At 38.5% G+C, this 72,089-nt stretch overlaps 4 protein-coding genes and 1 long non-coding RNA gene across 5 annotated transcripts in view; 2 read left to right on the forward strand and 3 right to left on the reverse strand.

The window, feature by feature from the left end:
* Positions 1–181, forward strand: part of fhl2a (four and a half LIM domains 2a) — a 13,205-nt gene extending 13,024 nt beyond the window's left edge. The window contains exon 6 of the mRNA XM_061879290.1: positions 1–181. This exon is cut by the window's left edge and continues 305 nt beyond it. The gene's annotated coding sequence lies outside the window, so the exon portion shown is untranslated.
* A 3,772-nt stretch (positions 182–3,953) lies between these two features.
* Positions 3,954–14,315, reverse strand: lg19h2orf49 (linkage group 19 C2orf49 homolog). Its single transcript, XM_061879291.1, has 4 exons — positions 14,158–14,315; positions 13,843–14,006; positions 6,963–7,200; positions 3,954–4,119 (listed from the first exon to the last, which is right to left on the reverse strand). The coding sequence occupies exons 1-4, from the start codon at positions 14,266–14,268 to the stop codon at positions 4,063–4,065; spliced, it is 570 nt and encodes a 189-aa protein (XP_061735275.1). The 5' UTR covers positions 14,269–14,315; the 3' UTR covers positions 3,954–4,062.
* A 7,796-nt stretch (positions 14,316–22,111) lies between these two features.
* On the reverse strand, positions 22,112–32,540 carry gpr45 (G protein-coupled receptor 45). The gene is made up of 2 exons (XM_061878837.1): positions 32,354–32,540; positions 22,112–26,543 (listed from the first exon to the last, which is right to left on the reverse strand). The coding sequence occupies exon 2, from the start codon at positions 26,467–26,469 to the stop codon at positions 25,309–25,311; it is 1,161 nt and encodes a 386-aa protein (XP_061734821.1). The 5' UTR covers positions 26,470–26,543; positions 32,354–32,540; the 3' UTR covers positions 22,112–25,308.
* Positions 23,737–29,251, forward strand: LOC133537753 (uncharacterized). The gene is made up of 4 exons (XR_009802826.1): positions 23,737–23,806; positions 23,889–23,968; positions 24,093–24,156; positions 29,112–29,251. It is a non-coding gene; the product is annotated as an uncharacterized LOC133537753 (long non-coding RNA).
* An 11,251-nt stretch (positions 32,541–43,791) lies between the features above and the next one.
* Positions 43,792–45,551, reverse strand: pou3f3a (POU class 3 homeobox 3a). The gene has a single exon (XM_061878838.1). The coding sequence runs from the start codon at positions 45,255–45,257 to the stop codon at positions 43,935–43,937; it is 1,323 nt and encodes a 440-aa protein (XP_061734822.1). The 5' UTR covers positions 45,258–45,551; the 3' UTR covers positions 43,792–43,934.
* Between the last annotated feature and the right edge of the window lie 26,538 nt (positions 45,552–72,089).

Genomic DNA, 72,089 nt, shown 5'->3' on the forward strand with positions numbered 1-72,089 from the left:
ATGTTTGCAGATATTAAGTATTGTCAGCCTAATCTATATGAATGCACCTTTTATGCGTCTTTAACTTGACTAATTCCCTGTGTCGCTTCCGTGGAACTCTGGTGTAAACTTTAGATGTGCATGAAGTGGACTTTTATGGATTGTAGAAATATTCAACTATAAATAAAAGAGTTATCATTTACTCACACCGTTATTGAGCCTTTATTTTGGTAAACTGCAATAATTGGAAGAAGAAAATGGCTTGAAAAACTCCTAGCAAGTTACAGTAGGAAGGGAATTCATATGGCCCCATTTTTCATGGTTTACCTGACACACGAAACGTCAGGTTCAAACACTGATGACATCTATTAAACAGGACAAGAAGCAATGAATCAAACAGAGACAGAATTCAAGTTGGCTCATTGAGGAGAAACGTGTACATGTGTACGCCTCCTCTTATTTGGACCTTCCCTGACCACATGGCAACAGCTGCTTCCAAAGGGACGGGGTCGTAAACAGCCATCGTTGATTTGCAAATCCTTTTCAACCCATATTCAGTTGAATGCACTACAAAGACAAGATATTTGATCTTCAAACTCATAAACTTTATTTTTTTTTTGCAAATAATAATTAACTTACAATTTCATGGCTGCAACATGTGCCAAAGTAGTTGGGAAAGGGCATGTTCACCACTAAGTTACATCACCCTTTCTTGTAACAACACTTAATAAACGTTTGGGAACTGAGGAAACTGATTGTTGAAGCTTTAAAAGTGGAATTTCTCATTCTTGTTTTATGTAGAGCTTTAGTCATTCAGCAGTCCGGGGTCTCCGCTGTCGTATTTTACGCTTCATAATGCGCCACACATTTTCCATGGGAGACATGTCTGGACTGCAGGCGGGCCAGGAAAGTACCCGCACTCTTTTTTTACGAAACCAGGCTGTTGTAACACGTGGCTTGGCATTGTCTAGCTGAAATAAGCAGGGGCGTCCATGATAACGTTGCTTGGATGACAACATATGTTGCTCCAAAACCTGTATGGACCTTTCAGCATTAATGGTGCCTTCACAGATGTGTAAGTTACCCATGCCTTGGGCACTAATACACCCCCATACCATCACAGATGTTGGCTTTTGAACTTTGCGCCTATAACAATCCGGATGGTTATTTTCTTCTTTGTTCCGGAGGACACCACGTCCACAGTTTCCAAATATAATTTAAAATGTGGACTCGTCAGACCACAGAACACTTTTTCACTTTGCATCAGTCCATCTTAGATGGCAGCGGCGTTCCTTGGTGTTGTTGATCAATGGCTTTTGCTTAGCATAGTTTAGTTTTAACTTGCACTTACAGATGTAGTGACCAACTGTAGTTACTGAAAGTGGTCTTATGAAGTGTTCCTGAGCCCATGTGGTGATATCCTTTACACACTGTCTGTTTTTGATGCAGTACCGCCTGAGGAATCAAAGGTCCGTAACATCATCGCTTACGTGCAGGGATTTCTCCAGATTGTCTCAACCCTTTGATGATTTTACGGACCGTAGATGGTAAAATCCCTAAATTCCTTGCAATAACTCGTTGAGAAATCCATCCATCCATCCATTTTCTACCGCTTATTCCCTTTCGGGGTCGCGGGGGACACTGGCGCCTATCTCAGCTACAATCGGGCGGAAGGCGGGGTACACCCTGGACAAGTCGCCACCTCATCGCAGGGCCAACACAGATAGACAGACAACATTCACACTCACATTCACACGTTGTTCTAAAACTGTTCGACAATTTGCTTACAAAGTGGTGACCTTCGCCCCATCCTTGTTTGTGAATTACTTAGCATTTCATGGAAGCTGCTTTTATACCCAATCATTGGACCAACCTGTTCCCAATTAGCCTGCACATCTGTGGGATGTTCCAAATAAGTGTTTGATGAGCATTCCTCAACTTTATCAGTATTTATTGCAACCTTTCCCAACTTTTTTGTCACGTGTTGCTGGCATCAAATTCTAAAGTTAATGATTATTTGCAACAACAAAAAAATGTTTATCAGTTTGAACATCAAATATGTTGTCTTTGTAGCATATTCAACTGAATATGGGTTGAAAATGATTTGCAAATCATTGTATTCCGTTTATATTTACATCTAACACAATTTCCCAACTCATATGGAAACGGTGTTTGTTTGTATATATATATATATATACACACATACACACACACACACACACGTGTATACACACATATATATTTATATGTATATATAAACATACATATATATACTATATATATGTATGTTTATATATACATATAAATACACACACACACACACGTGTATATATATTATGACACCACGTGCACAAAACTTTTCCGGGACGATCGATTTTCCGAATAAAATCGTGAAGCGTCCTTTCTCTCCAGAACCGACATCGTTTACATTTGGAAAATGGCGGTAATAACGTCATTATTCATAACAGATGTCCTGATTGGTCAGAAAGAACATATCAACTACGGCGTAATATAAGCTACGTCTCAATTACAAAAGACGAATCGGCAAGTAAACGAATCTTGACTTAGGGTCGGAAAAAAAACGGAAAAACGGAAGATTCCCCCCCCCCCGAGATTAAAAAAGCCGGAATTCTGACTTTAGACGGAAAAATCATATGCCTGATATAAACATATACATATATAAATACATATATACACGTGTGTGTGTATATGTATATATACACATATATACACTTACACACACACACATATATATATATACATATACACATATATATATACATACATATACACACACACATATATATACATATACACATACGTATATATACATACATATACACGCACACATATATATATATATGCATGTACACACTGTGTGTATATATATACACACATATATACATATATATACACACACACACACATATATATATATATACATATATATATATATATATATACATATATATATATATATATATATATAATTGTGTGTGTGTGTATATATATATATATATATATATATATATATATATATATAAAATTATATAATTTCTTAGACCATTGCGGCCCCCAAGTCAAAAGGTTTGGACACCCTCTACAGCTCTGGAATATTCTAAAATGTGTTGAGTGGCAATTCCAACTTTGACCACACTGTCAATTGCTATGTAGATTGGTGCTTTCCATCATTTTCAGCAGTATGCATTACAAAAAAAATGCCCCCCTTCCTCTAATGCAAGACCTACCCAGGAATATATGAACACCTTTCCTACAGTGAGTTTCAACAATTATTTGTTGGAGTATTGATAGGGCGAACTGCATTGAACAATAATGAATAATTAATAGTATACAATTGTAAAATTGTAACATACTTTATTTGAAAACATTTTTTTCCACAATTTTTAAAAGCATCTACAGTAGACACTGCCATCTTGTTGCAGGAGGTTACCTACAGCCACAGCTGTTCATGCCAGTGTTTTTTTGACCAGCTGCTAATTTAGAGACCCCCGTAGTTGTTTACTTCTGGAAGTTGAAAGCATTTAAGTCTACTGCAAAACCACTTAAGTCATAGACCTTCTACACACAAGAGGGTTGTCACTCACAGGTGTTCTGCCACCAGTTGAGTACACCTTGTTAAAAACTTTTTACAAAAAGCAACAGTAAAGAGTGAGCATGTGTATTGACACACTATGTATAAATTCTGTTGGTACAAATACAACGTTGGCAACTTTGATTTTGATGTCAAAAGTCCACAAAAACAATCGAAAGCAGGCGCCAACCTTCAAATTTCATGGTGTTTAGCTGAGATAATTAAAACAACAATATTATGTGATCTACTTACAAACACACTTAACCTCACTGAGGTTGAAATATATTAACACAATAACTCAAGTAATCAGGTTTCTAAAAAACATAATACACAGGTTAAAAGTGTATTATTGTAAACAGCTACATTAACAACTAGTAAACGCTTGTTGAGTACAACATTTTATTTTATGCCGTGAGTGAGTGAAGAGGATGGGAGCACAACAATGTTCATTTTGAAAGGATTGATGCACTTTCTGTTTCTTTATTGACATGTCACGGCCAAGTCACATGCTGGATCTTTTTCTTCACCTCTGGAGACTTCAGAACACCCTGAAGACATGGAGAAGAAAAAAGAGCTTTGAAAAATCCGGCAAAAAAAAAAAAAAAGTATCCTTCACAAGCATAAAATTAAAAGGTCCTGTATTACAATTTATCTAAAATATGCTTAATTATTGGAAATGTGTTGTCCAAAATCTGGCTGTATTGCTAGAATGGAGACAGTTTAAAAGTGTTACTAGGAACATGCCGTTTTATGTCTGTGGTTGTGTTGTCCTGATACCAATATTTTGGTACCGGTACCAAAATGTATTTCAATACTTTTTGGTACTTTGATACTTTTCTAAATAAAGGAGACCAAAAAAAATGGCATTATCGGTTTTATTTTAACAACAAATCTTGTGTCCTTAAATAAAATAGTGAACATACGAGACAACTTGTCTTTTATTAGTAAGTAAACAAACAAAGGCTCCTAATTTAGTCTGCTGACGCATGCAGTAACATATTGTGTCATTTTCCATTCTATTATTTTGTCAACATTAAGGACAAGTGATAGAAAATGAATTATTAATCTACTTTTTCATTTATTGTTAATATCTGCTTACTTTCTCTTTTAACGTGTTCGATCTACACTTCTGTTAAAATGTCATAATCACTTATTATTCTGTTGTTTGAATGCTTACATTAGTTTTGGATAATACCACGAATTCGGGAATCAATCCGACACCAAGTCATTGAAGTCCTCATGTGTCGAGGAATGTATTTCCTGAGTTTATTAACATAATATACATTTTACAAAAAACGAAAGATGTGGTAAATCCAAAAAATATCGACGTAATCATAGTAGTATTGACTAGATACGCTCCTTTATAAATGGTTGATTTATATAGGCTAGTAAGGTAAAGTTTTGTACCTGACAAGTTTTGGCTACATAAATGAATATATACAACTGAATAAATCATACATAATACATACAGAATAATATATATTAACTATATAAATCAACCATTTATAAACACACATCAGTAGTGTAAATGAACCTCTTCAACATAGATACGCTCCTGTACTTGGTATCATTACACCTATGGCGTTTGTTTACATTTTGATGCCAGTGAGCTGCAGTGTGTAGTGAAGCATGTTTAACTATTCCTCGTGTTGCAGGGATGATACTGATAAGAAACTTACTTTGTCGCCATGGAGGCGAGGATTAGTGATTTACAAGTAGCTAAAAGATTGCTTACTGCTGCTGGACTTTAGCTGCTAGCCAGCTACAGTGGGGCAAAAAAGTATTTAGTCAGCCACCGATTGTGCAAGTTCTCCTACTTAAAATGATGACAGAGGTCTGTAATTTTCATCATTAGGTACACTTCAACTGTGAGAGACAGAATGTGAAAAAAAAATCCAGGAATTATGGTGGAAAATAAGTATTTGGTCAACCATTCAAAGCTCTCACTGATGGAAGGAGGTTTTGGCTCAAAATCTCACAATACATGCCCCCATTCATTCTTTCCTTAACACGGATCAATCGTCCTGTCCCCTTAGCAGAAAAACAGCCCCAAAGCATGATGTCTCCCCCCCATGCTTCACAGTAGGTGTGGTGTTCTTGGATGCTCCTCAGTATTCTTCTTCCTCCAAACACGACGAGTTGAGTTTATACCAAAAAGTTCTATTTCGGTTTCATCTGACCACATGACATTCTCCCAATCCTCTGCTGTATCATCCATGTATCCATTTTGGTATAAACTCAACTCGTCGTGTTTGGAGGAAGAAGAATACTGACTTGTGAATTGAAGTGAAGTGAATTATATTTATATAGCGCTTTTCTCAAGTGACTCAAAGCGCTTTACATAGTGACACCCAATATCTAAATTACATTTAAACCAGTGTGGGTGGCACTGGGAGCAGGTGGGTAAAGTGTCTTGCCCAAGGACACAACGGCAGTAACTAGGATGGCACAAGCGGGAATCGAACCTGCAACCCTCAAGTTGCTGGCACGGCCACTTTACCAACCGAGCTATGCATCCCAAGAACACCAAACCTACTGTGAAGCATGGGGGTGGAAACATCATGCTTTGGGGCTGTTTTTCTGCTGAGGGGACAGTGTTAAGGAAAGAATGAATGGGGCCATGTATTGGGAGATTTTGAGCCAAAACCTCCTTCCATCAGTGAGAGCTTTGAAAGGTTGACCAAATACATATTTTCCAGCATAATTTACAAATAAATTATTTAAAATTCCTACAATGTGAATTCCTGGATTTTTTTCCACATTCTGTCTCTCACAGTTGAAGTGTACCTATGATGAAAATTACAGACCTCTGTCATCATTTTAAGTGGGAGAATTTGCACAATCGGTGGCTGATTAAATACTTTTTTGCCCCACTGAATGTCTTAAAGCACTTCTTCCTGAGGGCATTTCAGTGTTATAACTTCACCAAAATGCGTCCATTCTCCCTTTTCGGTCTACACACATTGTCTACTTGTTAGTACTCTGTGATTGTGCGCTGGCGTACATGCTCCACACAGAGTTCCCGAGCCCGGGATTGAACTCAGGACCTTCGTATTGTGAGGCACATGCACTAACCCCTGTTCCACCGTAAAACAAGTTGACAGAAGTTAGGTTGTCTTCGCGCATGCGTGCACCGATAGGGTTTTTCCTAAACTGGTCGGGTAGCGACATTAACAGCAACGTCGTGCTAGGTTAGTTTATTTGATTAAAAAAACAAAACAAAAAACAGCTCCCACATCTTCAGCTAAAGCTGGAAAGTCAGCAGAGCTTTATCTTAGGATGTGTAGCGAAGTCTTCCCTTTTCTTTTTTTTTGTTGCAAATGTGTCCTCTGAATTTTTCCAGGACGTGCGTGTCAAAAGCAGCAATAGGCAAAACATGTCTGGATCTTACCGAACTCTTTGCCTCCCGTTTGTGGCCTGTTTTGTCAGTGCTGCCTGGAGAGATGTGGTTGGAAGGCGACAGTGATGATGATGGTGATGATGATGATGATGATGAAAGAGAAAGTTTGCGAATAGGGTTGGACAAGTTAACAGCCGGGGGAGGTTTTAGTCTGTCGATGACTCCAGATGAAACTGTGGCGGTCTCTGCTTTCTTCAGTTTTAGTGATCCAGAAGAATTAATGTGATCCCTAAAGACAAAAACACATTGAATAGTAAAGCTTTAAACACTTAAAAGTAAAAATATGATGTCTATACTAAAGCTCCATTGCAGGAGTCACCAACATGGTGCCCGCGGGCACCAGGTAGCCCGTAAGGACCAGATGAGTAGCAGCCCGCTGGCCTGTTCTAAAAATAGCTCAAATAGCAGCACTTACCAGTGAGCTGCCTCTATTTTTTCAATTGTATTTATTTACTAGCAGGCTGGTCTCGCTTTGCTCGACATTTTTAATTCTAAGAGAGACAAAACTCAAATAGAATTTGAAAATCAAAGAAAATATTTTAAAGACTTGGTCTTCACTTGTTTAAATAAATTCATTTTACTTTGCTTCATATAACTTTCAGAAAGACAATTTTAGAGAAAAAAATACAACCTTAAAAATGATTTTAGGATTTTTAAAACACATACAACTTTTTACCTTTTAAATTCCTTCCTCTTCTTTCCTGACAATTTAAATCAGTGTTCAAGTATTTTTTTTTCATTGTAAAGAAATATAAATATATTTTAGTTTGATTCCTTGTTTTAGCTTCTGTTTTTACAACAAAGAATATTTGTGAAATATTTCTTCAAACTTATTATGATTAAAATTCAAAAAAATTATTATGGCAAATCAAGAAAATCTTTAGAATCAAATTCAAATCTTATTTCAAGGTCTTTTGAATTTTATTTAAAAATGTTTGCTCTGGAAAAGCTAGAAGAAATAATGATTTGTCTTTGTTAGAAATATAGCTTGGTCCAATTTGTTATATATTCTAACAAAATGCAGATTGGATTTTAACCTATTTAAAACATGTCATCAATATTCTGAAATTAATCTTAATCAGGAAAAATTACTAATGATGTTCCATAAATTATTTTTTTCAAAAAGATTCGAATAAGATAGTTTTTCTCTTCTTTTTTTCGGTCGAATTTTGAATTTTAAAGAGTTGAAATTGAAGATAAACTATGTTTCAAAATTTGATTTTCATTTTTTTCCTGTTTATATATATATATATATATATATATATATATATATATATATATATATATATATATATATACATATTTATTTGTTAAAGCTAAATTGACCAAATTAGCTATTTCTGGCAATTTATTTAAGTGTGTATCAAACTGCTAGCCTGTCGCATTAATCAGTACCCAAGAAGTAGCTCTTGGTTTCAAAAAGGTTGGTGACCCCTGCTCTATTTGGGTTTAATTTGACTTATAAGACAATAGTAAATATTATTTTTTTTTTTATGTGCGCAGTTGTTCAATAATAATGTTGCCAATATATAATACAATGTACTAAATTAGTAATGTACATAATAATTGTCACACCATGTGACAATCTATTTTCATAAATACAGCCCAAATAAATATAATAATACAATTGATTTAAAAAGCACTTTTCAAAAACTCACGAATGCTTTACAGTGTAAAAAACAAACGTAACAGAAGTTAAAAGAAGGGTGGAACCTGTGTGTTTTTAAGTTAATCTTGAAGGTTAAAGTCTCTTAAATTAAAATAACCTAATTACAAATGAGGGCCACACTGAAAAAGGAAAAAAACTCCAAAGAGAATATAGTTAAATAATTTGGTGAATAATAAAAGAAGAATAAAAAATACAATTAAGAGAATATTTCATTACTATTATGAGGATAACATCAAACTATGAAAGACTAAAGTTGAATTTTTTTACAAGATTAGAATCATGTTTAGAGAGAAGGGGAGAATATTTGGAGATTTAAGGCGTATTTCTTATGAGAATATTGTTGCAATATTATGAGAAAAAAAGGGGAATATTACAAGAATGTTGACATACAGTAATATGAGTTTGAGTTTATTTGAAACATGCATGCATACAACATGATACATCACAATTTCCAGTTTTTCTATTCAACATGCTCAAAAAGGAGTAGGAATGTCATGTCTTTTTGATCATGTCTTGTTTGGATTTAGACTTTTTATTTTTTTAGTTCCTGTTTTTTCACTCCCTGTTTTGTCACCATGACGATCAATCAGTTCACCTGTCCTCACGACTCACGCACTTGATTAATTTGAACTCGCGCACCAGTTTTCAATCACCACATCACTATTTAAGCCTGTCATTTTCTGGTGGTCTACCTGGCGACATCACATTCATGCTCTGCACTCTTGTCACTCTGTCCCAGTCAATGTTCATGCTGCTCCTATCCTTGCCACGTAAGTTTTTTTGTTATCTATGCCATAGTGCACATTTTTGTTTTATGTTCATAGTTTTGCCTTAGTCCAAGTTTTGTTTTCGCAGCCAAGTTTTTGTACCTCCTTGTGAGCGCCTTTTGTTTGTTCCTGTTTTGAGTAAAGATCAAATCATGTTCGTACCTTCGGCCGTTGTCCGATCCAGTCGCTTTGCACCTCGGGAAAACGAACCACACTACAATCCACGCCCAAGTCCAAGTCGTGACAAGGAAGAAGCAGAGCTTATTTAATCCTACCCCTTTTCCTTTACACAGCAGTTGCTAACACATTTGTTCACTTCCTGTTCTCCATGTATTCACAATATACTCCATAACAATAAAAGTAAATAAATAATTAGCGAAGTAAGTTATATTTCATATGGTGATAAAAGTGAGATCATCTAGAAAATAAACGGGGGATGAAATAAATTCAGAATTGTTATCACGGTTATTCTTTGTACTTTGGAAACACTAAGTTTGAATAGTTTTTTGAAGTGAATCATATTAGTACATTGTTTGATTGCTTTGCTTAATCCATAATTGAATTCCACATGCTGATACACTGAAGGTCTTAAATGTTGTACGTGCGTACAAATGTTTTAAATGACATTACATTTTGACAAGAACAAGAAAGTTTGATCATATTATGCCTATACTGACTCACCTGCACTGGCTTCCTGTGCACATAAGATGCTATTTTAAGCTTTTACGACTTGCGTATTAAATAATGAACGGTGTAGCTCCAACCTATCTTGCTGATTGTACCGTACCATATGTCCCGGCAAGAAATCTGCGTTCAAAGAACTCCGGCTTATTAGTGATTCCCAGAGCCCCCACAAAAAGTCTGCGGGCTGTAGAGCGTTTTCTATTCGGGCTCCAGTACTCTGGAATGCCCTCTCAGTAACAGTTAGAGATGCTACCTCGGTAGAAGCATTTAAGTCCCAAAACTAAAACTCATTTGTATACTCTCGCCATTAAATAGACCCCCCTTTTAGACAAGTTGATCTGCCGTCTCTCTTCTGCTTCTGCTCTGCCCCCTCTCATGCGGGGAGAGGTTAATAGGTGACAACAGATGACGCGCTAGCTATTCAAAGTCGGGACCCGGTTTGGACCACTCATCTGTGCATCTATCTGTTGAGGACATCTCTGCGCTGCGGACCTGTCTCCACTCAAGATGATCTCTTGCTGGCCCCACTATGGACTGGACTCTCAGACTATTAACTAGATCCACTCGATGTCCATTGCACCACCCACATCTGCGGTCCCCTCCGAGGTTTCTCAATGCAGCCCATTGGGTTGCCCTGATGTGGGAACTGAGCCGTGGATGTCGTTGTGGCTTGTGCAGCCCTTTGAGACAATCGTGATTCAGGACTATATAAATAAACTTTGATTGGTTTATCGATGGCAGCACGGTGGACAGGGGTTAGTGCATGTGCCTCACAATACAAAGGTCCTGAGTTCAATCCCGGGCTCGGGATCTTTCTGTGTGGAGTTTGCATGATCTCTCCGTGACGGCATGGGTTCCCTCCGAGTACCTTCCATCTCTAAAAACATGCACCTGGGGATAGGTTGATTGGCAACACTAAATTGGTTCTTGTGTGTAAATGTTGTCTGTCTATCTGTGTTGGCCCTGTAACGAGGTGGCAACTTGTCCAGGGTGTACACCGCCTTTCGCCCGAATGCAGGTGAGACATACTTGCCAACCCTTCCGATTCACCCGGGAGACTCCCGAATTTCAGTGCCTCTCCCGAAAATCTCTTGAGGCAAACAATCTCCCGAATTTCTCCCGATTTCCACCCGGACTACAATATTGGGGGCGTGCCTTAAAGGCACCGCCTTTAGCATCCTCTACAACTTGTCCTCTCGTCTGCTTTTTCTCCATGCAAACAGCGTGCCGGCCCAGTCACATTACATTTGTGGCATTTGCACACACATAAGTGAATGCAATGCATACTTGATCAACAGCCATACAGGTCACACTGCGGGTGGCCGTATAAACAACTTTAACACGGTTACAAATATGTGCCACACTGTGAACCCACACCAAACAAGAATGACAAACACATTTCGGGAGAATATCCGCACCGTAACACACCCATACACCCAGAATCCCTTGCAGCACTAACTCTTCCGGGACGCTACAATATACACTCCCCGCTAGGGTTGGCCGATATATCGATATACTCGATATATTGCGGGTTTGTCTCTGTGCGATATAAAAAAATGACTATATCGTGATATTCCAGTATACGTTCTCACGCAGTTGCTTTAAGCTGCTGGCATCACGCTACAGGCTCTTCCCACTCTTTGTTGTCTCTCCTTCTCACAGACAGCAAGCACACCTTCTTACATACGTCACATACGTATACGCCCTCGTGGAGCAGAGAGGCAGCAGCATGATTAACGTTAGCTGTGGTGCGAGTGGTAATACGATTTACCACCACACAATAATATTAAGGGCGTGCCGTGACGGCACTCCCTTTAGCGTTCTCTACACCCTGATGCAGAGTCCGCTTTTTCTCCGTACAAACAGCGTGTCAGCCCAGCCACATGTTGTATGCGGTTTCAATAGACACACGTAAGTGACTGAAAGACCTACTTGATCAACAGCAATACAGGTCCCACTGATGGTGGCTGTATAAACATATACTAATGCAGTATGAAGAATAATGTTTTAATGTAGACACATAGAATCATCATACTGATGTGATTATATGTATCAAATGTTCATTCAAGGCCAAGGCAAAATATCGAGATCTATATCATGTATCGTGAAATGGCATAGTATCGAGATATTAAAAAAAGGCCAAATCGCACAGCCCTACGAGCCCCCCCCCCCCCCCACCCCCCAATCCCGCCCCCCATCTCCTGAATTCGGAGGTCTCAAGGTTGGCAAGAATGGGACAAGCGGTAGAAAATGGATGGTTGATTGACATTTTTCTCCAATATCATATTTCTCCTATTCTGTTGAGAATAATTGTTGAATATGCGTTTACATTTTGTGAGAATGAGAATGAAGCCATCATAATAGAAATGTGAGCGAGAAAATTAAATAATAAAGTTGTATTATTACAATACAAAAAATATGATTACTACGAAAAAAAAAGGAAGACCTAGCTTAAAGGCCTACTGAAATGAGATTTTCTTATTCAAACGGGGATAGCAGGTCCATTCTACGTGTCATACTTGATCATTTTGCGATATTGCCATATTTTTGCTGAAAGGATTTGGTAGAGAACATCGACGATAAAGTTCGAAACTTTTGGTCGCTAATAAAAAAGCCTTGCCTGTAGTAGACGATGTGCGCGTGATGTCACGGGTTGTAGAGCTCCTCACATTGTTTACAATCTTCGCCACCAGCAGCGGGAGCGATTCGGACAGAGAAAGCGATGATTTCCCAATTAATTTGAGCGAGGATGAAAGATTTGTGGATGAGGAAAGTGAGAGTGAAGGACTAGGAGAAAAAAAACAAAAAACGGGGGCTGTGGGAGCAATTCAGATGTTATTAGACACAAATACTAGGATAATTCGGGAAAATCCCTTATCTGCTTATTGGGTTACTAGTGTTTTAGTGATATTATATGGTCGTACCTGAAAGTCTTAGGGGTGTGGCCACGGGTGTGATGACCGCCAGTGTCTCTGAGGGAAGCCACGTTTCTCGACGAGGTGATGCGAAGGTAGTCGTTGGGGCCGGACTGAGATTTTCCACCGCCCCCTCCTCCACGGTGGAAGCATCGCACGGTCGGAGGAGGCAAAAAGAGTCAGCAGCGGCCTCTTTGACAGGTGCACGAGGACTGACGCAAGCTCTCCGCTCATGTCTACGGTAAGAGTCGACTTATTACCACAATTTTCTCACCGAAACCTGCCGGTTGACATGTGTTAGGGAACCATGTTCGATTGACCGCTCTGTTCCATAGTAAAGCTTCACCGTCATCTTTTGGGGATGTAAACAAGGAAACACCGGCTGTGTTTGTGTTGCTAGAGGCTTAAAGGCGGCCGCAATACACCGCTTCCCACCTACATCATTCTTCTTTGACGTCTCCATTATTAATTGAACAAATTGCAAAAGATTCAGCAACACAGATGTCCAAAATACTGTGTAATTATGTGATTAAAGCAGACGACTTATAGCTGGGATCGTGGCTGGAACAAAATACCCGCTACAATCCGTGACGTCACGCGCACCATACCCGCCATCATACCGCAACGTTTTCAACAGGATACTTCGCGCGGAATTTAGAATTGCAATTTAGTAAACTGAAAAGGCCGTATTCGCATGTGTTGCAATGTTAATATTTAATCATTGATATATAAACTATCAGACTGCGTGGTCGGTAGTAGTGGGTTTCAGTAGGCCTATAAGGCGACTTAAAAGTATTTAAACAGCGCTTTTGGGTGCGCTCAGTTTGTCAATTCACCTGTTTGCCTGCACGCCGGGCGGTGTCATCTTCCCTCGGCCTTTCGCCATCCTCTTCCCCCAGCGGTTGTTGGGCAACGTCCGCTGCGGCCGGGGGATAACATGTCGTATATAGAGGTCTACGAGCTGGTCGCGACTGCTGCAATCTCTGCAACTGACCTTTTTCTGGAGCACGAACAAGAAGAGGTCAGTTGTAGTCGCCGAGTCATCCAACATCGACTGTTAGCTTCACACGCTAACCGCCGTAGCCTTTTTTTCCCTCTATGTACTTCATACGACACACCCTTAATGTCAATTTGGGGAATCAATTCCTCACCTCACTTAAGATTAGCTGGAGAAAATCCTGAGATAGCATCTCAGGGTGCAATAAAAGGTCCACTTCTGAGGCAGAAGTAGCTTTGCCGGCTAACTCACCAAAGGTGGCCATGTTTGCTGTTTCCCAGCATGCTATACTTCTTTTTTGGTGTTATTTGTGTTTAACACTGCCATCTGTTGAGCTGGAGAAGCATTACAAACCCATCAAAAATACTGAAGCAATGACCCCAAAAAGGGACAAGCGGTAGGAAATGGATGGATGATCCCGTGACACATTTGCTACAGGGTCACACAGAGACAATATATAATTTATAACCGACCTAGGTCTGGGCGACATGGCCTTTTTTTAATATCTCAATATTTTTACGCGATATCACAATACACGATATACAGTGGGACAAAAAAGTATTTAGTCAGCCACCGATTGTGCAAGTTCTCCCACTTAAAATGATGACAGAGGTCTGTGATTTTCATCATAGGTACACTTCAACTGTGAGAGACAGAATATGACAAAAATATCCAGGAATTCACGTTGTAGGAATTTTAAATAATTTATTTGTAAATTATGGTGGAAAATAAGTATTTGGTCAACCTTTCAAAACTCTCACTGATGGAAGGAGGTTTTGGCTCAAAATCTCCCAATACATGGCCCCATTCATTCTTTCCTTAACACGGATCAATCGTCCTGTCCCCTTAGCAGAAAAACAGCCCCAAAGCATGATGTTTCCACCCCCATGCTTCACAGTAGGTGTGGTGTTCTTGGGATAAAACTCAGTATTCTTCTTCCTCCAACCACGACGTGTTGAATTTATACCAAAAAGTTATATTTTGGTTTCGTCTGACCACATGACATTCTCCCAATCCTCTGCTGTATCATCCATGTATCCATTTTGGTATAAACTCAACTCGTCGTGTATGGAGGAAGAAGAATACTGACTTGCATCCCAAGAACACCATGCCTACTGTGAAGCATGGGGGTGGAAACATCATGCTTTGGCGCTGTTTTTCTGCTAAGGGGACAGGACGATTGATCCGTGTTAAGGAAAGAATGAATGGGGCCATGTATCGTGAGATTTTGAGCCAAAACCTCCTTCCATCAGTGAGAGCTTTGAATGGTTGACCAAATACTTATTTTCCACCATAATTTACAAATATATTCTTTAAAATTCCTACAATGTGAATTCCTGGATTTTTTTTACAACATGTCTCTCACAGTTGAAGTGTACCTATGATGAAAATTACAGGCCTCTGTCATCATTTTAAGTGGGAGAACTTGCACAATCGGTGGCTGACTAAATACTTTTTTTACCCCACTGTATATCTCGATATTTTGCCTTGGCATCAAATGAACACTTCCATCCATCCATCCATTTTCTTCCGCTTATCCGAGGTTGGGTCGTGGGGGCAGCAGCCTAAGCAGGGAAGCCCAGACTTCCCTCTGCCCAGCCACTTTGTCTAGCTCTTTCCCGGGGGATCCCGAGGAGTTCCCAGGCCAGCCGGGAGACATAGTCTTCCCAACGTGTCCTGGGGCTTCCCCGTGGCCTCCTACCGGTTGGACGTGCCCTAAACACCTCCTTTGGGAGGCGTTCGGGTGGCATCCTGACCAGATGCCCGAACTACCTCATCTGGCTCCTCTCGATGTGGAGGAGCAGCGGCTTTACTTTGAGTTCCTCCCGGATGGCAGAGCTGCTCACCCTTTCTCTAAGGGAGAGCCCCGCCACACGGCGGAGGAAACTCATTTTGTCCGCTTGTACCTGTGATCCTATCCTTTCGGTCATGACCCAAAGCTCATGACCATAGGTAAGGATGGGAACGTCGATCGACCGGTAAATTAAGAGCTTTCCCTTCCGGCTCAGCTCCTTCTTTACCACAACAGATCGGTACAACGTCCGCATTCAAGACCCCTAGGTGGAGGAGTTCAAGTACCTAGGAGTCTTGAATGAACACTTGATGCATATAATCACAGCAGTATGATGATTCTATGTGTCTACATTAAAACATTCTTGTTCATACTGCATTAATATATGCTCGTTTTAAACTTTCATGCAGAGGAGGAAATCACAACTAAGTCAATTGACCAAAACTGTATTTATTAAACAGTTATTAAGCAATGGCACAATAACTGTCATTTCCAAAACAGAAAGTGCAAGATTGTCAGAGACATTTTAAGTGTCAAATAAAAATGAGCTGCATAATAGGAAATCAAATAGAGTTCGTCCTTCGCTGTGTGGTAGGTTACTACGGACGTTATTAAATTCTGTTATTGACTATTTTTTCCATATGGTGTTGATCTGGAAATGTTTGCCTCTGCATTTTGATGGTGTGGGCGTGTGGCACCGAATGGAGATGTTGACATGCGGAGTAATCACTCTTCATTCTCTAGCAGGTGACTTTTCAAATGATGCTACATATGAGCAATAATGCTACTTTTGGTAGCAACACTTTTGCCCCACACTTTACAAATTACGGTTGTCTGTTGAACATATCCCCACTTGAAGCCAAACCACCGCCAGACAATGGACCACCTGCTGTTTTTCTTGGGAATTAATTCTTCCTTCATTCGCACCTTCTTTCTCTCGTATCACCACGCGCACGGCTCTGCTAGCATCACAGCTATCGTTACACATGCTGCTCTCTCTCTGCTCCGCGAGGGCGTATATGTACGTGACGTATGACGTGACAGTATGTGACGTGTGTAAGAAGGTGCGCTTGCTTGTCTTGTGAGGAGAGACAGGAAAGAGCGAGAAGAGCTTGTAATGTAATGCCCGCAGCCAAAAGCAACTGCGTGAGAACGTGTACTCGAATATCACGATATAGTCATTTTCTATATCGCACAGAGAAACACCCGCAATATATCGTGAATATCGATATATCGCCCAGCCCTAAACCGACCACATTTTTCTCCTACTTAACTCTTACTTGCCAATACTTAACTCATACTTGCCAACACTCCCGAGTTTTCCAGGAGATTCCCGAATTTCAGTACCCCTCCCGAAAATCTCCCGGGGCAACCATTCTGCCGAATTTCTCCCGAATTTCTCCCGATTTACCCCCAGACAATAATATTGAGGGCGTGCCGTGATGGCCCTGCCTTTAGCGTTCTCTACAACTTGTTGTCAATTCCGCTTTTTCTCCATGCAAACAGCGTGTCAGCCCAGCCACATGTTGTATGTGGTCTCTTTTGACACACGTAAGTGACTGCAAGACCTAGTTGATCAACAGCCATACAGGTCACACTGAAGGCGACCGTATAAACAACTTTAACACTGTTACAAATATGTGCCACACTGTGAACCCACACCAAACAAGAATGACAAACACATTTCGGGAGAACATCCGCACCGTAACATAACATGAACACAACACCACAGAACAAATACCCAGATTCCCTTGCAGCACGAACTCTTCCGGGATGCTACAATATGCATCCCCCTACCACCAAACCCCGCCCCCCCACACATAAACCCCCTCTCCCCATCTCCCGAATTCGGAGGTCTCAAGGTTGGCAAGTATGACTGACTTAACTTTCGCCAGTCCCACCAGACACACCAACGTCCATCCATCCATCCATCCATTTTCTACCGCTTGTCCCTTTTGCGGTCGGGGGGGAGGGGGGGTTCTGGAGCCTATCTCAACTGCATTCGGGCGGAATGCGGTGTACACCCTGGACAAGTCGTCTCCTCATCTCAGTGCCATCACAGATAGACAGACAACATTCGTCTCACAATAACTTATTTATATCAATATGAAATTTATACATATGCATTTTTTAGGAGACGGTGTGGCAAAGTTGGGAGAGTGGCCGTGCCAGCAATCTACCATCCTAGTCACGTCTGTTGTGTCCTTGAGCAAGACACTTCACCCTTGCTCCTGATGGGTCCTGGTTAGCGCCGTGCATGGCAGCTCCCGCCATCAGCGTGTGAATGGGTGAATGTTGAAATAGTGTCAAAGCGCTTTGAGTTCCTTAAAAAGGTAGAAAAGTGCTTTACAAGTACAACTAATTTACCATTTACCATTATAAATATACAAACACAAATGTGATATACAAATAAATAAATCATTTGTATAAATAAACGCGTATTAGTGAATATATTTTTGAGATTTGATTGTAGCTGAGATAGGCACCAGCACTCCCCGCGACCCTAAAGGGACTAAGCGGTAGAAAAGAATAGATGGATGGATGGAAAATATATACAAATAAAAATGATAAATACAAAAATGTGACATACAAATAAATCAAGAATTTGTATAAATAAACATGTATTTGTAAAATATATTTTTGAGATTTAAAAATGTATACAAATAGAATTTATAAATATAAAAATGTGACGAACAAATAAATCAAGAATTTGTATAAAAAACGTGTATTTGTAAAATATATCTTTGAGATTTGAAAATACCGTATTTCCTTGAATTGCCACCGGGGCGTTAAAAAATTTAAAACCTCTTCTCACTCCTGCGCTTACCAAAGGCATGCGGTAAAAGTAAGCATGCGCTAATTGTTTTAAAACCTCTTCTCAATCCGGCACTTACCAAAGGTATGCAATACAAAATTGAGTGTGATGAAAGCTTGGACCTAAAATCCCACTGAATAGCTGTTAAACTTCTTCCCTTTATGTGATTTCAAATTACAGGTATTGAAATCAGCCTCCTCCATTTTGAAAATTACGACAGGGGAAGTGTCACTCGTGACGTCACAAGTTTGACCAGGCGGTAATACTAAGCATGCGCTAATTGTTCTGGGAAGCGAGTTTGACCCGGCAGTAATTCAAGGCAGGCGCATACTATATGCCCTGCGGCAATTCATGGAAATACGGTATATACAAATATAATTTATAAATATAAAAATGTGACAAACAAATAAATCAAGAATTTGTATGAATAAACGTGTAGTTGTGTATTTGTAAGCCGGCTTCTTCTCATCACCAAAGACATGCACCTGGGGATAGGTTGATTGGCATCACTAAATTGGCCCTAGTGTGTGAATGTTTTCTGTCTATCTGTGTTGGTCCTGCGATGACGTGGCGATTTGTCCAGGGTGTACTACGCCTTCCGCCTGAATGCAGCTGAGATGGGCTCCAGCACCCCCACGACCCTGAACGGGACAAGCGGTAGGAAATGGATGGATGGATGTAAAATGCTTGATTTTGTATTTGTATTGAATTTGTATATGTGGACTGCTATTTTGCTTTTGTGTCGATGAGACATTCCTCTCACAAACCAGGTTTACAAATAAATGTGACCTACCCACTCCCCTGAACAACCAGCTGAGGGCACTGCAGCCTGATAAGAGATCAGTATCAACATCGGGACAAGGTCATTAAACGGCTTTGATACTATAAAATAAGCAGCTAGCACGGTCTTAGCTTTAGCTAATACAGCGCCAATGTTAACTAGCTTAGGCCCGTTGTGCGTTCTCTCTGTAAAGACGTGGATTGTTTTTGTGCAGAGAACTCCGGGCATTTTGCATGTAATGCATGTAATGCTCTGTGACCCAGACCACTCAGGCTGCAGTGCCCTCTGCTGGTTGTTCAGGGGAATGTGTAGGTCACATTTATTTTTTGCATCTGGTTTATGGGAGGAATGTCTCATCGACACAAAAGCAAGAAAGCGATCCACATTTGCAAATTAAATACAAATACAAAACCAAACATATTTATATTCAAATCTAAAAAAGAATGTGTTCATGTTTACAAATACACATTTATTTATACAAATTCTTGGTTTATTTGTATATCACATTTTTATATTCATACATTTTATTTGTATATATATTCAAGTCTCAAAAATGAATGTACAAATACGCGTTTATTTATACAAATTATTTGTTTATTTGTAAATCACATTGGTATTTGTATATTTATTAATAAATGCATATGTATTAATATCATATTGATATATATACGTTAATGTGAGACAATTCTACTTCCATAGCAATAAGCTTGTGCAGAGATGCATTGTAAAACTTCTGATAGAAACAGGGTTCGTACGGGTGCTTAAAAACCTTGAAAATGCTTGGATTTTAATGTTGGGGTTTCAAGGTTTGAAAAATGCTTGAATTTTGGGTGAAGTGCTTGTAAATGCTTGGAAATGTATGTCATATTTCTCGGCAGTCTGACTCAATAGGCTAATTATAAAATGGAAAAAACAATCCTTAAAAATGAAAGCTACATGCTTAATCTGTTGGTTTTGCACAAGCCCTTACATTAGGTTGTTGTCATGCCAGTCAGTATCGCCCCCAAGAGGACAGTGGGGTATCGGTCCATTATGCCGGGAGGTTTTCGTTTTAATGAACATTGGATAGAAAATTACAAATACAATCTTTGGATAAAACGTGGACCAAATCAACGTGTAGCCTGCTGCAAAGTATGCAAAAAGGTCATCATCACCATATTTAAAGTTAAACTACCAATGGTTGTCACACACGCACTAGGTGTGGTGAAATTTGTCCTCTGCATTTGACCCATCCCCTTGTTCACCCTCTGGGAGGTGAGGGGAGCAGTGAGCAGCAGCGGTGGCCGCGCTCGGGGATAATTTTTGTTGATTTAACCCCCAATTCCAACCCTTGATGCTTATAGTCTTTGGTATGACTCGGCCAGGGTTTGAACTTACGACATACCGATCTCAGGGCGGACACTCTAACCACAAGGCCACTGAGCAGGTCTGAATATTTGAATTGTTTTGCAGAGTTATGGGGAAAATGATCAAAGGTGAGCAGTCAACGATGATATACAATGCACAAACTATGATTTAGATTGCACAATATATAATAAATTCACCATTCTGTTACATTTTAAAGACTAAAATCTTGTGGGCTCCACAAAAATGTATTTATAATACAATTAAACAGAATATCAGTAATTGCTGAGACTCGGAGAAGAAGTAAGACGTTTTCAGAATTGTAAACGTATGATGTTCCTTTATGTACATTTCTTAAACCTGTTCAAAATTACCTAAATCATTCCCATCATCATCATGGTGTTTTGTTGTACCCACATTAAAGGTCCTTTATTGTTTATTCACTATTATCCTCAGTTGGTATAGCAGCCACACGTCATAAAATCTCAAGGGGAATGAACGCCGGTCTCCCGTATCCCAGCAACGCTATATTCATATCATGTGACCTCAGCTCTGTTTATATAATGCAAACAACAGAGGACCAAGAACAAGGCTGTGGTTTTAAAAATGTGTTTATTTGGCTTATTCTGTCCTTGTCAAGTGTATGCAAGTCAATATGTTTACAAAATACTAATCAAATGTTTTAGAATGTCACTTCCCCCATTTTTTTAAAGACACATGACTGACATTGTAATGATCACCGCTTCCGATGGGCATTTCACTTGATTCATGGTAACAATTGATAAGAATTTGCATTTTTTGGGGGTGTAACTGATTAGTCGGGTCTTCCTAAAACAGTTGAGGCAAAATGAAGCCAAGTACATCGCTGCTACCAGCAGAGGCGCAGTTGATTCAGTTTCAACTAGTTTGCTGTCTAAAAAAGGACAATGTGATTTTTAACTACCACAACCTCTCCTCCTCATTCTGCTCTATACAACAATGACATGAAAACAGGAGTTCAGAAAATTCAGATAGGAATTATCCCATTCTATAACAAATAACAGTGAACTTGAGTGACCTAATTCTGTCACTTGTGTGTCGTTGAAAAATCGCGTCTTCATGAATTGGAGTGCAAAAAAAGTGCAGTACTTGACTGCAACCAGCAGAGGCGCTATTGCTTCAGTCCCAACTTGCTTGCTGTCTAAAGCAGTGGTCCCCAACCACCGGGGCACGGATTGATTGGTACCAGGCCGCAGAATAATTTTTTATTAATTTTGTTTTAATTATTATTATTTTTCAACATAAAAAACACGAGATACACTTACAATTAGTGCACCAACCCCAAAAACCTCCCTTTTTCATGACAACTCCCCCCCCCCCCCCAAAAAAAACACAGGGCCGCGTGACAAATTATCAAGCGTTGACCGGTCCGCAGCTTCAAAAAGGTTGGGGACCACTGGTCTAAAGGACAGCATGGCATCAGGTTGTGGAAGTTGAGCTGCATCCACAAAGACATTGCTATGGCACAACTCTTCCTCTACTCCTCATTTTGCTCAATACAACACTGACATGGAAACAGGAATTCAGAACATTCAGGGAGACATTCTCCCATTCTCCAGTTTGCTATTTATAGAATAGCAGCATTATGGCAACTCAAGCTACAGCCCAACTCCTCCATAACATTAGCAGTAAAAAAAAAAACTCTGTCAAAGTAAACATGATAATAACGCACTATTAATGCACATGCGTGCTGACTCGTTTTTGACCAATGGTCCATTCTGTAGCGTAGGAAATGTAATGGCGTTCAGTTATTGTTGAGCCGCAACTCGTAAATAGCAAGCAAGAATGTACAAGGAAAAGGGGACATTATGGAAATCCTGTGTCCAAAGTTGTTTTCCTGACAATACAAAACTATTTTACCTTGAAGAAAGAATAAGCTTTACTTCCTTGTTTGGATTACGGTTGAGTGCATTGATAACATAAAATGTAGATGGTTACAGTAACTGCAGTAGTAAAATTGAATAAAAGCTAATCAGAATAGAAAGATGGTGAGCAGGAAGTTTAGATTCATTTTTTTATCTCAGAACTTTCACGTCTTCAAAACACCTCTTCTCATACTAATCACACAATAATAGCGCTGCGTGTTAAATCTGGTCTAACAACCATAACAAAATAAACATTACGATCATGCTTTGTCAAAGATGTTTTGCAGTGTAATATATTATATTTCTACCTAAATAAATGTTTTATAGCAGATTGAAAAAAAGTGTATACTACTTTATAATATGATTATGATAGAGATATGAATTAACTTGTTCAACATGATACAGAATATCTTAAGCATTTTTTCAGGTAGAAATATCACAGATTACATTACCATACATCTTGGACAATCAAACCATGACCATAAGAATCCACATTTTGTGCTATTAACGCGTGAAAAGCATGGTGTCGCTTTTCTCCTCCGAAGTGCTTTGACAGCAATAATACGAAATATGAATCCCTACAAAACAAACAAAAAAATATGGCAATCCGGCACTTTTTTGGGGAATGTTGCCTATCATTCACAATTCTTATGTAAGACAAGAACACATATGTTTAAGTTTTTCTAATGCTTTTTAAAAAATAAATACGAACTAAAGTCTGCTTACAATGGAGCATAAGGGAGCTGCTCTAATCTGCCAAAAAACATCCCAACACCACTATTAAGGTCTTATATACATTATGTAAGTATATATGTAATGTAGTAATGGGCACATTCATAATAACATTTAATATTTACATATTTTGATAATTTTTGGAATTTTCAGCGCATTAATTTCAAAAACGCATCACAACTTTTTTTTTGTTCAACTAAATCACTGATCAAAAGTCACTGCAGACTTCATGAGAGCCAACAGGCATGATGAAACGTCACTTAATGTACACTGTCTGCTGTCATTAGTATGCCGACTGTTGGAATCTTCTTATCTTCCCGTTTAGATGGAACCAAGCATCTTTAAGTGTCGTTTTTTGCCATTTCAGGTCTAAATAGGCTGTCAATGTGTACCAACTTGTTGGATTACATCCTCAGACTTCATGAGAGCCAACAGGTATAATAAAACATCACTTACTGTACAATGTCTGCTGTCATTAGCATGCCGACTTATTGAATCTTGTTATATTCCCGTTTAGATGGAACCAAGCATCTTTATAGGCTGTCAAAGTGTACCAACTTGTTGGATTACATCCTCAGACTTCATGATAGCCAACAGGTATAATAAAACATCACTTACTGTACGATTTATGCTGTCATTAGCATGCCGACTGTTGGAATCTTGTTATATTCACGTTTAGATGGAACCAAGCATCGTTAAGTGTCGTTATTCGCCATTTCAGGTCTAACTAGGCTGCCAAAGTGTACCAACTTGTTGGTTTACATCCTCATCCTTCTACACTCCAGGTGAGAGGCATGATTTATGATCCACAATAAACTTCCACAAGCAGGAAAGCTAGGATACAGCTAATCGTTCGATATTGTTCACATAGATTGTGGTCACGGCTTGTCATGTGTTAGCGCTTATAAACAATATCACCAATACTTGCTAAATATTCAAGTCACGAAATGTAAATAGAGTACTGTTGGCGGTTTTTGGATGTTTTTAATTGGGTTTTATGAGTTAAAATGGATTAAAAAAACATCTGTCTTAATGTATTTCATAATGATTGTGAACAATAGGTAAAATTAAAAGAAAAAAGTGTAGTTCCCCTTTATGTGGAATGTGCAACCAGCAAAGGCGCTGTTGATAATGTTTTGACACGTTTCTGCTCTAAATAAAACGTCAACACGTTGGCTGTCGAAAGCTAAACTATGGCCTTCGTTATTGCAACATTATTCTGTTCGATACACCGATGACATGGAAATAGGAGTTCATAACATTCAGATAGACATTTTCAACCACAACGTTACAAGTAAAAAAGAAATAAATTATTCAACTGTTAACAATTCCGTCAATTGTGTGATATCCATCCATCTTCTTCCGCTTATCCGAGGTCGGGTCGCGGGGGCAGCAGCCTAAGCAGGGAAGCCCAGACTTCCCTCTCCCCAGCCACATCATCTGGCTCTTCCCGGGGGATCCCGAGGCGTTCCCAGGCCAGCCGGGAGACATAGTCTTCCCAACGTGTCCTGGGTCTTCCCCGTGGTCTCCTACCGGTTGGACGTGCCCTAAACACCTCCCTAGGGAGGCGTTCGGGAGGCATCCTGACCAGATGCCCGAGCCACCTCATCTGGCTCCTCTCGATGTGGAGGAGCAGTGGCTTTACTTTGAGCTCCTCTCGGATGACAGAGCTTCTCACCCTATCTCTAAGCTCCTTCTTCACCACAACGGATTGGTACAATTGTGTGATATTGATTGTTAATTGATGGCCTTTAAATGGAGTGGGCTACTTGGCTGCAACCAGCAGAGGCGTCTTAACACGTTTTCGCTCTAAAAAATAGTCAACATGTCCGCAGTGAAAACCAACACAAATGATGTAAAAATCACAAGCAAGAGGGAGGAAATTCGTATGTACTTGATAATCAGATTAACCTTAAAAAGTTGACATTTTGCGTCTTTCACACTGCCGACTGCGTCTCGCTGCAGACGTAAATGTTGCTTGGTCGCACCCTCCTTCGGCTCCGCCCTGCCACTTTTGGACACAGACGGCAGCTTTTTGGGACAAATTCCTGACACGCCTCCCGGAACTTTCGGATCCTCCAGCAGTAGATGATGGGATTGAAAACCGTCTTCAGGTAGCTGAGCCACAGGGCGCCTATGCTGATGGGGTAGAAGACCGGGCTGTAGTAGAAGCGGCGGCTGAACACTGCCAGCAGGCTCACCACGGTGTATGGCAGCCAGCACGCTGAGAAGCCCACGAAGAGGATGAGGATGGTGGTGAAGGCTCTGGTTTTGAAGCTCATGTCCACTTTAATGTGGGGGTGTCTCTGCAGCCCGATGAGCCTCCGTTTGCTGACTTGGTTGAGGGCCGGCAGGCAGGAGTGCTCGCTGGCGTGGCTGTGGACACGCAGGGTGTTGTGGCGAACTGTGCTAAGGATGCACAAGTAAGAGTAGAGCATGACGGAAAAGGGGGCGAAGAAGACCGCAACCGCCAAGAGGATGGCATAGGCCCGGTCGGCCACGGACTCACTGTAACCCAACACACACTGCGGCGCCCAGGCATCCCCTATGTCTGCGGCCCCGGTCCTCCAGCCCACGACGGACGGTAAAGAGATGCATAAACTTAACAACCACGACCCTGCGATCAAGACCTTTGCTCTGTGCGGCGTCAACTTGTCCTGGCGCTGTACGATGATGAGAAAGCGGTCCACGCTGATGATGAGGAGTATGGACACTCCCTCCAAGACAAAGAGCCAGTAGAGCATGATGGAGGCGCGGCAGAATCCTCTCCCAAAACTCCAGTCGCCGCTCCCTAGCGTGACGGCGGTGAAGGGCATGCACAGGAGCGACAGCATGATGTCCGAGAAGGCCAGCGTGGCGAGGAGGAGGTTGATGGCGGACCGCATGGCCGGCTTCTGGTAGACGATCAAGCACACGATGGAGTTGCCCAGGAATCCGATGGTGATCATGAAGATCATGACGGCGGCCAGAGTCACGCGCAACGTGACTGATATGAGAGGCGCCCCCGGGTCGGATGGCGTGCTCTTTGTGGTTTCAACGACGTCATCCGGCTCCATCAGGTCGCAGCCCTCCAGCAGGCTTTCATTGCAAAAAGCCATGATGCTGCTTAATCAGACAACGTCGACGTGGGAAGGATGCTTGGTCGCCGTCAAAGGCACAGCTGCTGTGCCATCTGAAACATAGACATAAAATTCATCGCTGGCTTAGATTCACTTAATCAGACACTTAAGTGACGCCAATCAAACAGGAACAATTACAATGTTGTTGAAGGCTGTAGCTTTACAGCAGTGGTTCTTAACGTTGTTGGAAGTACCGAACCCCAGTTAGTTTCATATGCACATTCACCGAACCGCTCTCAGTGGAAAAAAAAATGTTTTTTTTTTCAAATTCAAGACAAAGTTATGTGTTTTTGGTAACACTTTAGTATGGAGAACATATTCTAAGTAACAAAGACTTAATTTAAAGGTTTTTGGACACTAGGGGAACATATTCTAAGTAACAAAGACTTAATTTGGAGTTATTTGGTTAGGGTTAGTGTTAAGGTTAGGGTTAGAGGGTTAGGGTTATAATGAGGCCATGCCGAATAAGGCATTAATAAGTACTTAATAATGACTAGTTAAGAGCCAATATGTTACTAATTTGCATGTTAATAAGCAACTAATTAATAGTGAATATGTCCCCCATACTAAAGTGTTACCATGTTTTTTTACTGGTGCACAAAATGAACCGTGCATGAACATCACCTTGTTCAAAGAACAAAACCGACACTAAACTCACACTAGAATGCTTAAACTCACAACAAATTACACACCTGCAAATCAGTGTGATTTCTGCTGTTGCCTTATCTGTAATACACCGATAGGGAGAAGTTTTTATTGAAACGATGAGTGAGGCAGACTCACCGAACCCCTAGGGTTCGATCGAACCCAGGTTAAGAACCACTGCTTTACAGTGTCTGTTATATGCATTATGTAAAAAATATGTATACAAAAATGACCTTTGTTCGTGTTTTGGGTGAAACAAACAAAATAATGTCCACCAAATGTGTAGCTTCCTACTTTACATTATTAAAAAAACAACACGTTGATTGGCATCACTAAAGTGGCCCTAGTGTGTGAATGTGGGCGTGAACGTTGTCCTTTTATCTGTGTTGGCACTGTGATGAGGTGGCCACTTGTCCAGAGTGTACCCTGCCTTACCCCCTCGAGGGCAGCTGGGATAGGCTCCAGTTCCCCCCATATACACACACACTGTGACCCCAAGAGCGACATGCGGTAGAAAATGGAAGGATGGATGATGAAAAATCAATCAATAATATGTTTAAAGGACCTAATTAGGGGTTACTCATCTATAGCAGTGGTTCTCAACCTTTTTTCGGTGATGTACCCCCTGTGAACATTTTTTTTTAATTCAAGTACTCCCTAATCAGAGCGAAGCATTTTTGGTTGAAAAAAAGAGATAAAGAAGTAAAATAAAGCACTATATCATCAATTTCTGATTTATTAAATTGTATAACAGTGCAAAATATTACTCATTTGTAGTGGTCTTTCCTGAACTATTTGAAAAAAAATATATACAAATAACTAAAAACTTGTTGAAAAATAAACAAGTGATTCAATTATAAATAAAGATTTCTACACATAGAAGTAATCAACTTAAAGTGCCCTCTTTGGGGATTGTAATAGAGATCCATCTGGATTCATGAACTTAATTCTAAACATTTCTTCACAAAAAAAATAAATCTTTAACATCAATATTTATGAAACATGTCCACAAAAAATAAAGCTGTCAACACTGAATATTGCATTGTTGCATTTATTTTCAGTTTATGAACTTACATTCATATTTTGTTGAAGTATTATTCAATAATGATATTTATAAAGGATTTCTGAATTGTTGCTAATTTTGAAATATTTAAAAAAAAATCTCACGTACTCCTTGGCATACCTTCAAGTACCCCCAGGGGTACGCGTACCCACATTTGAGAACCACTGATCTATAGCAACTTACATAATGATGTAACTAGCGCTCCTTATTGAACTAATTACAGAGTCTTCTATAATTGCCGGGTGCATGGTCTGCAAAGCAAATTGGTTTTATGCTGTGTTCCATTTGTTGAGAGTCAACTTGAGGGCTATAAAATATCAAGTTTATAGCAGTTTTCAAAGTTGACCATCTTCCTAGCTTGGTGCCACAACCTTCTACTATACAGGAGAGATTGATGATTTATGACCAAGCATTAACAGAAGCCGTTCAAGCTTCTTAATTTATCGCTTCCGGTGTTATTAGCATTGATGGGCAAGCTACTTGGAAAATGTAGTTAGATGAGCTACAAGTTACTTTCGCTTAAATGTAGCTAAGCTTCAGGGGAAGCTAGCCCCATAAAATTGTAGCAAGCTACACTACAAGCGACACTGCAAATGTAGCTTGCTACCTCAAAGCTACTTATATGACCCACAGAATGACATACATTTAGCTACAGACCCCCAATTTACGGCATTTATATCTGTGGGCCCACATACCGTATATAATATCAATGTTAATGTAACCCAGAGTGTACAAATGGAGAACAACTAACTCCCGAGGTCCCCGCACCACACTGTATATATAAATATATTTTAGTTTGCCTTTTCTTTGGCCCATTCTTATAATGTTGTGTATTTTCTATGCATCTAAAACGGTATCCATCTATATATTGACAAAAAAAAACAATGACTTGCTTTGTTTGGGAACATTTAAGGGACGGCGTGGCGCAGTGGAAGAGTGGCCGTGCGCAACCCGAGGGTCACTGGTTCAAATCCCACCTAGAACCAACCTTGTCACGTCCGTTGTGTCCTGAGCAAGACACTTCACCCTTGCTCCTGATGGGTGCTGGTTGGTGCGTTGCATGGCAGCTCCCTCCATCAGTGTGTGAATGTGTGTGTGAATGGGTAAATGTGGAAGTAGTGTCAAAGCGCTTTGAGTACCTTGAAGGTAGAAAAGCGCTATACAAGTACAACCCATTTATCATTTATTTATTTAACATTTGGTAAAAGTTATGTGCGGTAAAAATGTTCATGAAATCAACTCACCTTAATGTGTGTTCCTAAGTGTGTGATGTACGTCTTAGATAAAGAGAGTAGTTATGATTTTGGTGCACATAGTAAACAACAAAAAATTAAGGTTTTGGTCAGTGTTTTCTCTAAACTCATACATTTGTCTAAATATGGCCAAGGACACGCAATATTGTGGGTTTCCTGCATGTTGTCTTCATCACTAAAATATAAATCTAATATGCAGGAGAGAATTTCTCTGCCATTTTAAAGAATGTTTTTTTTTTTAGGTCAACTTGAAGCGTACCGCTGTCTCCGACTCCCTTGTTGTCATGTGACATGAGTGCTTGTCTGTTATGATTTGGCTTACTAGTTTCGATGAACCGCCTTAACTTGCCTCTGATTGTCCTCTCCATAATGTTTAGCCCTAACCTTAGCCTATTTTGACTCATCATACGAAGAATACCAATCATCATGGATTTTCTCCGGATGTATGGATGTTCTCATCCAACCAGGTCATTGTATTTTCACCATATTTTTGGGCCTGGATTTGCAGTCCATTTTCTCTCTTTGTAGCTTGTAGCTTTGATGTTAGCTACCTCGCTATGTGGGTCTAAAAATAGCTAAGCTACGTAGCTTCACTACATGTAGCTCGTTACTGCCCATCACTGGTTATTAGCAGATCAAGCTAGCAGGAGAGCTGGCGACTCCCTAGTGCAGTGTTTTTCAACCACTGTTCCGCGGCACACTAGTGTGCCGTGAGATACAGTCTGGTGTGCTGTGGGAGATTATGTTATTTCACCTAATTGGGTTAAAAATATTTTTTGCAAACCAGTAATTACAATGTGCCGTTGTTGAGTGTCTGCACTGTCAAGAGCTCGGCAGCGTAACCATGTAATACTCTTCCATATCAGTCGGTGGCAGCAGGTAGATAATTGCTTTGTAAATGTCAACATGGTTTGTCATGATCACAATATGCAGACAAGCGGGAGACAATGTGAAGGAAAGGTATATAACGCTTGAACCAAAAATAAACAAAAAGCGAGTGCCGCTAAGTAAAGCCATTGAAGCTTCGGGATTGCTATGCAAAATTAAACTAAAACTAAACTGGCTGCAAAGTAAACAAAAACAGAATGCTGGACGACAGCAAGGACTTACAGCGCATGGAGCAGACAGTGTCCACAAAGTGCATCCGTACATGACATGACAATCAACAATGTCCCCACAAAGAAGGATAGTAACAACTTGCATAGTCTTGATTGCGAAGACAAAGCCTATGTGGGGAATAGCACTCAGGGAAGACATTGAACTGCTACAGGAAAATACCAACAAAACGGGAAAAGCCCCCAAAAATAGGAACGCAAGACAAAAACTAAAACACTACATACAGGAAAACACCAAAAACTTCAAAATAAGTTACGGTGTAATGTGACAGGTCGTGACAGCACACTTACTTTGAGACAAGAGCTAAAGTTTTGCATGGTTGGTTATGATCTGAATTCATATCCAACAATTGTGAGAACTATTTTTTATTGTCAATATCGGCTGATGAGTTTAACTTTTTTATATTTTCTGCCGGTGGCGTGCCTCGGGATTTTTTCAATGAAATAAATGTGCCTTGGCTCAGAAAAGGTTGAAAAACACTGCGCTAGTGGTTGGAGGAGCTAGGCGATGTGTAGCGACGCCAGAAAAGTTGTTCCTCTGTGTTAGCTCTTACAATAACAATGTCCTTATTTCTTGGTTAATATGCAGGGAATGGCATATAAATGGAGCATTGTTGACAGTTTTTGGATGTTTTTTGTTTTGAGGACTGTATAGGGGATTATAGATTAATCTCATTGCCTGCTTTGCACTAGCAGTTTTTTTAACTATTTTGAATGCACATTAGAGAGAAAAAACATGTGTTCTAGAACAATGGGGAAATAGTTTTCCTTTACCAAACAAGGTTCCCTGTCTGTTGTTCAACAGAGTTACATCAAAACTAACTTACCATTTACCAAATACAGTACATGCCACACCAAAATCGAGGACAAAACTACAGTAAATTGAGCACTATTATGTCGATGTGAGTGGAGGCTGGAAAAAAAATACGCCATCTGTTTACAACCGCATCAAATTTAGCCTTGAATGCAGTTGATGATTAACAAGTGAAACCACCACCATTGATCATAACAATATGTTTATTTTTGTGGTCGTAGACCTGCACTGCTTAATATTGCATTGAGCCTCCATACATAAGGACACGTTTATGGTAATTTAACACACCCAAATTTTAGCAGGATGTGAACGACAAGCCTCAGCGAGCATTGTTTCTCATTTATGTGGACTTATGGCTCATTGCGTGTCCCTAGGACACAGTATGTAAATGACCATTTACTACAATTTCGGCCAAATCTGCAAACATGTAGTGGTTTGTGTGCTACATGATGCACACAAATCACGACACTATTTAATTTGCAATCGTGCATTTCAACACATTGTGTACTGTATATACATTAAAACTATCATGAGTAAAATCGCTATTTTAAAAGCGACATTCTTACACTAAATGATGGCTGGCTGTTGCTACGGCAACAAGGGGTTAGCGGCTCCATGGCAACAAGCATCTTATAGCTCCATCCTCCGTGACTAAATATATTCTTTATAGCATATCAATATTACCTCTATTTCACCTGATCTTGTTGGATTTGAATACAAAAATGATATATTTAAAAGACAACATACCTATGTTACACGCCCTTGTTTTGAAAGGACATTACATAATCTCTCAGATTAAATTGCTACATTGGAAGTATATTAAGTAACATATGCATATAGGGATCAAATAAAAAACAAAAAACAAACACGTGTTTGTTTCATACAATAATGATTCCGATTATTGTTTGTATTATTTCTGCCTGTCATGGAGCAGATTTGATAGCAGTTCAATGGAGAAAGCCTTCGGACCCACCTTGCAGCTCACACGTTTGGAGTGTAAAACTGTCCTTGTCGTCCTGGTCTCATGTCCCCCTCTTGCATGGTGCCTTCTTTCACTCGGCTCTGTTCTGCCGCCACGGCGTAGCAAACCAAATATATAATACACTGAAATGGAAATATAAATTTCAATATTCCGTAACGGGATCGGTCGGCTCTGTGCCGCCTGCAGACGGCGCAATGACGCCTCGAGAAGCATGTGGAGGACGATTTAAAGAGGCAGTGCGTAAAATTGTGAAAAAAAAAAATATATATATATATACAGTATATATTAATGTAAACATTAAAAATTGTCAAAATATTGTATTTATTTAATTCAGCTTTTTATTGGATTTTTAAATTATTGTTTTCTTTATTGCCTACAGTAGATGATCTAAAGGAAGTGTAGTCTAAATGTAGGAAGGTAAAAATAAAAAAAAGTACATTAATAAAATAATACGCGATTGCAAAAACAGTGTGATTTATTTTAACTGGACATGTCTATGTGATTGTGTAGCGCAGGAAAAAATGTTATCGTGCAAGTGTACCAAATGGTGTGACCGATGACTGTAACTAACTTTCTTGAAATATTCATCCATCTATCTATTTCCTACCGCTTGTCCATTTCGGGGTCGCAGGGGTGCTTTTGGCCTATATATATATATATATATATATATATATATATATATATATATATTTATATATATATACACACATACATGTATATATGTGTATATGTATGTATATTTCTATGTGTGTATTTGTATGTATGTATATATATGTTAATGTATGTATGATATATACATACATACATACATACATGTATGTGTATATATGTATACATGTGGATGTATATAAATATATGTGTGTATATATGTATACATGTAGATGTATATATATATATATATATATACCTGTATATGTATGTGTAAATATATATGTGTATATATGTATACATGTATATATATATATATATATATATATATATATATATATATATATATATATATATATATATATGTATATATATACATTCCGATTATTAGGAGGAGTCCAACAACATTTTTTTTAAGTATACTAATAGTAATAACAATGTTATTACAACAAAAGTATTTCAAAGTATACTAATAGTAAAAACAATGTTGTTTAAAACTTAAAAAAGGCTACCGCATGTTAAATTTTTCTTTAAATCATACAATAAAAATGATTTAATGTCAGTAATATGCTTCACTTCCATATAGTTAATATACAATTAGCTTACCACACGTATTTGTCTAAATATTTATTAGTAGCAGCAGTTGCAACAACATTTTATGAGGGATAAAAAATCAAACACCTGCTCTACAAATTTTGTCCACTAGGTAGCAGCATTGCACCTTATAACTTGGTTATTTGCAGCAGAAGTAAAATGCTGACAAAGGCCAGATGTGCACAATTGCCACAACTGCACTGATTATTCTACTTAAAAATGCATTATTTCACACATTTCAATCCAATACATACTCCCGTTCATTACATGGAACCAAAATACTGTACGTCTTATCATCTTCCTCCTCGCAGTGGCCTTGTGTTGAACATGCCCACCATCAGTTCCACCCCACTGATCTGACACAGGCATGCACCTCACGTTCACTGGCACCCAGCATTGGCAACGAATTAATTTCTTTTATTCAGCACCTCTGCCGAGACCCCGCCACTTCATCAATTCAGCTAAAAAGCAAACAAACCTGCGTGCAAAATGTTCCTCTGGTTCAATCAGAATATTGAGAGACACGCACAAGGAACGGAGTTACATTTTAGCACACAACAGCAAACATGGAACTTTAAAACTGGGTCTTGTATTGACACTCTTCTGCTTGTGACTTCTGTGGCTCTGCAGCTATGAGTCCTTGTCGCGACTACATGAGGAAGGTGCAAGGTGTTAATCAGTGGTAAGACACTCTTGGTGGTTACTTATCTGTGCAACATGAAAATAATTAACACTGCACATTTGGGAATGTGCAAACCTCAGCTGTAGCTCGGTTGAAAATGCGCCTACTAAATTAAATCATTCATTAGGTACACATGCACAATTTGGTTAAGAGTTTAATACAAAGAACAAAAATTGATTAAAAAAAAAAATAACGAAAATCAATGTTGCATTACTGCTACTGCCATCTTGTGGCGTTAATAGTGGAACTACATTGGGAGGTAGCTTACAGCCACAGCTGTAAAGGGGAACTGCACTTTTTGGGGAATTTTGCCTATTGTTTACAATCCTTATGTAAGACAACAAAACAAAAGGTTTTAGGTTTTCTTTTCTATTCTAACATGGAAAATCGGCTCATTCTAGGTGGCTAGCAATGCAGCAAATGAGAGCAATCAATTCTACCTCCAAATCACTTTAAAAATGCATCCAAAAACTACCAACAATAATGCATCTTCATTCTATATATAACCTGTATACACACCAAGCCGTAGCGACATTGTTATTGTAAGAGCGAACACAGATAAACTCTTTCTCCAGCGGAGGAACACATCGGCGTGCTGCGGCTCTACTAGCCATAAGCTAACTACGGAAAGAGATAAGGTAGCTTCTGGGTCAGCACTCAAATCGCTTTAGATTAGTGCGATAGGACACCAATCTGTACTGACTGAAAAACATGAACAATCTGTAAAGCATTGCTTCTCAAAATATTTTCTATCACGCCCCAAATATTTCAAGTCCTTCCACATTTTCCACTGTGACTATAAATAGTATAGTTTATAAAATTGTTGTAACCTCGGCATAACATTCTAAGCTTATTATTATTAAAGAAAACAACAACGGCACAGCAGTGGAGATGGTAAGAAGCACCAAGTTCCTGGGGGTGCAGATAACTGACAATATGACCTGATATCGGAGCTCTTGTAAAAAGAGCTCAGCAGCGCATGCACTTTTTGTTTCAGGTGAAAAGAGCACAGCTTCATCCCCCCATCCTCACTACATTCAGCAGAGGCATTATAGAGAGCCTACTGACTAACTGCATCTCTGTCTGGACTGGAGCCTGCAGAGCCTCAGACTGGAAGTCTCTGCAGAGAGTGGTAAGGACAGCGGAAAAGATCATCAAGACTCTTTTTCCTTTTATCCGGGAAATCGCAAAAAGCAGCTGCCTGACCAAGGCTCAGAAAATCTGTAGAGACTCCTCCCACCCCCACAAGGACTGTTTTCACTACTGGACTCTATAAAAAGGTTCCGTAGCCTCCGCAGCAGAACCTCACGGTTCTGTAACAGCTTCTTCCCTCAGGCCATAAGACTCTTGAACACATTATAATAATCCCCTCAATTCACTCCAAAAACGGATTAACTCGCTGGAATATGAAGACAATATAACATATATTCATAGACGTGGATGCATATGCAAAAGTGCAACATATTTATCTGTACAGTGATCTATTTTTTTTTATATCTGCACCTTATTGCTCTTTTATCCTGCACTACAAAAAGCTAATGCAACGAAATGGTGTTCTTATCTATACTGTAAAGTTCAAATTTTAATGACAATAAAAGGAAGTCTAACACACTGGACTTTCCTTTTCCCCCACCATGGTTACAGTGAAGCCAAGTGCTGCACACACTTCATCATATTCTGCTAGGACAAAAAAAGCATGTTCCCCGAGGTCACCTCCCTGCACCCCATGTTTTGTTTGTACACAGCCAGCCAGACAGGGTATGTACTGTAGTTGTAACAACACGCATAACATGCTGTGTGTATCATGATTAATATTTTAGTAACTTACTCGATGGACAGTAGTCTCTTTGGTCCAGCTGGCTGGGGATGTTTTTTGTTTTGTGTTTTGGGCAAGCACCCCATTTTTGTCATAATACAGTCGCGCTCAAAAGTTTACATACACTTGTAAAGAACATAATGTCATGGCTGTCTTGAGTTTCCAATAATTTCTACAACTCTTATTTTTTTGTGATAGAGTGATTGGAGCACATACTTGTTGGTCACAAAAAAACATTCATGATGTTTGGTTCTTTTATGAATTTGTTATGGGTCTACTGGAAATGTGACCAAATCTGCTGGGTCAAAAGTATACATACAGCAATGTTAATATTTAGTTACATGTCCTCTGGCAAGTTTCACTCCAATAAGGCACTTTTGGTAGCCATCCACAAGCTTCTGGTTGAATTTTTGACCACTCCCCTTGACAAAATTGGTGCAGTACAGCTAAATATGTTGGTTTTCTGACATGGACTTGTTTCTTCAGCATTGTCCACACGTTTAAGTCGGGACTTTGGGAAGGCCATTCTAAAACCTTAATTCTAGCCTGACAGCTAGAATTAAGGTTAAGAATTAAGTGACCCCAAACACTTTTGACGTGTGTTTGGGCTCATTGTCCTGTTGGAACACTCAACTGCACTGCAACTGTTGGAAGACCCAACCTCCAGGCTGATGATTTTAGGTTGTCCTGAAGAATTTGGAGATAATCCTCCTTTTCTATTGTCCAATTTAAAACACAAGTTCCTTTGGCAGCAAAACAGGCCTAGAGCATAATACTAACACCACCACACTTGACGGTAGACATGGCTTTGCTGGGATTAAAGGCCTCATAATTTCTCCTCCGAACATATTGCTGGGTATTGTGGCCAAACAGCTCAATTTTTGTTTCAGAAAAGCAACTCAAGACAGCCATGACATTATGTTCTTTACAAGTGTATGTAAACTCTTAACCACGACTGTAGCTTTGCTCCAAGTTCCACGTTTACGGCGTGAATTCACGACGACCTCACTCTCTCGGCTTCCGTCTGCTCCAACGTTTCACCCTCTTCTTTGTACTCGCTTCTATAACAAGCTGTTCGTCCTCATATATTCAGGTTAAAAAGAGATAAAGTTGTGAATCCTTATTTGTCCAAAACTATTTGTCTTTGTTGTCAGTTACCAAGACTGCCAAGATTTTAACATACTTGCATTTGTTTCCGAAACTAGGAACACACATTTGTTGCCAGAAGTCAGAAGTGCGCTCTATGGAAACAAAAATAAATGCGAAGAGGAAATACGTTCCAGAATTGCTTAAAATGACCAAAATACGGTAAATATTGTACATGTTACATATTGTTACGTCTGTTGCTAAATTATATTTAGACTTGCAGTGTGTATGCAGTGTGTTGAAGGCTACAACGGTGACTCCCATTAGCTGCGTCTTGATAGAGTTTTTTTAATCATCTGTAAAATCCCCAAAAATTAAACGTGTGTTCCTGCCTCTTGTAATTATTGTGAACTATAAGCAAAATTCCCCCCCAAAATTGCAGTTCCTCTTAAAAAGAATTGCACTTTTTGTTGGACTTGTGTTTATCATTCACAATCCTTATGTAAAGCAAGAACAAATATGTTTTTTCTGTTTTCATGCATTCTTCCTAGCAAGAGTCAGCTAACAATGGAGCCAATGGAATTTCTTTTTTTCCGCCTAAAAAAGCGCTTTGAAAACATCCAAAAACCTCCATCAACGTTTTAGATACACACTGTAACTACATAACTAATGCAGTAACAAGCACATTAGTAATAACATATAATATTTATATATTTGGGCCATTTTTAGCATTTGGTGGCGCATTTCGCATCGTTTGCAATTTTCGTCAACAACTACTACTAAAGATGGCAAACTTCATGAGAGACAAAAAAGACGACTTTGAGACAAATTATGATTCAGAGCGTTATATTTTTGAGCCTGAATGATGAACTACAAGTTTTAGAAGATGAGAAGATCCAGCAAGTAGCAGTTTTGCTAAGTGCCAAACAGAAAATACAAACATACCAACATGATAAAACATAATTTACTGTACAATGTCTGCTCTCTCTGGGATACCGACTTATGGGATGTTTATAGCTTCCCGTTTAGATGAAGAATTAATCATAATCTTTATGCAGGTAAAATTGCACTTAAAATAATATCGCTAATACTTGGTTGATATACAGGTCACAACATTTTGTTGGCGGTTTTTGGATGTTTTTTAGAGAACGTTTTAGGGGCGCAAAGATGTTTATTTTCATATCTCAATGTGAGTTAGCGTGACATTATGAGTGAAATATTAACACGCTACTGTGTTCTTTTTTCTTTCTTTTTATCAATGCCAGCAGCTCTCCTTTGACCTTACTGCTTGGCACTCTGCGACTTTGGTAAGTTTTTCCCCTGCTTTGCACTGAAGAGCATAAACAAATATCGTCATTGTCCAAAGAACCGCTTTGGCTTACTTAAGCAACGAGAGAAAATATGACATAAAGTAAACTTAGATATAATTTAGAGTACTTGATACTGCATGAAAAACTGCATGAATGAAGGGGCCCTTCATAATGAATTGAATTGAATTATATTTATATAGCACTTTTCTCAATAGACTCAAAGCACTTTACACAGTGAAACCAATTATCGATGCCTTAAACATGTAAACCAGTGTGGGTGACACTCCGAGCAGGTGGGTGAAGTGTCTTGCCCAAAGACACAAATGCAGAAGTGGGGATCGAACCTGGAACCCTCAAGTTGCTGGCACGCGTGCTCTACCGACCAAGCCACACCGTCATGTTAAGTTCCACCACTGACAGATAGCTAGCCGCTTCCTTCTCGGTCATTGATAAGAATACAGTGAGAAATTTCCTCTTTTTGTCTGTCTGTCTCCCATGGCGCTTAGCATTGGTATGTGTCTTGAAGGTGGTGGTACTAGTTTTGAATCCAGGGAGTTTCGTTAAATTACAAAAGTTAATACATTTACGTTTTAATGATTTAAAAAATATTTTGCACGAAAACAAATATTGAACAATTGTATTTCCCATGTATTTGTTTTAGTACAAAACATTTATCAAATTAAATTAGTTAAACATTTTTTAAAAGGCTAGTGTAGTCTTAATTATCTGGCGAAACAAGTGAATAGCAAGATTATTGTGAGTGTAGCCTGTATATATATATATATATATATATATATATATATATGTATATGTGTGTATATATGTGTGTATATATATATATATATACACGTACATGAATATTTTTATATATATATATATATATATATATATCTACACATACATGTGTATATATATATTCATACACACATACATATGTATATATATATTTATACACACATACATGTGTATATATATATTTATACACACACATGTGTATATATATATATATATATATATATATATACATATATATATACACACATGTATTTTTATATATATTTATCTATACATATATATATATATATGTGTATAAATACATGTATATGTGTGTATATATATGTACATATGTATGCATGTATATATGTATGTATGTATATATTTATATATATTTATGTGTGTATATGTATATATATGTATATATGTATGTATATAAATGTGTATTTGTATGTATGTATGTATGTGTGTATATAAATATGTATATATATATATATATATATATATATGTGTGTGTGTGTATATGTAGGTATGTATAAAAATGTGTATATATGTACATATATGCATGTGTATATATGTACATGTGTATATGTATGTATGTATATATGTCTGTATATATGTATATATATGTGCATGTGTATATCTACAGCAGGGGTCACCAACCTTTTTGAAACCAAGAGCTACTTCTTGGGTACTGATTAATGCAAAGGGCTACCAGTTTGATACACACTTAAATAAATTGCCAGAAAATAGCCAATTTGCTCAAGTTACCTTTAACTCTGTTATTATTAATAAAACTAGCTAATTCGAATCTTTTTTAAAAAATAAAAAAAATAATTTATGGAACATCATTAGTATTTTTTCCTGATTAAGATTAATTTTTGAATTTTGATGATATGTTTTAAATAGGTTAAAATCCAATCTGCACCTTGTTAAAATATACAACAAATTGGGCTGAGCTACATTACATATATACAGAGACAAATCATTATTTCTTCTAGATTTTACAGAACAAACATTTTAAAAGAAATTCAAAATACTTTGAAATAAGATTTAAATTTGATTCTACAGATTTTCTAGATTTGCCAGAATAATTGTTTTGAATTTTTAATCATAATAAGTTTGAAGAAATATTTCAAAAATATTTTTCGTAGAAAAAACAGAAGCTAAAATGAAGAATTAAATCAAAATGTATTTATTATTCTTTACAATAAAAAAATAAATTTACTTGAACATTGATTTAAATTGTTAGGTAAGAAGAGGAAGGAATTTGAAAGGTAAAAAGGTAAATGTGTTTAAAAATCCTAAAAATAATTTTTAAGGTTGTATTTTTTCTCTAAAATTGTCTTTCTGAAAGTTATAAGAAGTGAAGTAAAAAAATTAATGAATGTATTCAAACAAGTGAAAACCAAGTCTTTAAAATATTTTTGGTGATTTTCCAATTCTATTTGAGTTTTGTCTCTCTTAGAATTAAAAATGTCGAGCAAAGCGAGACCATCTTGCTAGTAAATAAATCAAATTTAAAAAATAGAGGCAGCTCATTGGTAAGTGCTGCTATTTGAGCTATTTTTAGAACAGGCCAGCGGGCGACTCATCTGGTACTTACGGGCTACCTGGTGCCCGCGGGCACCAATGCGGTGACCCCTGATCTACAGTATATGTACATACAGTATATGTGCATATATGTGTATTTATATGTATATGTGTATGTATATATGTATGTGTGTGTGTATATATGTATGTACATATGTAAAACGTGTTTGTGTATATATGGATATATGTGTGTGTATGTATATGTATATATGTGTGTATATGTGATTGTATGTATGTATATGTATAAGTACACATGTTACATACACGTGTGTGTGTGTGTGTGTATATATATATATATACATATATATATATATATATATACATGCACATATATGTGTATATATTCTTTTTTTAGTGACAAATGGTTCAAAAGTGTCAAAAATGTTTGTACTTTAAAAAAGGACCAATTTATTTTATTTCAGGCAAATCGATGCATTTGGGGACGACTTGGCTCTGTTCGTATAGCGGCCGTGCCAGCAGCCTGAGTGTTTCTGGTTCCATCCTCAGCTTCCACCATCCTAGTCATGTCCGTTGTGTCCTTGAGCAAGACCCTTCACCCTTGCTCCTGAGGGGTCATAGTTAGAGCCTTTCATGGCAGCTCCCGCCCTCAGCGTGTGAATGGGTGAATGTGGAAATAGTGTCAAAGCGCTTAGAGTACCTTGAAGGTAGAAAAGTGCTCTACAAGTAAAACCTATTTACCATTTTCAATCTTTTCTGTTACAGACTATATTTAAAAAATAAGTTATGATTTGTTGGAAGTCGATCCATATTTCCTTTTTTGTTTTCTTTAAATGGTCATAAGGACACAATGTTAAGCACTTATAAAAATGTTGTTGACAAATTATCCTATTTATAATCGCAGCAGAGAGTGGAGGTGCGGGAATTGTTTTTTTCCCCTTTTTTCCTGGGGTGACAACAGAAAATTATTGAGAATCGCTGGCTTTATTTCTTTAAACCAACTCATCCATTGTACAAGTTCCCCTTGTGTATTAATAATGCCAATAATAGATATTGCTATGTATTTACTTGTTAATGCAAAGTTAGCCGCTATTTTTTTGGTAGTATGCACTCATACTTGACTCTGCACTTTTTCACAACGGAATAAAGTCTGGTTTATAAATCAATTCCAGATTTTTATAAAGCCTTGATTAAATGAGACAATTAATATAAAAGGCGATACAGTTTGCCAAATAGTGAGCCAATATTGAACTCCATTGGTGCTCCTTATAGCAATTGTGTCAAACCAAGATCTAGCCTGCTACTTCGTTTTACATGCATATTTGCATCAATAAATTGCTTTATCTTTCTGCATTTTAACAGAAATATATGTACTGCATGCAGTTACATATATTTTCGACTTTAATATTATCTAATAATGCAACCAATATATTATCCTATATTCCATACAATACACTAAATACGTAAATATATGCTTGGTTTAGGAATTCAAAGCAAGTTATCCATCAAAGTGTACACTACAAATGGCAGAAGATTTTACAGCAAAACAAAAAGGCAGCTCAGTCACCAGAATTTTACCGCTAAAAAACTGTACTATTTTTCCAGTTACAATAATACACTGTAAACAAAACAACCATAAATAGTATGGTTAAAACAACATGTTGCAGCTTATTTGCCAGAATTTTGCCGTCAAAAAAAACTGGTACCATTTTTCCATTTATGCCGTAGAAACCACAGTTAACTTTACGGTAAAATTCTGGCAACTGAACCTGCCAATTTTGTACTACTGTTGTTGTTGTTTTTACAGTGCATGTATGAATATGTTATTATCAAATGCATAGAAAAAACAATGTCCTGAGGTTAATCTTTATACATTCATATTCATATATTATTCTGGGAGGGCAGCCATAACTGCGATTTGGCCCTCGACGAAAACAAGTTTGACACCTCTGCCTTACAGTATGAGAGCCTAATAATAGACCAAAAAGTTGTTCACAGTAGCTCTTAAAAAACATATTCCTTACACTTTAAAAGTGTTAACCTTTCCAAATTGCAACCTTTTTTTACTGTATTGTGAAGTTGATTTTAATGGTAAATTATAAACACTTTCCTTTTACACTGTGACATATACATTTTCTTTACTATACGACCACATCACACATCAGAATCAGAATCAGACATACTTTATTAATCCCCGAGGGGAAATTAAATGGGTTATTATTAGCTTGTTGTGCACCTTAAATACGAGTTATGAGATGGTGTCTAAAGTGCAATTGTGACATTTTTGCAAGTCAGATTTGTGGCAGGTGAAAGTGTATTATTACTATATTCTCTATATTATGCCTTTTGCTCTTTTTTTTTAAATAACAATCCCCTGCGCCGCACTTTGGACACACCTAACCACATTGTCCAAGAAAACACATGCAAGGAATTGCATCAATATTTTACATCATGATTTTAATGGGATTTCCTTACTTTATGGTCATCATTCTACAACTTTCACATGTGAATACAGCAAAAGTGGATTAAATCATTTGTATACTTATGTTAAATTATACTCAATGGAACTTAGCATACAACACCAAGTTTCTATTATAATAACTCCTCATTGTGTGTGTGTGTTTGTATTCATTCAATAATGACGTCCTCATCTTTCATGTAGTCCAATTTATTAAATAATTCATTGCTTCACTGAGAATAAGCATGAGAGGGAAATAAATAGTGCAAACCATATGACAATGACACTCACTTCACTTGTACATGACTTAAAAAAATACATATTTCTTAAAAATTAGTGAAAAATGGACACTGGAATAATTGCCTAACTTGTCATCTATACTGGCACGAAACATAAATGCAATAAACACCATGAAGAGGGAAATATTATGTTATTGCTTTGGGAACAGGTCGGTGCTCAATTAAAGCAAGTCAATGTTTAATGTTTTTTCTTCTTCTTATGATTGTAAGAAAAGTATGCATAAAACTTGACCTTTTGTGCACACTCATACACACCACATAAGAGTGGATCACAGAACACGCAGGAGCTCGTAACCAACTTAAAGCTAAAGTGAGGTGAAGGGGAGGAAAAAGAAAGTTTGCACGGTGGTGCGTTCACGTGTCGCTGAACATCCTCTTGCAGTCTATGGAGGGTGACGGCGTGTCGGCGCCCATGCTGCCCACCTGTGAGTACGCGTTGTCCGGACTGCGCGGGAGCCCCGGCGGCGTCATGCGCTTTTCCTTCTGCCGGCGGTTGCAGAACCAGACGCGCACCACCTCCTTCTCCAGCTGCAGCGTGTCCGCCAGGCCGTTGATCTCCTGCGCGGACGGCTTGGGGCACTTGAGAAAGTGGCTCTCCAGCGCACCCTTGACGCTCACCTCGATGGACGTGCGCTTCTTCCTCTTGCGGCCCTGCGTGGCGATCTTGTCGATGCTGGCCGGGCTGCCGGTGCTGGAGTCGGCTTCCTCCAACCACTTGTTGAGCAGCGGCTTCAGCTTGCACATGTTCTTGAAGCTCAGCTGCAGCGCCTCGAACCTGCAGATGGTGGTCTGCGAGAAGACGTTGCCGTAGAGGGTGCCCAGGGCCAGGCCCACGTCCGCCTGGGTGAAGCCCAGCTTGATGCGGCGCTGCTTGAACTGCTTGGCGAAGTGCTCCAAGTCGTCCGAGGTCGGCGTGTCCTCGTCCGAGTGCGCCTCTTGGTGGTGATGGTGATGGTGCTGATGCTGGTGGGCATGGGGATGATGGGTATGTGGGTGGTGGTGGTGGTGGTGGTGATGAGGGTGCTCCAGCTCTGGGGAATCCCCACGCATCAACGCACCGGGGTGCATGAGGCTCTGGGTGCTGAGCATCCCGTTGACCGTGAAGGCAGCAGACTGGGAGTAAACCAGGTTCTGCTGCTGCTGCTGCTGCTGGTGGTGGTGCTGATGGTGCTGCTGCTGCTGCTGCTGTGGACCCTCACTGATGCTGATTGCCGCCCCCCAGCTTCCTGGATGCGCTTGATGGCCCCCCAAATGAGGGCCCCTGTGGTGCAAAGCAGCCGAGTGCAGGTCTTCTCTCCCCGCCCCCGCGCCTCTCTTCACGTCCTGGGGCTGAGAGCTGGCCGGCCAAGACGCACCAACTTCGGCTGCAGCCGCCGCTGCCGCCGCGGCAGCAGCTGCTGCGGCCGCAGCGTGCGGCAGCGACGTGACCCACTGGTGGGCATGGCTCAGCATGTGACCCCCGTTGCTGGACACCATGGTGGCCCCTGGCATGAAGTCACTCTGCACCATCTTGACCGAGGGGTCCCCCCTGAACGCGCTGGAAGACACCGAGGTCACCGCCGCGTTGGTCGGCTGCATGCCGCCGACTCTCCGGTCGGAGTGCGGGACTGGGCCGGATAGAATCCTGCTGCTGGCGAGGTACGGACTGGAGGTGGCTGTAGCCATCCCCCAAATCATAAATATGGACTTTCTTGCTTCTTGATACTTCAAAGTCCTGAATTCACTCACAGCATCTGCCGCAAAATAAAAATAAAAATCAGTCCTGAGAGAAAAAGCAGCCACGCAAAATAGGACTTAAAAACCTTGGAGAAAGTGGAAGTTAACAGTAAAAAAAAAAAAAAAAGAAAAAAGTTCAGCCGGTTGTTAATAATCCACAAAACGCTATTTATTCCGTGCCGACGTGCGTAAAAGTCAGCCCTTTCTCCTGTTAAAGGATAAGATGATGAATGTTAAAACTCTGCGGTGACGTCCACTTGCATCCTGCACGGAGAGAAGCAGGCGAACATGTGTTTACATTGTCCACCGCCCGGCTTCCCTCTCCCATCTCCGGCCAATTAGGAGCAAACAAGTCCTCAGAGTCCTCTCTGATTGGACGTTCAACCTGAGAGGTGTGTGTGTGTGCGTGTGTGTGCGTGTGTGTGTGTGTGTGTGTGTGTGTGTGTGTGTGTGTGTGTGTGTGTGTGTGTGTGTGTGTGTGTGTGTGTGTGTGTGTGTGTGTGTGTGTGTGTGTGTGTGTGTGTGTGTGTGTGTGCGTGCGTGCGTGTGTGTGTGTGTGTGTGTGTGCGTGTGGCACTAAAGTTGTTAACATCATAGTATGTATTAAGCATGTATTATGCACTGGACATAATGTCCTCAGTGTACCCCAATGATTAATACAAAAAGAATATAATTCTCATTTATTTCGAGCAATTCAATCAAACAACTTTTAATTTAATAATGTGTGGATTATTGTAGTTGTAGCATCCAAAGAGAAAGTCGAATAAAGTTATATTAGAAATACCTTCATATAGTTATATTAAGTTAAAGTTAAAGTACCAATGATTGTCACACACGCTCTTGGTGTGGCGAAATTATTCTCTGCATTTGACCCATCACCCTTGATGCCCCCCTGGGAGGTGAGGGGAGCAGTGGGCAGCAGCGGTGCCGCGCCCGGGAATAATTTTTGGGTGATTTAACCCCCAATTCCAACCATTGATGCTGAGTGCCAAGCAGGAAAGGAATGAGTCCCATTTTAATAGTCTTTGGTATGACTCGGCCGGGGTTTGAACTCACAACCTACCGATCCAAGGGCGGAAACTCTAACCACTAGGCCACTAAGTAGGTTATATATATATCTATATATTAGGCTTGTACGGTATACCGGTATTAGTATACGACAATACTAATGAATATTCGGTACTATACCGCCCCTGGAAAAGTACCGGTCAAAATGTAAACAAACGCCATTGGTGGATCTACACCTGACATCAATTGTAATGATACCAAGTACAGTAGCGTATCTAATCGATACTACTATGATTATGTTGGTATTTTTCGGCATCACAACATCTTCTTTCGTTTTTAGAAAATGTATATTATGTTTATAAACTCAGAAAATATGTCTCTGGACACATGATGACTTTGAAAATGACCAATGTATGATCCTGTAATGACTTGGTATCAGATTGATACCCAAATTTGTGGTATCCTCTAAATGTAAAGTATCAAACAACAGAAGAATAAGCAATTATTACATCTTAACAGAAGTGTAGCTAGAAGATGTTGAAAGAGAAAATAACCAGATATTAACAGTAGATGAACAAGTAGATTAATAATTCATTTTCTACTGCTAGTCCTTAATAATTTTGACAAAGTAAAAGAATGGAAATTGACACAATATGTTACTGCTCACCTCAGCAGCTGAATTAGGAGCCTTTGTTTGCTTACTTAGTAATAAAAGACAAGTTTTCTTGTATGTTCACTATTGTATTTCAGGACAAACTTGCAATGTACCGTAAGACTTTTTGTTAAATAAAGCCAATAATGCCATTTTTTGTGGTCCCCTTTATTTAGAAAACTACCAAAAAGTGCCAACAAGTACTGAAAAGTATCTGAATAAGTTTGGGACAAAAATATTGGTATCGTAACAACACTAATATGTATGTATGTGTGTGTGTGTGTGTGTATATATATATATATATACAGTATATATATATATATATATATATATATATATATATATATATATATATATAAATAACAACATATCATATCATTCTCCCATGCTCCCATATTAGAAATTTGTCTGCTCAGTTCTGCAAATGTCCACTGCAGAGGACGTTGGGTCTTAAAATGATTTACAATTCAGTGTGATCTTATGGAAACTTAGGATGTTAAGCTGTTATCATACACACGAAAAGGTCAAAATCAATCATCAATTATTTCATTATGTCACTCAAGCTATCTCCATATCAATATGGTTTTCATCCTAATTTTTCTACGACTAAAACTTTTATTAAATTTACAAATGGCAAGTTTTCTGACATGGGCCAATTTTGAGGTGCAATTTTTATTGATATGTTAAAAGCTTTTGATATCATTGAACGTTATCATCTTCTGGGCAAACTGCATCATCTTGGGCTGAGTCAAAATGCTGTCCTTTGGTTTTGCTCCTACCTAATAGATATCAATATATTTCTGTCAATGGTTGTCAATTCAATCCAATGTTGATAGAGGTGTCCCACAAGGTTCTATTTTAGGGCCACTTCTTCTCTCTCTTTTCATTAATGATTTACCTCAAATATCCTCATTCTGTCATGGTTAACTCTGTTTCCAATTCTGATAAATTACAAATCAAGTATCATTTGCAACAAGATTCCAGTACAATACAACACTGTTTTAATAACAACAGGCTTTTTCCTAATAGGAAAAAATTATGTTGGTGTTTGGCACAAAATATCATTTATCCCATTTACCTGAGCTGCATGTTAATTTTAGTGATTGAACTCCACTATATAGAGCAAGTTCATGTATTTAAATACCTTTAAATCACATATTGATTATATTTGTAATAAATGTTTGTCTTCTTTCTACAGAGATTTACTATCCATTTCTTTGCATTTCTATTTAGAAAAAAAAAAATCATAATTTCAAAAATGTTACTTCCCCACACTAGATTTTGCTGGTGTTATTTAGCAAAACTCTAACGACTCTATCCTTAAACCTCTCAACAATCTACTTAATTATTTTTGTATGTCCATGAGATGTCCCACATCATTGTGTACGTGAGTACCAGGCTGTTAATTGGCTTCATCCTAAATCGAGGCATCACTTTCACTGGGTTTTGTTTCTTTCAATATATTTACTTACTTATCCCACTTTACTTAAAACAACTTTTGCTTCATAATATAGCTCCCTATTCTCTTGCTTAAACATGTCATATCCATTTTTTGCAGTCCCTAAAATGTATAAAGAAATAAGCAGTAGGTCATTCAAGTTCAAAGCCCCATCTGATTACAATAATCTTCCTGCTTCTTTAAAGTCCTTAACGTCTTTATCTGAAGATCAACTTTATTTTCCCACATGCAAACAAGTTGTTCTTGTTTCAGATGTTGTATTATATTGTAATGTATTCTATTGCAGTGTTTCTCAAACCTGTTTCACCAAGTACCACTTTAGAAAAAACTTGGCTCTCCATGTACCACCATAATGACCAACATTAAAATACAGCAGCGTAGTAGGCCTACGTAGTTATTAAAAATGAGGCTGAGATTGTATTTATTAAGTGTATTTAATATGTTGGCCACTGTAACATTACACACAGTTTGAATAGGGAAATAAAACACTGATAACGTAAGTGATTTTTTTTGGGGGGGGGGGCGTATACCTACATAGAGCCTGCGTACCACTATTGGTACATGTACCACAGTTTGAGAACCTCTGATCTATTGCAATGGTTTATGTATATGTGTGTGAGCAGGTGTGATGTCGGGGTGCTGTGGAAGTGGTAGAGCAGTGTGTTTTATGTTTTTAAATAAAATTGAAATGCAAAATTTGCCTAAAAAATAACCAATATTTCACAGCACATCATACCAATCCCCTTTTACTGCACAATATACCCCCTTTGGGTCGTGAGCAGCAATTTAGGATTCTTAGGCATGAACATGTGTGTGGCAGTGTCGGGACCTAATTTCCTTTCCCCACCCATGATGTCGCTTTTGATGTATATAAAAAACATATTTTTGGTTTGATTAAACACAAAGTTTTGCATGAGCCGCACATTTTGCCTTTTGATACAGTTGCAATCCACAAAACAATTGGGTTGCCTTTATGCACGCAAATGTGAGGAGAAACACTAAAATTGCTGAAAAATGTTACAAATAGCAGCATATCATTGCAATTCCCTAAAAAATCTTTCCTGTGAGTTATCGGCAGATTTTGAGCAAACTTACCGTACTCTCAAAAAGTAAATGGCAATGCCAGTGAATCATTGCTTTTTTTGTTTGTTTGTTTTTTTCTCCAACAAACGCACCGGTAACTTTCTAGCCGGAGAAAAAAAATCATAACTTGCTTACGCCGAATGAGCTTCCATTTTTTTTCATACAGTTTTAATCTGATTAGCAGTGGCACTGCAATGCATGCAAATGTACTGTAACTATGCCCCCTAGTGGCTGGGAGCAGAGAAATCTCAAACTGTATACAGTAATCCCTCTTTCATCCATCCATCCATTTTCTACCGCTTATCCCCTTTGGTGTCACAGGGGGCGCTGGTGCCTATCTCAGCTACAATCGGGCTGAAGGCGGGGTACACCCTGGACAAGTCGCCACCTCATCGCAGGGCCAACACAGATGGACAGACAACATTCACACTGACAATCACACACTAGGGCCAATTTAGTGTTGCCAATCAACCTATCCTCAGGTGCATGTCTTTGGAAGTGGGAGGAAGCCGGAGTACCCGGAGGGAACCCACGCATTCATGGGGAGAACATGCAAACTCCACACAGAAAGATCCCGAGCCCGGGATTGAACCCAGGACTACTCAGGACCTTTGTATTGTGAGGCAGACGCACTAACCCCTCCTCTTTCAATCGCTATTAATTAGCTTCGGACAGGACCGCGATAAATACATTTTGATCTGACATTTTCAAAGCCAGAGCATACAAAAGTGTTTTCTACCTTCTAAACACATTTTTCCACATAATACGAGCCCTCTAGACATGAAAAAACACCCTTTCGTCACCTTTACACTCCTTTAATCCAATATAGCAACGCTGCCTTAGGCTGAGCCAATCAGGGGCCATGATATTGTTTTTGTCCCATTAGTGGCCTATACCACTGTAGTATTGATATTTTTACTTAATTTAGTCATTTTTGTGTTTGGGAATGCTTAATTAAGGCAAAATATGTGGTAGAATATGCTTACGAAAATAAAAATACAAAAAATCTGCGATTAGTGAAGCAGCAAAACAATTTTTGTTTATCGTGTCTTGTGCTACTTGGGTGCAACCAGCAGAGGCACTGTTGATTCAATCACAACTATTGTATTGTTTTTATAGTATTACAACCCCGCATTTGACCAAAACAAATATATCAAAAATAACGTTTGAAATAAAAATTAATCAATTCTTTTTTCTAATTAAAGGAATTTAGATTAAATACCGTGCTTACTCATAAGCACAGTGGCAATGTTGTTGCATTATTTCTAGACGTTTGCCTTTCTGTCCATAATATTCATGCAGGTAAAAGAAATCCATTATTTAGAGGTTGATTCGCTTTTGGGAACATTATATTCTTGATTTGTCTTAAAACTTTTAAGCAAATGTGTAAAAATTAAAAAAATATTTTAAAAAAAAGACAGATATAGGCACAATAACATTAGAGTAAATGTTGGTGCCCCGGCATTCCCCCAATGAATAAGTACTGTACATACTCTACTGATAGCATAATAGCTGGAAAATCTATCTATAGGAACCCCAGCTTCGGGTACAAATAAGGTGTGTATGCCTTTTGCATGTTAATCCGCTCTGCCTTTCAAAAGGTAAAGAAAGAACTGTAACCACTTCTGTGAGGCACAACAAAAAAATCTGCCACCACACACTTTCCGAAACAAGTTTCTCGGGGTTTGCGTTTTTACACATGGGTCACTTTACGGATGGTCAGATGTGCAAACGTCTTGTAGGAAATACTTTCTCCTGCTTGTTTGCCTCAGTTTTTATGCAGCCTCCAAAATGTGCTGCTCATGTTCTATGAGGGCCTGGGTCCACTTTAAAAATAGACTTTGCTCTGCGATAAAATGCTGTTTAATTTTGTACATGGTGTCAAAATAAATGTGGATGTAATGTTAGAATATGGATGTTATACAAAGGCACCCAAAGTTTAGTGAGAGCTGATGCACAAATATATCAAAAAGTCTGCCTATGCAAAAATAATAATGCTTACTGTATATCCAAAAATGTAATATATTATAGTAAATTGCATTAATAGTCTCACTAATTATAAAAATAATAAAAACATTTATTTAATTTTTATATGTGGACATTTTACGTGCAGTGAATTAAATTAACACAACATTTTAAATGTAAAAATATTGCATTGTCAGGATTATATCACCTGTTTACAGTCGGATAGAATACATGCCCAGGTGAAACTAAAACAAACTGAATATCATGCAAAAGCCAATTGTCAGCAATTCAACTTCAAATTTGAAACTAATTTGTCATATAAACTCAACACGTTCAAAGTGAGATATGTATATCCTTTATTTGTTATAATTATGATGATCATGGCTTACAGTAATTTAAAAAACCCACATTTTCTGAGAGTTTCAATTCAAAGTTTTCATAAACTGGAAGCCATAATTATCAAAATCATATCAAAAGAAATTAGGAAATATCTTGAGTTGTATGTCATGAACCTATGTTATATATTAGTTTCACTTTGTAAATCTACTTGCTGGAATAAAGGAACCCTTGCACAAAATGCTTTTTTTTTTTGTTCCACCTATATACAGTAATAGTCCAAATAATAATCAAAAATGTATTTAAATATGTGTATACAAGTATTGCCCATGTAAGTCTTTGTAATGCAAAATAAGGAAATCTAGCTGCAAGTACAAGCGTACATAGTTTGAATCATCACAATCAATTTTTATCATTTTACATTTATAATTAGGGTATTAATAGTGGCTGAAATACAATAAAGACAAAGTATACAGTTGGTAATCATTTCCTGTAAAAGGTGAGTAAATCAATATGAACGGTGTCCAAAGTGTCAGTTTATAAATTAAAACATAACTAGTATTTTTTACCCCACATCCTGAGAACGTTAACATTTTCTGCCAGACCTCCTATAAAGAAAGCAAATTTACATGAAAAATGTGATACGAATGTATTTTTTATTACAGTGCATTAGTTACTTTAGTTTATTTCCAACATACAGTTGCAATATAGTACATCATATATTTGCAGTTTTACAATGAAGCATGTCTGTAAAGGATTAGTGTTAGTTGTGCATTTTGTAATACGTGTACGTCATTATATAAATAATTTACCTGAAATGATTGTAAACCCCAGAATAAAGTAGAATAACAGTTGTAAAGTTTGTATGTCAGGGGCCACGCATAAAAAAGTAGCAGATGCAAGGGCCACTTTGATACATTTGATGCATTAAAGAGGCTAAAATCAAGTCAATGTGTGTCACATATGCTAAGCTATCTGAACAAAATATTTACTTTTAGGTTTATGTTGTAGGTGAAGAAGCAAATTAGTGTAAATCTACAAATAGATGTTATGTATAATACTGTACATTCATTTCAGTTTTGGAATATGCCTAAAAAAAACAAGTTGTGTGTTAAAAATGGCCGCCGAGCCACACTTTGGGCACCATTAGTGTATTTTACAAACAGATTTGTAAAATAAAATATTCAGCAAAAATCATTGCGGGGAACTGATTTGCATCAACTTATTTTTCATTCCTTCAACTTGAATGATTGATTGTGCTGTGAAAATATTGAACTAATACTTATTTAACCTGTTAAAATATATATCTGTAAAATAAAATGAAAGAAACCGTAAGGTTCGACTTGGTCCAAAAGCAGCAAAGCACTGTCCAAGTCCAGCGGCACTTTGTGGAGGAAGCCAGATGAGTGTGGAGGGACGCAGTAATGTTTTGCATGTGTTGTTCGGCCTTATTTGTTATTCATGAAGGAAGCTGGGTGAAGAGGCCGTCTTCTTAGGATGCACGTTTCTCTCCCTCCTTCCTTCTGCCATACATGTGCATTAGTTGCAGTAACTTTGGCTAACAAACTATGTGCAGCAAATATGACACTAGCCGCTAATTGGCAAACGCCGTTTTTACTGAATCCCCCTCTAATCATTCCAACCCTTGTCTTTTCGCTCTCTGTTCAATCCCCAAGATGCAAATTGGCCACCAAACATAAACCCTCCAGCTCAAAATATTTACACATTTTTTTAAAGTTGGCTTTTGCCAGAACAAAGTTAATCTGGACTCCTGGAGACTCCAGTCCAAAAAAAGCATGTTTTTTCTGGTTTATGCTTGGGGTTCTCTAATTAATATACAAACAAAAAACTAAAAAAAGAGAGTTTTATGTGTGCAATTACTACGGTTGTTGACATTTATAAAGATCTGTTAACCTTTAGAATTTTTTTGGAGTGGCACTTGCTGGTTGTGTGAATGATTCAAACTTTTCCATCATCAAAATGTTCATCTTATTTGGGAAATATCACAAAACATTACCACATTGTTCTTAATGCCACATTTTCTGGAAAAAAAATAAAAAATCAATTGAAAATCAATATGTAATATTTACAATTCAGCTCATTCAGGACTAACAATTTTCCACATCCCAAAAACTACTGTACTACTTTCCCTATCAGTCCACATTTTCATAACACATATTCCCTTTAAACTAGAGAATAGCACAACTATAAACCAATCCAAACCATTCTAATATTAAGCTCACTCAAAACATTTAGGCTGTCTATTTTTTTCATTTAAAAATTCCCCTCCTACACATTTTCCGGCCCCAAAATTTATATTGAAATGAATGGAATTGTTTCCACATTTCTGTAACAATTCCAGCATCGAAAAACTTAAGCTAATAATTTGCACATTACAAAAATTCCCACTTATACCATAATTCCAGATTCAAGCACAATTCACACACCTTCTCTAGTTATGGAATGTTACATTAATAACATCAAAATAACATTTTGTTCATGAAATATTTATTTCCATTGTTTCGTCTTTTTATCCCGGCCAATTAACTAACAAGTACAAGTAAAAGTAGAACTTTCGACTTCTTTCTTTTCATAATTTCATATTTTTAGTGCTGAGCTTTGTTCTGGCTAGAATTTAGCAAGATATCACACAAAAATGAACAAAGATAATAAAAATGTACATATTCTTAACATGAATTTAAAAAAAACTCAAGATTTTGCTCTCAAATTCTGCTAAAATAACTGTTTTAGTAAAAATGAATTCTAGTCAGATTTTAGTTGACTGTCAAATTTGTCAGTGCGCAGCTGCTTCTCACAAGATTGTAATAGAATATACCACAAACATGAAGTGTAACTAGTAGAAAACTGATTATTTAAGCAACTTAAAATATTTGATGCTGAACAAAAACATATAATAATATCCCCAATTTTACTGAAATGAACAGCGGCTTGTAGAATATCCAACAAAAATGAAATGTAACTGGTAGAAAAGTGACATATTCTTGCAAGAAATGACATGAGCCATTTAATATTTTGAAGCAATTTTCAAACCGTAGTTTGACTGTATCAGATTTGTTCGTGGGGATCTTGTCACCATCATTCAGTAGAACATTTAATAAAAATTAACAGTAATTTGCGAAAATGTGTCTAATCGACGCTGTTAATCCAATCATTTTGTAGGATACCCCACAAAGACAAACAGTAAAAGTAAAGAAAGTGACATATTTTTAGCGCTACTTTAAAAAGCTTTACGATTTTTTATTTTTTATTTTTGATAAGGATCCCAATTAGCTGCCTGCCACAACAACCCACTAGTCTTCCTGGGGTCCACAAACACAATACAATTACAAGTAAAAGCATGTAATTATAACTACACAATTAAGAAACAAATAAAAATCATCAACAAGCAAACAATTTACAGTCTAAGAATATTAGTTGCCATATAAATATAACTACCCAATACAAAACCAAACAAAAATCATCAACAAGAAAACTGATTTACAGACTCCGATAAAATATTAGTTTCCTTTTAAAAACCTGATTTTTTTTTTCACAACTTTGTCACTACTCTCAATGTATGCTTTTTAGTTGTTTTTTAGTATTTTTATCTTAATTTAGGTGATTGTTTTTAATTGTTTTTAAGTAAATCCAGTTGTCACAAATTTTTTTATTAGTATATCCCACTGTTTTAAGTAGAAAAGTGACATATGCCTACAGCATTTTGAAATTCAGAAATTCACAACATTTACGAAAATGTTTATAATAGATTTTGTCTCCACTCTCGGCGAATGCTATTTAGGTTTTTTTTTAAAACAATTTTTCAGAATGTAGGGGATTGTTTTCAAATTTGTTAGTGTAGATCCAGTTGTTACAATCATTTAGTTGAATATCCATAAAAAAAAAGGATCTGTAATTTTTCGAAAAGTGTCATTTTTAGCGCTACTTAAAAAGAGCATCATAATTTTATTCATGAATAATGCATGCTATTCCGATGGTCAAGATGTAAGCTATTTTGTTGTTTAATGATTACCTTTTTAAAAGTTACAGTGGATATTGTTTTCAAAAGGATTTAGTATGAAAGTAAGTAAGTACATTTTATTTGTAAAGCGCTTTTCACAGATAAAATCACAAAGCCCTGTACAAAACATAGGTGAAGTAAAACAACAATTAAAACAAAAGGGGCAACATCATAAAAAGGATACAAAGTGGATTTAAAATTATAGTTAAAAGGCGCATTAACTAAAAGCTTTACTAAAACGAGAAGTTTTCCTAAGTTTCTTAAATGTTTTCAACAGAGTCAAGATCACAAAAATGAACCAAAATACTCAAATGTGCATCTTTTTACGATAACCTTTCATTTTAATGTGGGACTTATTGTCACAAGTAAATTATCCTACAAAAATGAGCTAAAGTTAGTAATAAAGCGCTGAAATTTTTAACGTCACAGTGGCAACTCTAATTTCGGTTGATTTACCGCTCACAAAATTTTAATAACAAGGTTGTTTTTGCTTATGTCACTTATTCCAAATCCCACAGAAAAAGACATTAGCTGCAAGGCAAAGAGGAACAATGTGATGGCAACCATAACACAGGAAATGGCTTAAGTTCTTAAAAGTTGGAAGTTTGAAATAAGACACAATATACATACATACATACATAAGTACATACATAATATATATGTGGTAAAAAATGTATTAACAATTTTTTGGAATTCTATGTTTTGGTTATTTTTAAATGTGTGTATGTGTGCACGTTAGCAGCCAACAAACAAACTTGTTTCATTTTGGGGTGTTACCATGCTGGATTATATGTTGTATGCTTGTGTTGTTTACAGCATGAACTTTACTGAGCACCGCAGAGGGAACTCCTCGGGTTTGGCCTGTTAATTCCGCCCGCTTTCAGCGTCATCCCGCCGTTCTGATGGTGAGTGTGTTTGACCTTCAGCTGTAGAGCTCCTTCACAGCGTGAGTCCCTCCCCACAACCCCCTCCCGCTGGGCTCTTTAAATCAGAAGCAGGCCCCGTCGCGGAGCTCCAAAGATGGGCTCAGCGGGACTAGTGGAGCTCAGGATGGAGGATATGGCGGAATGCTCGGAATACATGCAAATTCCAAAGGTTTATTTGGAGAAAAGGCAGCACATATACTACAAATAGATGTTTTAAATGTCGCATATGACGGTGTATTTTATACATTTGTCGGTTATTCCTTTAACCTCATAGAGCACAAAAAGTAGAATTAGATTTTTCTTCAATATTAATCATGTCATGTCGACCCCGAGAGGGACAAGCAGTAGAAAATGGATGGAGGTTGTTTTTATTTCAATATAAACCACTGATGACTTCTTTTTTCCCCGTTGGACAGTTGTAAATGTTACTTAAAACTAGGAATGAGTATTGTTTATATTTTCATTGACACCAGGGCGGGTGTTTAAAAGTGACCTGCAATTTTTTGGGCATGTTGCCAATAATTCACAATACTTATGTAAGACAAGAACACGTTTTCATTTTTTTAAATGCATTCTAAGTCCTAATATACGGCAAGTATGAGGTGGCTAACAATGCACTTTATGGGAGTACACTATTCTGCTCTTAAAGCTCTCTAAAAAACATCCAAAAAACCAGCAACAATACTCCATTTACATCTTGTGACTTGAATATTAACCAAGTATTAGGGATATTGTTATAATAGGCTCTTTTGCAGACAAGCTAATTTTAGCGCCACTGTGATCACAGAAGGCTAACTAGCTTATGCAGCTATATTGACATACTAAGCTGGTGAGCTGCTGCATTGCCTCTGAGCTGGTCAAAGTTAATTCTATAGCATATGTCATGACACCAGGATAGTAGATGATTATGCGCATAAACCAAAAAGTTGGTCAGTTGTGACAGTCACCTTGGAGATGGCAAGAAAGACACGAAAAGACACATTTTTTTTACTGGGAAAAAGCCTCGGTGAGGATCATGCGTAATTCTTCATCTAAACGAGAAGATTCAAACATCCCAACAGTCGTCATTGATTGATTGATTGAAGCTTTTATTAGTAGATTGCACAGTACAGTACATATTCTGTATAATTGAACACTAAATGGTAACACCCGAATATGTTTTTCTACTTGTTTAAGTTGGGGTCCACGTTAATCAATTCATGGTAAATATATATACCATCAGCATAATACAGTTATCACACAAGTTAATCATCAGAGTATATACATTGAATTATTTAAATTGTTTACAATCTGGGGGGTGGGATGTGGAGGGGGTTAGGGCCGGGGTGTTAGGTTGTGTTGATATCAGCACTTCAGTCATCAACCATTTATTTAATCTGAGAAATGAACATAGAAATAGTGTAGGTCTCATTTTGTAAGATAAGTACAGCGACCGGGGAACATAGTGAGTTCAGAAAGCATAAGAACAGGTATATACATTTGATTATTTACATTTGATTATTTACAATCCGGGGAGGTGGGATGTGGTGGGGGGAGGGGGTTAGGCTTGGGTTGTAGTTGCCTAGCTGGAGGTGTTCTTTTAGTACGGTTTTGAAGGAGGATAGAGATGCACTTTCTTTTACACCTGTTGGTAGAGCATTCCATATTGATGTGGCATAGAAGGAAAATGAGTTAAGACCTTTGACCTTTGTTAGATCGGAATCTGGGTTTAACGTGGTTTGTGGAACTCCCCCTGGTGTTGTGGTTGTGGCGGTCATTTACGTTATGGAAGTAGTTTGACATGTACTTTGGTATCAGGGAGGTGTAGCAAATTTTATAGACTAGGCTCATTGCAAGTCATCACAGTGAGAGCAAATATTGTACAGTAAGGGATTGTTTTATGATGTCCGAAGTTTGTATTTCTTGTTCATAATGCTTAATATTTCTTGTTGAGGGGACAAGCAAACAGTGTGATGCGTCTGTTAAATTATTATGCTGCAGTATTATTAAAATGTGCATAATACCTAAATATTCCATTCCATTTCTTTATGACATATATTTTCTGCTGGATCTAATCTCTATTTTATGGTGGCCTTTTTTTTTTTTGCTGCAGATTTTACATATACTGTAATATTGTACATGGTAATTGGGATTTGTTATATATAGTATGTATATATATTATAGAAAAATATAATGTAATAATATAATATATCAGTATATATTATATACTGTATTTGTAATATTTAAATATTACTTGTTATATTTATATTGCTACTATGGTACATTTTTATTCTACTTTATACCTGTGTTATCCCTTCCATCCTTACCATTTCCATCCTTTGTAACTGAGCTACTGTGTGGTTTCTCAAAGTCTAATGTTATTATGAATGTGCCTGTTATTACATTACATAAATACTTACAGCATGGATATAAAACAATAATGGAGGCTTTTTGATGTTTTCAAAATGCTTTATAAGCAGAATAGAGCAACTCTTTTTGGCTCCATTGTTGGCTGATTTTTGCTAGCAATCACTGGATTTATGAGTAAGAGTGCATACAAAACATATGTGTGCTTGTCTTACATAAGGATTGTAAATGACAGGCAAAATTCCCTTCAAAAAGTGTGGTTCCCCTTTAAACATTGCCCCAAACTGGTACTTCAAAAATGGAAAACATACAAATGTTGTTAAAAAACATTGCCTTTGTATTTTTTCGGAATATCGTGACGTTGAAGTTGAACAGAATAGTATTTTGAATGCTTCAGTAATATACATACACATAATTTTGGATCAAATCCAACAATATGAATTAAATCCACAACAAATTGTCATAAATGTTATCGGAAAACCAGCAGCAGAACAGAATAGACACTCGCTTGTGTTGTAATTAGGGATGCACCGATCCACATTCTGTAACATCCGATCCAATTCTGATACCTGGATTTGGATACCCGATGATAACAATACATCTCGATACCAAAGCTCTGTTTCCTTTAATATGATCATATTATCAATATTGTTGATTGTAAAGAGTGCTAGGTAAACGACCATGAAACATTCTTGGCACTACTTTAAAAAAACCTCACGATTGTTTTCAGGAATCTTGAAAAAATGTATGTTCTTTTTTTTTCTTTATAGCCATTTTTCAAAATGTAGGTAATTGTTTTTAGCTGTATCAGTGACAGATTCTGTTTTGTAGGATTTTCTACAAAAACAAACTGTCCTACATAGAAAAGCGATAAAAAAAAAAAGCTTTGCAAGTATTCACAATTCTTGCAAATTCAACAGTATGAAATACAAAACCCAAAACCAGTGATGTTGGCACGTTGTGTAATTCATAAATAAAAACAGAATACAATGATTTGCAAATCCTTTTTCGACTCATATTCAATTGAATTAGTGTGGCCTCGTCAGACCACGGGTCACTTTTACACTTTGCATCAGTCCATCTTAGATGAGCTTGGGCCCAGTGAAGCCGGCGGCCTTTCTGGGTGTTGTTGAGAAATGGCTTTTGCTTTGCATAGTAGAGTTTTAAGTTACGTTAAAGTTAAAGTACCAATGATTGTCACACACACACTAGGTCTGGTGAAATTTGTCCTCTGCATTTGACCGAACCCATGGTTCACCCCCTGGGAGGTGAGGGGAGCAGTGGGCAGCAGCGGTGGCCGTGCCCGGGAATCAGTTTCGGTGATCTAACCCCTATTTCCAACCCTTGATGCTGAGTGCCAATCCGGGAGGTAATGGGTCCCATATTTATAGTCTTCGGAATGACTCGGCCGGGGTTTGAGCTCACAACCTACCAATGTCAGGGAGGACACTCTAGTCTAACCACTAGGCCACCGAGTAAAACTCCCTTCTTTGCAAGTAGCATTACCACTGTAGGAATAGGTAAACATGCAATACAGAGCAACAGAGAGCAAGGTGAGTCAAGAAGCCATGCTAATGGCTAAGCTATCTTTAATGTATAGTGGCGATACAGAATAATATGTGCTTTGTACATGTAAACAGAAGTCGAGCAGGAAAGTAACCACCTATTAAAACAGGAATTTGGAAAGTATAGTCAAATATATCCTTACAGCGGATATGTTGCAATGAAAAGTGGTTAGCTACAGTGCTCCAAACTGGGAAATTGGGTAACACTTTACTATGGGGAACATATTCTAAGTAACAAATACTTAATTTAGAGTTATTTGGTTAAGGTTAGGGTTAGAGGGTAATGGTTAGGGTTAGGGTTATATAATAAGGCTATGCAGAATAAGACATTAATAATTACTTAATAATGACTAATTAAGAGCCAATATGTTACTAATTTGCATGTTAATAAGCAACTAATTAATGTTGAATATTAGAGATGTCCGATAATAGCTTTTTTGCCAATATCCGATATTACAATATTGTCCAACTCTTAATTACCGATAACGATATCAACTGATACCGATAAATACAGTCGTGGAATTATTAACACATTATTATGCCTAATTTTGTTGTGATGCCCCGCTGGATGAATTCAACAATGTAACAAGGTTTTCCAAAATAAATCAACTGAAGTTATGGAAAAAAATGCCAACATGGCACTGCCATATTTATTATTGAAGTCACAAAGTGCATTATTTTTTTTAAACAGGCCTCAAAACAGCTTGGAATTTGGGACATGCTCTCCTAGAGATAATCCTGATACCCATTACAACTATGGGAAATACTATACTTTGACTTTCACAAAGTGCATCATTTTTATTAAATTTTTTTAAACATCCCTCAAAACAACAGCTACAAAAACACTGAAGGCACACAGCTTCAGTACAGAGTATACTAGAGCATACTTGCCAACCTTGAGACCTCCGAATTCGGGAGATGGGGGGATGTTGAGGCGGGCGGCGAGGTTGAAGTGGGCGGGGTTGGGGAGCGGTCTTTGGTGGTAGCGGGGATGTACATTGTAATGTCCCGGAAGTGTTAGTGCTGCAAGGGGTTCTGGATATTTGTTCTGTTGTGTTTATGTTGTGTTAGGGTGCGGATGTTCTCCCGAAATGTGTTCGTCATTCTTGTTTGGTGTGGGTTCACTGTGTGGCGCATATTTGGAACAGTGTTAAATTTGTTTATACGGCCACCCTCAGTGTGACCTGTATGGCTGTTGATCAAGTATGCCTTGCATTCACTTGTGTGTGTAAAAGCTGCATATATTATGTGACTGGGCCGGCGCGCAAAGGCAGTGCATTTAAGGTTTATTGGCACTCTGTACTTTTTGAAACCGATACCGATAACTTTGAAACCGATATCGATATTACATTACATACATAAAGCATTTATCGGCCGATAATATCGGCAGACCGATATTATCGGACACCTCTAGTGAATATGTTCCCCATACAAAAATGTTACCGGGAATTGATTTCCGCAACTGATACGGGATCGAACCAACCCCATCACTAGTTGTTACCGATTCCAAGTTACCAATGATGTTCAGAATATCAGGGTTTGAGACTGGACATTGCTTGCTGTGATCGTGATTGATGGCTATTGAGGAAGTGTTGTGTGTTCGTGTGGATAACGACGCATTGGCAACGATGTTTGGAATAATATGTGCTTCTATCAGGACGCTACATTACTTACAAGACGTCACTTGTACAATATCACCGTCAAGCACTTGTTGCAGGTGACTGAGTCTAAATTCATTTAGCGCCGACATTAGGCTGTCTTTTTTTCCCGTCGGGTTACTCCCGTTTCCATTGGCACCGGTGGCATAATGGAAGCATGATTCAGTACCCATCCCTACTTGAAACAGTTAATAATGGTGACAACTTCACCCTTGATCCGGTTATTTCCAATTTCCGGTAGCGAGAGAGTTAGAGGACAGGCAAAAAGGGGGCGGGTTGTGCGGGTGCAATCATGTTTGCTAATGAGGAACAATTGTCAATTACGTGCCCCTGCTGGGATGTAAGTAATGACACCCAATGGACAGATGTATCGCACCAACACATTTGCCAGTAGCCTCCCTCACCATTATGCATGAAAGGCGGGAGTTAATGCACCAAAATTACAACCATCAATCCCCGGAGATAATTTGAAAAGGACCAAAATGGACAAGAAATAGCTGGGAAGATATTTACACGAGAGATGCAAGATGCAGAGGGGAGAACTTTCCCTCTACTGCATGTCTGTACCTGTCAGGTGTTTATTAACATAATGGTGGAACCGAAGCATGGATGGAGCGGCGGCTTAGAAGTCTGTATGAATATTGATGCTGACCTGGCGGAATGCAAGGAGGCGAGAGAAACATCTGGACCATCACAGAAGTGAAGCATTGACCTCCGCCAAGGCTGAAATGTAGATCCAAAAAAAGCACTCCTCAATACTGCACTGAAAAGAAACCAACAAAAATGCACTAAGGTGTTTGTAAACTTGATATTTTGTTATTGGGGTCAATACAGTTCTGCTCCAGTCCTGTAGGTGGCGGTGTTGCAAATTACAAGCTGAAGGAGAAATGTGTCAATAATGCCCCTGTGTTTTCCACATGGTGGCGCTGTTATTAAACCCCGAAATCAGATTACCGTAACTTGAAATTTCTCACACAGCTCTACAAAACCAACAATCTAACTTTAGGGTGTTTACTCAGTTTGCTATGAAAATTGGTACTCACCTTTAGGGGACTGACATGCACATTTGTGTCTGAAAAAGATGTCCTCCGTCAAGCAAAACGTTTAGGCCAGGGTTCAAAAATCCGCTGGCGGCTCTTTAGTGCTGAGCTAGGTGAGCAGGTGTCGGACACCTCAGTCACCTTGGACGTATCCTCGCTCATCCATGCGGACTGGACACTGGCCGAAAGTGGAATCAGCTGTCTTGGTTTCTTTGTTGGGTCTGCTCCTGTCTCTGGCCATGCTCCCTCCTCCCCAGCGGACGATGGCGTGGAACACCGCAGAGGCCACCACAGTGGATATGTTTCTTTTACTTTTTATTCATAGCTGTATGTAGAAGTGTCTGGTTGTATCTGCTGCTTTAATGTCTTTAATGTCCTCTGTGTTCTTTGATGTTTGATGTTTCCCTCTTACACACATGGAAGAGGGATGTGTACTATGGCTATGAGTTGTTTTTTTTGTTTTTTTTTTGTTGTTTTTTTTTCCCCTTGGCCTCAGTCTGCACCACCTCTCCAAGGCCCAGGCTAAGACCGATTTTTTTATTTCATTTTAATCTTCTATTCCCCCCCCCCCCTTGTTTACCTGTATTTCATCTTTTTTTGTAAGGGGCGCTGGAAGCCGGCAGACCCGTCAGCGATCCTGTTCTGTCTCCCTGTAATGTTTGTCTGATCTTGAATGGGATTGTGCTGAAAATTTTAATTTTCCTGAAGGAACTCTCCTGACGGAATGAATAAAGTACTATCTAATCTATCTAATCTAATCTAGTGGCTCCGTGGAGCCTTTTTAAAAAAGGATTGAAAATGGAAAAAAGATGGGGGAAAAATAATGTGTGTTTTTTGTTTCTTTTGTTTTAGTATGTGTTTTTTGTTTGAGGACAAACATGACACAAACTTTCCCAATTGTTAGAAAGCCCACGTTTTAATGTTTGTGTGTATGCTTCACTGATGAGAGTATTTGGTGAACATTGTTTTGTCCCACTAATTTAGGCTGTTTTTGAACTCACCATAGGGTGGACTGTGACACAACAGTTTGTTACATGTAAAATATTCCACTTCTTTGTCTCATTTTGTCCACCAACAGTTTTATACTGTGCGTGAATGCACAAATGTGCGCTTTGTTGATCTTATTGAGTTGTTGGAGTGCTTAACAGGCATATTTGGTCAGTGTGTGACTGCAAGCTAATCAATGCTAACATGCTATTTAGGATAGCTGTGTGTATATGTTGCATCATTATGCCTCATTTGTAGGTATAGGTATATGTATGAGCTCATTTAATATCCTTTACTTTTATCCTCTTTGTATATAATTTATGTTTGCATGTCTCATGACACATTATCTGTATGTAATATTGTCTGCATTTCTGATAGTTGCAGCAAACATGACCAAGCTTGCCAAACATTGTAAAAAATCTATTAAAAGAAGGCAGCCTGCAGTTTCTTTTAACTTTGACACACACATATTTACCTTTGGCCATTAACAGCCAGTAATTTCCAGGAGTTATCTCATCTTCTGAGTAGCCTTCGATTTACCAATGGTTTTTAATGTTGCAAAAATGTGTATAATAACTATTAAATTTCAACATTTCTGTCAACAAAGATTTGTGTCAGCCTGCGACACATTGTCATTTTGATAGTAGGCTATTATAGCTAATATAGACACTTACATCATGTGTTGCCTTCATTATAAGACTTATACACAGCTTTTCATTTTTTGCCGTTCCAGACAGATTTGTTTTTTGTATTTTGGGTCCGATATGGTTCTTTCAACGTTTTGGGTTGCCGACCCCTGCTCTAGGCTTAGAAACTAATTGCCTAAAAGGTATATAAAACTTGAAAGACATCTATAATACATGTAGGGTTGTGTGGTATAAATAATAAACATTTGGTTCACGGTGGCGCTTTTAATATTATTGTTATAGTCAGTGTTCAGTGTTAATTTTACTAGTATCGAGTAATCTAATTACTTTTAGGTCCGTTAGAACGCCATTACAACACTACTTTTGATGTGGTTTTATGTCAACAATAAGACAATGTCATAAGCGCAGCATGTCCGATGCAAGAAATATCTTTTTAGTCGTCAAAGCAACAAGCAGCACCGCACTAAAGTGAACTTGATATAACAGCAGACAACAACATACGCACACAATGGGTATATTAAACAACAAATCAATGCTTGAAATGACAAACTTGGGATTCAAAATATACGCCTGTTTGTTAACAAGAAGATATGACAGCCATCAAGCACATTCAATCTCTTTGTTAAAAAGAGGTAACACACTGAAAAGATTCAAAAGAGCTGGCGTCAAATCCGATAAAGTGCGCTGATGATTCCTATACACTAAATCTAAAAAAGACTTTGACACTGCGCTCTTATAATAAACATCTCTCAAATGCATATGCCAGATATTTAAAGTTTTTTTTTAAGTAACGTATAAATTACTTTTTCTAGTAGTTAATTACATTTATTAAAGAGTAATTCCATTAGTAATTCAAATACTTTTTTGACAAAGTAATGAGTAACTAAGATTAATTACTTTTTAAAACTAATTTTCAGGACACTGATTATATTGTGATAATGCATGTTGATGACACATTCTAGGTGGAATAGCTAAACATGCTGCACTAAACATTGTAAAAGGATGCAATAAGCCATGCTAACCGCAAAGCTGGAGCTCTTCGATGCAAACAGAGGTTGGCGGATTGATACTAATGTTGACAGAAACAATACCAAGTACAGTTTCAATTTACTGTCGATACTACAGTGATCATTTTTTTTTATTATCACAAAATGTTTTTTCATTTTTGTTACTGTTCACAAACTTAGGAAATACCATATGTTCGGACCATGGGGCGCACCGGACTATAAGGTGCACTGCCGATGACCGGGTCTATTCAGGTCTATTTTCATACAAAAGGTGCACCAAATTACAGGGTGCATTGAAGGTGTCATAGTATTATTTTTTTTAAATTGAAAACATTTCCTTGTAGTGTATATAACATGTAACGGTGGTTCTCTGGTCAAAATGTTGCATAGATGATGTTTTACAGATCATCTTCAAGCCGCTTTCTGACAGTCGCTTCCGTATGCGCCATTTTCTGGGTGGTCTTATTTACGTGGCTCACCTTTGACAGCGTTTTTTTTCCGTCATCTTTGTTGTGTAGCTTGCAAGGACAGGAGTGGAATAAGTGTCAAAAGATGGAGCTAACTGTTTTAATGACAATCAGACTTTACTTAAATCAATAACGGAGCAGCATATCCTAACCCGTGGCTCACTAGTGCAATAAAAACACCGGAAATGTGTCCCGTGAAAAAACGTCCGTCTAGTAACTGAACTTCCTTGGGTGAATAATGTAAACTCACTCCACCGGTATGTTTTAGCGCTTTCATGGTGAGTTTACTGACAGATATAAGTAAGAACTTTACACTTCTGTTATGTACAGAGGAGGGAAGGAGGCGACAACCAGGGCACAACTGCGGTTCACAAGTTTATTTAAACCTTTGATGTTTACATGGTGTGTGTATGCTACTCTAAGTAAATGAGTGTTGACTATGTGTAATATTAATAGTGTAAATATTACCAGTGTTTGTTGTCTATGACTGTTGGTTGTATCTTTCGTCGAATCCAGAGGGGCAAGGCGAAGAGGCAGTTTGTGAGCGAGGCAAGTGGTCAGGGGCAGGAGCGAGGCAGCGTGGTCTGGGTCCGAGCAGGGAGGTCGTGGATCGAGTAAGGCAGTCACGAATCCGGACGGATGTCGAGAGGCAAGGTACGATCACGCAAGACAGGGGAGTCACTGCGGAAGACACAAGGGACATGAACAAGGGAGACACGGAGACAGCAAAGAGCAAAGCACAGGGGAGGGAATGCCAGACGTAATGCTTACTGGGAAGATAGCGACGTTCTGGCAAAAGTTCCTCGAGTCGGCTGGTCTTTATGCTGCTCCCTTTCATCAAGTCCAGGTGTGTAGATCATTGATTGAGTGCAGGCTCGCTGCTGCGTGGGCGTGCTGCGCTCAGCACGAGTGGGGCCGTGTCTGAGCGCGCTGTCTTCAGAGGCGCCTCTTAGCGTGCTGTCAGAGGAGGCATTCGCAGCTCCAGCCGCCGAGGAAACGCGGGTTCGACTCCGCGTCATGACATTTACTTTATATTACAAATGGCAACATCGGAGAATGAATGCCCTATAACAAGAATATAGAAATATAGAAGAAGCTTATTAGAAAAAGCTTAAGCTACAGTTTCGGCACGGACTACAAAGGGTGATGCGCGCACATTTTCAGGACTTATGCAGATCCCAAATACAGATCAGCAGGTACCAGAAGGTAAGAAAAGTTACTTTTGCAATTTATTGCGAAACAAAATGCCAGATAATATGTCTTACCTTATACTCACACCATAGGAACCTCCGTATGTTGAAGCACAGTACAATCCATTAAGTGGTGCGGCTTCATAGCTTACCAAATTCATACTAAAACATTTTGATAGATTTTTTAGCGCTGTGTGTAATCTTCTACATTTTCAATGGAACGTATACAATTTTGGTGTTGTTTACTTGAGTCATATTGCAGTCTACGTATAGCTCTTATGTGTGACTGCCATCTACTAGTCACACTTATCAATTCACCATGTACCAAATAAAATAACTTTGAGGTCAGTAAGCACAACCAAAATTATTCCATACATTATAAGGCGCAATGTCGGGTTCAGAAAATGAAAGGATTTTAAGTGTGCCTAATAGTCCGAAAAATACGGTAAGTCCCTGGACATAGGAGGACCTATGGGCGAAAATCAAAGCATTTAAAATCTGAGCCAATAGTCAGAAAATGATTTCAATATTTTATTAATATAGTACACTGCCATGATTTTATCATTCAAAAATAGTGAAAATTTAAAGCATCTGCATTGGCTTGGCCAATACTGCCCCTAACTACCCATTTGTAGTATTGCCCAAATCTAAACAACAAAGTGTTTATTGCGTTTTACCATAAGTGTAACAGACTATTAACAGTAAATTAGCAAGTAGATAAATAATAGTTTTGAGAAAATAATACAAATGTAAATGACGCATAATGTTACCGCATCCGCCAGCAGCTAGTTTTAGGAGCCTGTTTGACCTGTTTTGAAATGGTTCTATTATCATTTACATACCAAATAATATATTGAGATACATATTGTTATCACGGGAGGCTGCAATACATATTACATTATCGATGCTCGCATGTCTTTCAAAGCATTTTTAACACAGCAAGGCAAATTGGACAGGAAGGTTTGTGAAATCACATTGAGACTCTATCCTTCTCTAATGACCGCTTATCCACATTTCCTCTTCTTGCCGTCCCTCACCTTACCAGGATCAACGCATGACAGCAAAATGTAGTTCAGGAAATACCTGCATCTCTGCAGCCTATGCCCACAGACAACTGCAGGCCTGTATTAGCGGAGCGTACGGTAGGGCCAAGGCAAACAGCAGGTGTCCCCCAGGGGCCGGGCGGTCTGGCAAACTCAGCGCCTTTCATGAATGGACGGAATTCTTTGTGAAGCTCCCCACTGAGGTCTGTGTGGTTATAAAGGCCCTCTATAGTTCACTTGGTTCCTCAGGTGAGTTCCTTCAGGGTAAATGAAAAAAAAGGAAGTCGTAGATAGTGGAATATTAAATAAGCTCTGGTATACTTGGTGGCATTTGGAATCATCATCATCATGGTGGGCTGTCAGTGTACATGGAAATCACTTATATGTTTTTATTTTTAGGCACAAAATGAATAACAAGCAAACGATCCATGTTTTCTAATTAGAGCTAAAAAGGCTCGTATAGTGCCGTTGATTACGCTTGCATAGAACTCAAGTCTCCAAAGATTTCTGCAAATTTTCCAGTGCAGTGTATTTTTCCTTCTTCCTGTGTGGCGCGGCAAGCAGCGAAGCATGTACTACTTTGGAAAAAAGGTTATTTGCGCGACAACGTCAAAGAACGTCTAATCCAGGGGTCGGCAACCCGACATCTTAAAGGAGAGAAATTGGACCAAAAATACAAAAAAAGTCCATCTGGGAGCCACAAAAAATTAAAAGCCTTCTAATAAGTGTTATAATGAAGGCATTGGATTAACCAAATAAATCAAACAAAGCACCAATACAACTCAGTTTAAAGGCCTACTGAAATGAGATTTTCTTATTTAAACGGGGATAACAGGTCCATTCTATGTGTCATACTTGATCATTTCGCGATATTGCCATATTTCTGCTGAAAGGATTTAGTAGAGAACATCCACGATAAAGTTCGCAACTGGAGAAAAGCCCTGCATCTACCGGAAGTCGCAGACGATGACGTCACATGTTGATGGCTCCTCATATATTCACATTGATTTTAATGGGAGCCTCCAACAAAAAAAGCTATTCGGACCGAGAAAACGACAATTTCCCCATTAATTTGAGCGAGGATGAAAGATTCGTGCATGATGATATTGATAGCGACGGACTAGGGAAAAAAAAAAAAAAAACGCGATTGCAATCGCGTTGCATTGAGACGGATTCATATGTTTTTAGACACATTTACTAGGATAATTCTGGGAAATCCCTTATCTTTCTATTGTGTTGCTAGTGTTTTAGTGAGTTTAACAGTACCTGATAGTCGGAAGTCTACGTCCACGGCCGGGTCTTGACGCGCAGTGTCTAGGGAAAGTCGACGGCAGCTGTACGGGAGGCACAAGCTCAGCTGATATTCGGTAAGTGGCGACTTTTTAACCACAATTTTCTCACCAAAACCTGCTAGTTGACAAGTTGTCAGGATCCATGTCCGCTCTGATCCATAGGAAAACTTCACCTCCTTGAATTTTAAACAAGGAATCACCGTGTGTTTGTGTGGCTAAAGGCTAAAGCTTCCCAACTCCATCGTTCTACTTTGACTTCTCCAATATTAATTGAACAAATTGCAAAAGATTCAGCAACACAGATCTTCAAAATACTGTGTAGTTATGCCGTTAAAGCAGACGATTTTTAGCTGTGTGTGTGTGCAGCGCTCACATTCATAACAGCCCGTGATGTCACGCGTACACGTCATCATTATGCCACGTTTTCAAGAAAAAAGTTCCGGGAAATTTAAAATTGCAATTTAGTAAACTAAAAAGGCCGTATTGGCATGTGTTGCAATGTTAATATTTCATCATTGATATATAAACTATCAGACTGCGTGGTCGGTAGTAGTGGGTTTCAGTAGGCCTTTAAGAGACTGTTCAAACTACAAGTGTTCACAAAGTACACAGAACAAGAGTTATGATGAACATCATTTTTTTCTTTGTTTTTTTTATTGAGACAAAGATTATTTATGTATTTTTTATAATTCCATGCTTACTGTGGTATATTATTTATTTATTATGTATTTGTTCACTGCTCTGTTACAGAGAACAAGAAAAAAAAAGAAAAAAATGCTATGATAAGAAACGGAGTAGGATTAAATAAGCTATGTTTCTTCCTACTCCTTTTCAGACATGCAGCAATGAATCAACTGGAAAAGTGAAATGAATTACATTGTATCGTATGCAAGTTCGAAATAAATTGAAACTGAACTGAACTGAACTGACCAAATATGCCTGATTAGCACTCCAACAAGTCACTGACATCAACAAATGTCACAAGTGTGCATTCACGCATAGCATAAAATGTTTGGTAGGCAAAATAAGACAAAGAAGGAGTGGCATAAATCGCACATTTCTGTGGCAGCGTCGGAGAAAGTTGTACATGTAAACAAACTACGGTGAGTTTAAGTTCCGCCGAAATTAGTAGAACAAAACAGCGCATGCCAAATACTCTCATCAGTGAAGCATATTTGATATAAACAGTGGGGTTTCTAACAATTAGAACGGTTTGTGTCGTGTTTGGCCTCCTACAGAAACCATAACCAAACCGTACTCAGTGGCCTTGTGGTTGGAGTGTCCGCCCTGAGATCGGTAGGTTGAGTTCAAACCCCGGCCGAGTCATACCAAAGACTATAAAAATGGGACCCATTACCTCCCTGCTAGGCACTCAGCATCAAGGGTTGGAATTGGGGGTTAATTCGGCCACCACTGCTGCTCACTGCTCCCCTCACCTCCCAGGGGGTGAACAAGGGGATGGATCAGATGCAGAGGACAAATTTCACCACACCTAGTGTGTGTGTGACAGTCATTGGTAATTTAATTAAACAGTCCAGTTGCAGTTGATTGAATGCCCTGAGATGTAAAGCAAGTCAACACATTTGTAGTTTTTTGTTTGGCACGGTTCCTGCCACCTTCCTCAAAGTTGCCTAGTGCCACTGAAAGCGATACAGACCCCCTCAGGTCATGACAGCGGTGTGATTCAACTAGTTGTAAGTCGATGTATTATCCCCAAAGTTAGGAAAAATATTTTGCGAAGGATAAAGCGTCACTTGGTGCTGCTTTAAGTTGAAGTATCACCGTATCTGTATATGGAGTAGATGCGTGGTGATATCGGTAGGCAGTTGCACTTCCTGTCCCTTACTTATTTTTTTACCGGGTGGGAAGTGCAGTACGCCCGATGGCAGCTCTGAGCTTCATGTAAAGATCAATGCCACTTGTCAAGACCTCGCCGTCTGCATCATTTGACTTCCAAACGCGTCTTCCAGACCTCGCTGCTCACCTTCCACCATGAGGCCGGCTAGGGCCCGAAATGCGAACGGCACGCAAGCATGATGAGAGACGACCTTGGCATGCAAGCGGTAAAAAAAAAAAAAAAAAGCACACACACACGGTCCGATTC

The sequence above is a fragment of the Nerophis ophidion genome, linkage group LG19, assembly GCF_033978795.1.
Source record: "Nerophis ophidion isolate RoL-2023_Sa linkage group LG19, RoL_Noph_v1.0, whole genome shotgun sequence".
NCBI classification, from domain to species: Eukaryota; Metazoa; Chordata; class Actinopteri; order Syngnathiformes; family Syngnathidae; genus Nerophis; species Nerophis ophidion.

Excerpts from the sequence above, each read along its gene's own strand:
- lg19h2orf49 (XM_061879291.1), bottom strand. The coding sequence starts at position 14,268 with ATGGCCACCTTTGGTGAGTTAGCCGGCAAAGCTACTTCTGCCTCAGAA. Across the intron at positions 14,007-14,157 it reads TCCAGCTAATCTTAAGTGAG|AAAAAGGTCAGTTGCAGAGA; the intron begins GTGAGGAATTGA and ends TTCGTGCTCCAG. Across the intron at positions 4,120-6,962 it reads AACGGGAGGCAAAGAGTTCG|GGTGTTCTGAAGTCTCCAGA; the intron begins GTAAGATCCAGA and ends CCATGTCTTCAG.
- gpr45 (XM_061878837.1), bottom strand. The coding sequence starts at position 26,469 with ATGGCTTTTTGCAATGAAAGCCTGCTGGAGGGCTGCGACCTGATGGAG.
- pou3f3a (XM_061878838.1), bottom strand. The coding sequence starts at position 45,257 with ATGATTTGGGGGATGGCTACAGCCACCTCCAGTCCGTACCTCGCCAGC.